Source organism: Abramis brama (assembly GCF_963993115.1).
Source record: "Abramis brama genome assembly, chromosome: 15".
Lineage (NCBI taxonomy): Eukaryota > Metazoa > Chordata > Actinopteri > Cypriniformes > Leuciscidae > Abramis > Abramis brama.
The window spans coordinates 34,726,181-34,798,269 of record NC_139977.1 but is presented as its reverse complement, the minus strand read 5'-3'; the positions used below and the strand labels follow the sequence as shown (position 1 = coordinate 34,798,269).

Sequence of the window (72,089 nt, the reverse complement as noted above, 5' to 3'; positions counted from 1 at the left end):
TCTACTTCGGAAAATGTTAATCAGGATGTAACGTTAGGGAACAAAACTGATCTGGCTGTATCGGATTCTTTGTCTAAAGAAGAAGAAAATCCGAAAGAGCATGCAGTTAACAGTTGTGCTGCGGACGCAGAAAAGTGTTTAGTGAACACTAGTGAGTGTGATAATGTCAGCAGTGGGGCTGAGATCGCCGCTGCGGGAACCAGTGACCCAGAGCGTCCGCGGGAGTCAGGTGAGCTCGCGGATGCCGGAGAGTCGCGGGACTCGCGAGCATCTGTTGGTCTGTCACTGAGTGACGAGGAACAGCTCACCGGGAGAGGTGAGACGCAGTCTGTAAATATTGATTCTGACAGCGAGGAATCTGATATTGTAGATTATCTCACTGATGTTAGTTCACAAGGAAGTTATGCAGAAAAACAATGCAGCCTTCAAATGAAGCCACCTTATTATACAGTGCAACAAATTAATGATTTCCTTGATAGCACTTTTAATCAGCGAAAACCAAGATTAGAGAAGTATTTCTCTGATTTGCAACTTTTTGTTGATTCTTGTGCCATGGCTACGAGAAAAGCTTCATTGGAGGAGCTTGATCAGCCAAAAAGATATCGACTCAAGAAACATGTAAGCACTGTTAAAAAAAGACTGAAAATCAGTTCTAAGAAATACTAATAGAGTTATGTTTATTAATAGGGTGATATCTTGGGCTTTTTTTCTTTTTTTCTTTCCTTTCCTCATGACAACCTTAAACATTGGAACCTTTAATATTAATGGTTGTCGGGGTATAGAAAAGAGAGCGGCTTTAGTTGATTATTTGCGCTTAAAGAAAGCGGATGTGATTTTATTACAGGAAACGCATTCAGATCAGCAGAATCAGACACAGTGGATTGGTGATTGGAGAGGCAATGTTTTGTTAAGCCATGGAACAAACCTTAGTGCAGGTGTTGCCATTCTTTTTTCTCCATCTGTTAGTAGTCAGCCAGATATGGTTGAGGTTGTGCCTGGTCGGATTTTGAGAGCTGATATTGCTTTGGGTGATGCACATCTTTCTTTTTTTAATGTGTATGCTCCAAATATTGGTCAAGAACGTATTATGTTTTTTAAAATACTTTCTCATGCTTTATCACAGTGTCCTCAGGGAAATATTCTTGTTCTTGGTGGTGATTTTAATTGTACTGTTAATCCAGATCTGGATAGGAATCATGATGAACCTCATCCACCTTCTGCTGAGAGCTTAAAGAAATTACTTAATGATCATGATTTAGTTGATTTATGGAGGGAGGCCTTTCCTGGGGTTAGACAGTACACATGGTTAAAAGCTAATTTAAATAATATGTCAGGAGCTAGACTCGACCGTTTCTATGTTGCAAAAGGCAATAGGGGAAGGTTCTTTAATAGCTCAATTTCGCCATCTTTTTTATCAGATCATCACTATGTATCTATTAAAGTTTCTGTCTCTATTCCTAGATTCTCTAAGTCACATTGGCACTTTAATAATAGATTATTGCAGGATTGCACCTTCATTCACTCTTTTAATCTTTTCTGGAAAACTTGGAGAGAGGAGAGATGCAGTTTTCAGTCATTGAGTCAATGGTGGGACATCGGTAAAGCACAAATTAAGACTTTTTGCCAACAGTACTCTGCACATAGTACTAGAGCCCTTAAAGAAAAAATGAAGTCCCTTGAAAAAGATATTCTTGGGCAAAGCAGTGACTCTACCCACAATAATTTATCCTTTATTGACTCTGTTGCAAGAGATAAGATCCTTTTAAAGAACTTATTGGAGGAACGAGGAAAAACAGCCCTTCTAAGGACCCGGTTTGCTCAGCTGAATGACATGGATGCTCCAACAGTTTTCTTTTTTGGACTTGAAAAAAAGTCAAGAGAACAGAAGATCTTTCATCAGTTGAAGATGTCATGTGGTGGAGTTACAACTGATCAGCGGGAAATTCAAGCATATGCTCTTTCCTTTTATGAGGATTTATACTGTGCCGAGGAATGTGATGGAGCTGTAGCTGATGAATTTTTATATGATTTATCTAAGCTATCTGAAGAGGAACATGATGACTTGGACAGTCCTTTATCATTTGGAGAACTTTCTCAAGCTGTTCAGGAGATGTCTTCTGGGAAATCACCTGGGTTGGATGGTCTTTCAGTAGAGTTTTTTAAGTCTTTCTGGAATTTAATCGGACAAGACCTATATGGTGTTTTTCTTGAATGTATTGAGCAAGGAACTCTTCCTTTGAGTTGTCGAAGGGCAATTTTAACCCTAATCCCAAAAAAGGGTGATCTTGGGTGTCTAAAGAACTGGCGTCCAGTATCATTGATCTGTGCTGATTTTAAGATATTGTCAAAAGCATTGACTAATAGACTTAAAAAATGTATGGCATCAGTCATTCACAACGATCAAACATTTTGTGTTCCTAAAAGGTCGATTTTTGATAATCTCTTTTTGTTGAGAGATATTATTACTGTTGCTAAAATGCATAATTTGGACATTGGTTTTCTTTCGCTAGACCAAGAAAAGGCGTTCGACAGGGTGGATCATCAATATTTATTTAAGACCCTGGAAGCCTTTGGTTTTGGTCCTTATTTTGTTTCTCTCATTAAGATGTTGTATAATGAAATTTACAGCATGTTAAGATTTAATGGTTCCCTTACTAGGCCTTTTTCTGTAACCAGGGGAATAAGGCAAGGGTGCCCTCTGTCAGGTCTCCTGTATGCAATATCTATTGAGCCTCTCCTAGTTTCACTTAGGAGGCAACTACATGGTGTAAATATTCCCATTTTCCCCAGTCTAGATCCAGTTAAACTTACAGCTTACGCAGATGACATAACAGTAGTTATAAAAGATTCGGAAGATGTTTCAAGATTGATCTCTTCTTTAGATAGCTTTCGAAAAGCTTCATCTGCATGTATCAACTGGGGGAAATGTGCATCCTTGCTGTTGGGAGAATGGTCGGGTGGAGGACCTCCCCAGCTGCCAAAGCAATGTAGATGGGCCCGAGATGGCTTTAGAGTCCTTGGTCTTTACTTTGGGACTAATAGTTATACAGAAAAGAACTGGGAAGGGCTATTTGACCGGGTGATTCTTAGAATCCAGAAGTGGCGATGGATTCTTCCACAACTCTCTTACAGAGGGAGATGTTTGGTTATTAACAACTTGGCAGCTTCAATGCTATGGCATAAATGTACTGTGTTGGATCCTCCCAAAGAACTACTTATTGGTGTTCAAAAAGCATTTGTTAATTTTTTTTGGGATGGTTGCCATTGGCTTCCTCCAGGTGTCCTGTATCTCCCGGTGGCAGAGGGAGGGCAGGGATTAATACATCTGGAATCTAAGATTATGGCAATGAGATTGCATACATTGCAAAAACTCCTGTACTGTTCAGATCAAGTGCCTTGGGTTGTTATTGGTCTGCATATACTCAAGAGTCTTGGAGGAATTGGTCTTGACAAGCAGTTGTTCCTAATGCAGAAATCTTTTGTGGAGAAGACATTTTTTTTGCCTTTCAGTTTCTATGGATCAGTGATTAAATCATGGGATTGTTTTAAACTGCTAAGAAAAGAGGATGAGCATTATGGTATTGCAGAACCTCTTTTTTTTAATCCTCTCTTTGAAATGCCATCTAATGTGTCCTCATCTTTAATCACCAAATTTTTGAATGCTGGTATTACAAAAGTTATGGACTTGATTGATTTAACAAAAGGCCAATGGCGAACTGAATATGAACTTGCTAATCAAGTTGGGCTAACTTCTGTTAGAATTGTGGAGGGATTAGTTAGGAATCTTAAGGCCTCTTTTCCTCCGATGTTGACTTCTTTTATAAATAATGTTTTTTTGAATGGTTTTATTCCTCAGACATTTCCTGAATTTAAGGTGGTTCTTAAAGATTGGGAATCAGTTGACGATACAAGTCTAACAAAATTACTGAAAGGTTATGGGGATTTGGTATTTTTTTGTATTGAGAAAAAAAAGTTATATCATATTTGTGTGAAGTCTGTACATCTTGGACAATTGAAACAAAGACTGGACACTAAATGGAGGACTTGGCTTTCTATTTCTGATGAGGTATATCCATCTTGGAGATTACTGTACAAACCCCCTATCTCTAAGAGATGCGGGGACCTTCAGTGGAGGTTATTGCATTGTATTATTGCCTCAAACTCTTTTATTTCAAAGCTTAATGAGACTGTTTTACCGATATGTCCTTTTTGTAATACAATTGACACTGTTTTTCATATGTTTTGTGAGTGTCTTAGACTCTGTCCATTGTTTGAATTGTTGGGAGAAATCATTGTAAAATTGGGTTTCTCGTATACCGATAGTCTATTTATACTGGGTTGCCGATATAAGAAGTCTTGGCAGCAACAGTGTACACTTGCCAATTTTTTGATAGGGCAAGCTAAACTAGCAATTTATAAGACACATCAGTGTAAAAATGCTGGAGAGGATGTAAGCATGGTGCCTCTTTTTAAGTCTTTGGTGAAGTCAAGAGTGATCATTGAATATACCTATTATCGGCACACTAATAATGTCGCTTATTTTGAATGGAGATGGGGTTTTGGAGCGGTATTGGTGACTATAAGTGAATCAGGGAATCTGGTATTTAATTGGTAATTAGAATTGTAATTGTTAATGTTTTTTATGTTTTTTTTTGGTTGATTTTTATTTTTATTTTTTTTGTCAATTTTTTTGTAAATTAAAGTGATTTTAAAAGTCAAAGTCTCTCTCTCTCTCTCTCTCTCTCTCTCTCTCTCTCTCTCTCTCTCTCTCTCTCTCTCCTCTCTCTGATTTTTATTACAAAACCCCAAAATCGTCATCTCTTGAATATGTTATTAATTTCCTAATTTGATATGCAAAAATTTTCACCCACAAGCAAAAGTCGCTTAAATCTCCATTGTTTTCCACTTTTTCTTGTTGAATTTAACCCTCGTTTTATCCCTCAGGCTTATAAATAGCACAAAAAAAAAAAAATCTTTATGTATTATGAATTATTCAAAGAAATTTAACCTTGTCATTGTGTTTTTTCCCCTGTGTATATAATCTTATATTATGGTGTACACAAACCCATGATATTTATGTTTTCTGTTTTTTTGTCATTATGATTGTTCATTGTTAAATATACAACTAGCCTATGTTATCTTTCCCTGATCTTTATGTAACTAAGTTCTGCAATACCAAAATGATATGAGCGACAGGAGCACTAACATCAGTAACTCGACAGCCCTAAAGAACAGTTTTCCTCAGGGTTTGTAATGCCTGCACAAAGGAGACGGGCAGCTGCGCGAAGATCTCGCCTTTGGAGAAAACTGTTGATTTATTCTGGGAAAATGTAAGCATCACTCCTTAAAAATTAAGATTACCCCAAAATGAACTGCATTGCTAGCCCACTTATGCACAATAATAATGATAAATGCTCACCAATACTTAATTATATTACTTTTTTTGTTTTTTTTTACTGAAAATGATATTTTTAGTAAAAACAAGGAATAATTTGTTTTGTCATATGACAGCTAGGCACACTAGGTAAATGCAGTGAACATCTCAATTTTCAGTCAAGCAATGAATTCATGCATTAATTAATGAAATTAAGTATATTTTATTTACTGACAACAATAATAAACATGAATGAATGACTAAAAGATTGAAAAAAGTAACCATCACAATAAATAAATATATATATTAGAAATGTAAACCAGTGAGAACGCTGGACAGTGATGATGACGCATAACAACAGAGCGTAGACCAGTGAGAATCATAAGTTGGAAGCAGAGAAAAGAATAAGTGAAAAGATCTGAGTGTCTAATGGTTGACCTGAAAACTGCATCCGAGCGGCAAGCATCGCCAGAGAGCAGGTCCTGTGTGGGTGTTAGGGGTTGAACATACAGGATGTAGTGGTTAGAATGTAAACCTACCAAAACTAGTGAATTACGTGTCAACTCTACGTGATATGATAATTCAGTGGTGAATCTACGAGACCAGTGAAAGAAAGAAGCAGTGGTGATCTGAGTCATAGATGCACAAGACCCACACATGCAGATGGGGACAAATCTCCTGTCTGAAAATGAGCCGTTAATGCTAATGCGTTTTTTATTTTTTATTTATTTTGATGATTATGTTTTGTTCTCATTGAATTTCGTAAATCATCGGAAAGTTTTTTTTGAGAGCGTTTTTATTTTTTTGCGAGTGAACTTTTTCCAGTTCGGTAGTGAGGTTATCCTATGGTTTAAACTCTTCAGTCCATTATATGTTTGCCCAGTTTCACAATCTTAAGCCTCAGACTATTTACTATGCATGTGTGAGTTGTTTTAACTGAAAGCATATCTTAAAATATTTATTTATTTTTTCTAAGGCACATTTACAGTTTTTTTCAACTGCTCACACACAGAATCCTCACTCGTCACACAGTTTCTGAAACCTGACACTCAAACACCAGAAACACACACCAAATCTGCAAAACCATACAATAATTCTAGGCCGTCGACTCAGTTTTCAATTTCATAAAACACTTTTTGCAAACCACAACACACACTTCTCTATGAAACACAAATTTAACAGGAAGAATCTTGATTTCCTTTTTTAAACAACCTATCAAAACAACACCACAGTAATTCAACAGTGTCTCACATACACTCCTCACACACACACACACACACACACACACACACACACACACACATCAGAATGTCCCTCCAGCCCTGTGACAGTGGAGTGTCGCCCTCTGCAGGAGATTACCAGGATTACAGTTAAACGAGTTTTAAAGGAATTGTAATTTTATTTTAAGGGAAGCGTTACTGAAGTCAAACTCAAGGATGTCGAGTGTAAAAGTCAAACAGCTCATTATATCAGATCAGTCCTGCTGTTTCTGTGTTATATTGAAGCTTTCAGTCATTTAATCACAATCCAGATCTGTTGTTCCAGTGAATCCTGTGTTTAGAGCTTCATTTAAAGCCTCTGGTCAGAGTTCAAGATCTGAATTAACTGAGTTTGTGTTTCTGACAGAATCATGTTTATTCTCAGGTTGATTTTCTGTTATTTCAGTAAAACACACAGAAGATCTGTAGCATCTAAGCCGCTGGTATTGGTAATAGCGTGAGCAAGTTTTAGACGGCGTACTAACAGATGTAAGATGCAAACAGTGTCTTTCTTTATTGTGCTTCAGTTAATAAACATCGCTTACAATTCACTTCCTATGGTGTCATTCTTTCAAGTTCACAGAATATAAATCTCAGTCCATACCTTGTAGATCCAGCATGTCCAGCTCAGTCCAACACTATAATCCCATAACACACACACACACACACACACACACACACACACACACACACACACACACACACACACACCCCTGTGTCTCATTAACCAAGTGCCTAATACACCACGTGAGAGCGCCACCCAATGGACAAATATAGAATCGCATAAAATGACCCCTAAAGCATTAGTTCACTCCAGAATTAATATTTTCTGATAATTTTCTCTCCTCCTCGTCATCCAAGATGTTCATGTCTTTATTCTTCAGTGGAAAAGAAATGAAGGTTTTTGAGGAAAACGTTCCAGGATCTTCAATGGGGTCCAACGGGTTGAAGGTCCAGATGTGAGTTTCAGTGCAGCTTTTTGTGCATCAACAGCCATGATTCATTGTTCATGTTTTCATATGTCCATGAGTTCATGTTTTAATTTGTTCATGTTCATGAGTTCATATTTCTAAATCAAGTCAAAGTCGGCTCTTTATTTTGTGTCTGTTCACTTTTGGATTCAATAAATCTGCACTTGGGTTCAGTTCAACTCGCCATCAGGACATTCTTTACAAATATTCACTTAAATTGCTTCTTTGTTTATTTTCACATTGTTCTTCATCTTTCAAATGATATAAATCAGCAAAAGAGAGAAATGTGTCTGGACTGAAGGCCGAGATCTGTTATGATTGTCATGGTGAGAGTTAAAGATCAGACATGAGCTTTCCCAACACGAATCTGCTGGAAACATGTTGTACAGTGAGCTTTATACTCATGGATTACACCACAGAAGAATCTTAAGACATTAGAAGTGCGAAAAGCTGGATACAACACCGTTCTTATAAAAGACAATATAGTCTGTTTTGAAAACTTAATAACATTTTCTTAAGGAATCATTTAAAATCAATCAAACAATTTTACACATCATTTGTTGAACTGTGAAGCTTTGCGTGGACAAACTCTCAAAAATCTGCCATCACAGTCTAGATGTTCCTTTAAAGCAGCACTCAGTAGCTTCGGGATTTCTTCGCTGTATTCTCGTGTTTTGCTCGCAGGTTTCTCTCTAGAGCTCCCCCCACAGCTTCGGAATAGATATTTGACAACACTGTTGTAAAAACTCGTTGGTGATTCTCAGACACCAGAGGCTATAGATCAACGACATCAAAGCAGATTGGACATTCTTTAAAACGTCTTCTTCATTCGGGTTCGAACAGCGTGAGGGAGTGCAATAATGACAGCATTTTAGCAGATTTCTTTTGGCCGTAAAGCAATTGTTTACATCGCGAGACCTGATATCACGCGAGACTTCCTGACGCGGCGGCCGGCGGCCCGCCGGCTCAAAGTTGCAAGTGCGTATTTTCCGCTCACGGGCACCAGGGGGGTGCGAAACGACCACCATTCAACCCGAAATGAGTAATATAACCATTCCAATGACTCCGAAGCTGTTCAGTTAAGGTAAAAAAATTTACTTAGTTCACCTTTAAGACTAAATGTGTATCATGAATGTAAAGACACACGGTTCAGTTTATCAGGATCAGTGTCTCTCTCTGCTGGAGATCATCAGTATTACAGCAGATCAACAGAAGATCACATGATCATCTACATCAGATCACACTTCACAAGAGGTTCAGGTTTATTGATCTCAAGCGCTCAGGACCAGGTTTGCTTGAACATTTGATATTTCACACTTTTTTCTTTTACTGGTATTGGGTTATTCCGGTATTTTGGAAATTTAACTTCCCTGGCTCATTTTTTCATGTTTTTCTAAAGAAAGACAAACATACTGATAAAAAGCCAAAATATTAAATGCCATGGATGAATATTTAATTAATCCACTATTTTGTAGAGGTTAGATTTGGAGATTTGGAGCCAATTCCAGGGAAGAGAAAATGACTTTAGAAAATGATTTTATTTTTACACAGAGATTGGTAGCAACATTAAGAGGCAATATATAATATTATAATACACCCAAATTAATCATAATCTGCCTCCTGCCGAAACGTGGATGATTTATGATATATTTTCCTCCAGACTGTAAGAGTTGTTCACAGATTGAGTTTAAAACAGCATGAAAAGAGTCTGAGTGATTTCAGTTCATCTTTTCAGTGAGTTGTTAATGCATCACATCTGATCAAGAGTGTGATATGGAGGATTTAATGGTGTGATGTGGCCAGTCTCACACTCACTCACACAGATTTGGACAATGCTTCTTCATATGAACCAGTAGATTGGGCGAGTGAGTGAAACTCTTCCCGCATGAAGAGCGCTGGCGCGGCTTCTCTCCAGTGTGACCTCTCTCGTGACCTTTCAGGGGTTTGGAGCGAGAGAAACTCTTTCCACAGTGTGAGCACTTGTACGCTTTCTCTCCAGAATGAGTTTTCTGCTGCTCTGTAAAGTTGCTGTGTGCAAGAAATGTCTTTCCACAGTCAAAGCACACATAAGGCCTCACACCGGTGTGAATACACTCGTGCTCTTTTAGATTCTGCACTCGTGAAAAACCCTTTCCACAGAACAAGCAGAAGTGAGGCTTCAGATCAGCGTGAGCTTTCAGGCGTCGTCTTAAGCTCGACTCCACAGCGAATGTTTTATCACACATGAAGGATCTCAGTCCCGAGGGAGAGGTCAGGTGATCTGTGAGAGAGCTTCTGGATGTGTAAGTCTTTCCACACTGAGAGCATGAGAATAAATATGTGATGTGAACTACTGTAACTTCATGATTGTATTATCTGTATATTTCTGACATATAGACATTACTTTGAGTCACGTCTGATAACAGATCGGTCTTAATTTTAATTCAGAAATGAATTTTCCATGAAACTGCTTTGAAACAATATGTATTGTGAAAAACCCTATACAAATAAACATAAAAGTGAAAATAAAAATAAAACTCTGAAATAAACCCTGACCTTTGACCCTGTCTTGCAGTCTCGTGTCTCCCTCTACAGGAGATCATCAGAATCACAGCAGAGTTAAAGAAGCTACAGATGAAAATGTGTTTTACAGCAACAAATGAAAAGTCACCTTTATTTATATAGCGCTTTTTACAATACAGATTGTATCAAAGCAGCTTCACATTGATAACATGAAAATAATACAACAAAGTTTGTTTCTAGAAGAAAATTGCATCATCACCCACCCTTAATAAGGCAGATCAATAATATTGTTGAATAGTAAATGTCCTCAACTAAGCAAGCCAAGAGCCAAGGCAACAGTGGCAGAACCAAAACTCCATCAGTGACAGAATGGAGGAAAAACCCTTGTGAGAACCCAGACTCAGTCAGTTCTCCTCTGGCCAACGAGCGAACAGTGTGTGATTATGATCCAGGCGTTACAGGTCAGAGGTCAGATTGGTCGTGTCGGTGAGGCCTTCACAGGGCTGATGAGGCTGGCACTTCAGGGATGCGTCATGGATGGGTCCAGGTGCAGGTCCACCATCTGATCTAGTGTGTGTGTGTGTGTGTGTGTGTGTGTGTGTGTGTGTGTGTGTGTGTCGGATTGTCGGCTTGTTGGACTTCATGCAGCTCTGAGTCTGCGCAGACCGGTTAGACAACACTGACACCATGTGAGGGTGTGTGTGTGTGTGTGTGAGGATGGGTGTGTGTGTGTGTGTGTGTGTGTGTGTGTGTGTGTGTGTGTGTGTGTGTGTGTGTGTGTGTGTGTGTGTGTGCGTGTGTGTGTGTGCTAGATCAGAAGAACTCAAGGTAGACATAACTGTAGAACGAGAGCAGAAACACCGGTTTAACCAGAGTTTCTCAGAAGGGTGTTCGAGATTTCTAAGGGAGCCACGGGTGAGGGAATCCCTTTTGTTAAGAGGGAAGTCCCTGCGCTTTGACTCATGAGTGTGAGTGACACAAAAGAGTAAAGAGGTTTTCGTTTCAATCTCTGGTATGAAATTGAACTTCTTGTTGAATAACTACAACACTCCAACATAACAGGGCGGTCCTATAGATCCTTACACAACAATGGTGACACTCAATAACTAATAAAAATACTTACAACATAAACATTACAACATAAACCAACAACACAAACTGCTAAAAGCGAAGCATAAATAAGTTCAGAAGCACAGATAAAACCATCAAGAATCAAGAAACTCCACAGTATAATCTGTTCATGCCGCACTGCATGCTGGGAACATTCATACACATATGCACTGTAGAAATACTGTATGATGTGTAAGTATTCGCTCAGAGTGAATCTGGAACTAAACACTACAGAAGCTCATTCAGGATCTTCACAGACAAAAGCAGTCTCTGGTTTGTTGTCATCTTCATCAGATGATGCTGATCTGCACTATAAAGAGAAGCAGTTATTAAAATAATAATAATACACTTGTGATGTAATGTGTTCAGAAGGGCTTTGGGACTCAAAAATGTTACGGGTTACAAAATGAATATGATCAGATCTGTTGAGTGTGAACACTGTGAAGGGTTGGTGATTTAAACCAGACACTACAAGTAAAGTAAATAAAGTAGAACAAATAATAAAATACCAGAGGTGTAAAGTCCAGGTTCAGAAAGTAAAAGTCCTCCTCAGTATTTTGTTCCGATTCCTGGATTTGCTAATTAGCCCAGTTTTCCAGCCAGGAGATTATAATAGATGAGACGTAATTAGTGAAATCCGCTGGCTGAGTTCATGAGTGGAATAAACATGGCAGGACTTTTACTGTCTGACCCCTGGACTATACACCTCAGTAAAATACTGCACAGACTCTATAAAGATCACGGTGATTATGATGATTTGAGTACTGAATACTATTACTATTATATAATAGCAAACATTACTATTTGAACTATCCTCCTACGTACGGTCGCATTGTAAACAGTGGAGCGGCGCCGACGTGACCTTTCAACGTGATGATTTAGTTCCCTGTCCGTTTGTTGATCAGCTCAATCCCAACTATTGAAGGTAAAAAGTCTATAAATTATTTATTTTTAAATGACCTATCGTTTCGTTAGATAACAACCTCTTCTTCAGCTGTGATCGCGTACAGCCCGTTCAAACACTTCAAAGACGTTTGAAACTGCATTGATTTGGACTTAAAAACTATGGTAACCAATGAAGTCCATTGTTAGACGAAAAATCCACGAATGTTTTCCTCAAAAAACATAATTTCTCTCCCACTGAGGAAAGAAAGACATGGATATTTTGGATGGCATTGGGGTGAGTAAATTATTAGGAAATTTTCATTCTGGGGTGAACTCTGGATCTCTAGATAACAGTTTCTGTGTCGGCCACTGAAACACAGGCCTATTGGTCAACATATAGAAATAATACCTCCTATAATACAGAACATACAATAACACACACAGTCAGTAACACACTTTTACTCTGTAAACTATAGAGATGCTGTTTGTGGAAATCCCAGTAGATCAAGAGTTTCTGAACTCAACAATAATGACTCAAGCAAAGCAATAAAAGCAAAGCAAAGGTTTAAATAAACCACATTTCTTCCCCATTCTGACGTCTGTACAAATCTGTGTGTGTTTTGAATAACAGAATATATTAAACATATGAAACAGGTTTGGCAGGACTGATGTGTCTGAATCTGGCTCAGATCCAGTGTTATTCTCTACATGATCAACTTCATGAGGATAGAAATGAGTAAAATGATTTTAGAGCAGAGGAAGAGCTGATGACACAAATCTGACTGAATAATAAAAGATCATGAAAACTGAATTATACAGTAACAACTTACAACTTTACTATGATGTGTAAATATTTCCTGCTGATAAAGATTGAGCAGAAAGAAGAGCTTGTGTTTGAGTGTAAAGTGTTATTGTGTGTCAAATGTGGGTCTGTAAAATTATTAGAAAACATGAGATTAGTTTCCACTGTTATGCTTATTAATAATCAACTATATATTTCTTACAGACAAAATGACATTTGTATATTATCCAAGTTGCCAGAGTGTGTTAAAGATATGGATGACCAGTAATGTTCTTATAATAAATGATAATCATAAATAAGATGATATTATTGATTGGCCAAAATCCTGTCCACAGAATCTCTTGTAAACAATCTGCATCAGTGTGTGTTTCTTCATCATGTCCAGTTAAAGATCTGGCTGATCCTTCAGCGTTATTCACCTCAGAAACACCAAAATACAGAACTTTAGGTGTGTCTGAACTCTGAGCCAGAGGCGGAATGACATTATAGGGTCTGTGGGAGCTAAACCTGTAAGACAGGTCAGAGAGATATGTGGGATTCCTCAGTCTGACACTTTACACCTGCAACATGTCAGATATAAATGCGGTAAAAAGATATCTCAGGAGGAGTGGCGTGTGTAAGTGTATAAAGTCAGTTCTGCTCCTCAGACTCTCAGTAACACTGGAGCTTCTCTCTGTCCAGATCATCACAAGGTAATTAAACACTTTCATCTTTAAACATTTTGTGAGAGTATTTTTGTAAAAAAATTATGAACTGAGTGTTCAAAGTAGTGAAACTGAAAGATAAATATGTATTAAAAAATCACTAACAAATGTTTTGATTTGAACTATATAATAAATCTCTGTATTTTTTCAAACAGATTTGTGCAGAATCTGAATACAAGATAAATTAATGCATGACAGGAATATATCTTTTATGAAACTCTGTCTGTGTGATTGAACAGATTAAAATGAAGAGGAGAAAGAAAATCAGCAGAAATCACAGATCAGCAGAAAACAAGAAGACTGAGAGAAAAATGGAGGACAGAAATGAGACACAAACCAGTGAATCACCAGAGGAAAGAGGACAGAGACTTGATAGATGTGAGAGTATAGAAATAAAGCCAAACTGTGAGTGTTTGATCATTATTACTCTTACAGTGTTGCTAGATTTACTATTATTTTCTTCACACTCATGATGTTAAAGTTCCACATTCAGAGATTCATCACTTTCTACAGACACAGATCAATGAAGAAGGTGTTATAGATTGAGGACATAAAACACAAATCATAAACAATATGGATAATCTGATATATATTTGTGATTTCTAGTCTCCTGTGATCCAGATGAGCCTGTAAAGTTTGATTCTGATCAAACCCTTCATCATGTTCTCAAGAACACACAACACTGGTCTCTGAAATAATAACTCAACTGAGTGTGCTTTCCATATTTCCTCCGGACACAACGCGTTACAAAACAAACAAACTTCACATGTGTGTTCAGTTCACTGGAGAACAGCTCGTCTGAGAGTGACAGAAGCCCCACCGAAAAATTCATCCACTAGAAAACATAGAGTTCTCTACACACACACACACACACACACACTAGACTTGTAGTCAAGACCGCCTAAACTGAGACCAAGACACTACCAATACCAGAGGGTATCGAGACCAAGACAAGACCAAGACCAAGACAGACCAAGTCGAGACCAAGACCAAGTCGAGACTGGAGGGAAAAAAAAAGACTAGTGTTGAAGCTAAGCTATAACTTGTATGAATTCAAGAACAGCAGCATACTAGGGTTCAGCCGCAGTTTACATTCAATACATATTAGACGGTTTACTTCAACTACACAGGAAGAACAATACAGAGACAGACCATGTGTGTGACTGTGAGCTCACTGTAAATGTTTTTGCAGACTGGGTGAGATCAACTATGTGTAGCAATCGCATGACGGCTGTTACTGCACTATTAGAGGATTGAGACTCCCTTAACTATTGTGTACTGTTGAGGACTGACATGACTGGTACTGACTGGTTCATCTGACAAAACATCAAACACCTCCAACACCATCTTGCTCCTCCAACAACTGTCTAAAGAATGAGAAATATGTAACCAATTGAAATTATACTTAATGTGTAGATGAAATCGTAACATCAAATTAAAGATACACAATTATAAACTTGGATTAGGCCTAATGTTTAGTCAACACAACAGAGATATGCAGATGATATTTAAAAGACCATTTATTTAGTCTAACACCATCATAATTACAATACTGTAATCAAACAACACACACACACACACACACACACACACACACACACATACAGATATCAAAGACACAAATTCATCTAAGCAAATGCCTCCAAATGAATCCATTCTGTAACTTTTAAATACATAATTAAATTTTTTAAAAACGAAATTATAGGCTGAAGTGCAGGATCTGAAAGTTGGTCGTTTTGTCGCTATGGTTACACACACACACACACACACACACCGTTGGCGGTGCGCTCAAAGTCATTTGTCAGTTGTGCAGTTACCCAAAATCTCCTGAATGAAGTTAAAACCCATCATGTCACTGATATGTGTTTTTTTGCGATCAGTCAAGACCGAGAGGTCCAAGACCAAGACAAGACCAAGACCAAAGACCGTCAAGGCCGTGACAAGACCTAGACCACGTAAAAGTGGTCTCGAGGCCGGTCTCGAGACCAAGACCGGTCTCGAGACATACATTACTAAAACACACACACACACAAACACACACACACACACACACATACCTGTTTTGAGATGTTCCCCCCAATAGAAGAAGGTCTAGGGGGAGATGTTTCTAATGGTGGCAAGGACACAAGGAGTGACAAAGAAGAAGAGATAGATATGAGGGTGCACTTTGGGCATCTAGCGATAAGAAAAAGGTATAAGACATGAGGACTGGCCATGATATCCTCAGATGACCAGCTGTTTTTTTTGTTGTCTGTACAATAAAGTTAATTCTTTTGACCTGGAACTTCGACTCTGAGAGTTTTTTTGAGACCTGAACCAAAAACGACTTTGAATTTTCCACCACATAATAAGCGAGCCAGCCAAAAGTGGACGAGGGGCCGAGGAGTGGACGAGGGGCTGAGGGGTGGACGAGGGGCCGAGGGGTGGACGAGGAGTAGATGAGGAGCCGAGGAGCGGATGAGGGGCCGAGGGGTGGACGAGGAGTGGACGAGGGGCCGAGGGGTGGACGAGGGGCCGAGGAGTGGCCGAGGAGTGGACGAGGGGCCGAGGAGTGGCCGAGGAGTGGACGAGGGGCCGAGGAGTGGACGAGGGGCTGAGGGGCCGAGGGGTGGACGAGGGGCCGAGGGGTGGACGAGGAGTAGATGAGGAGCCGAGGAGCGGATGAGGGGCCGAGGGGTGGACGAGGGGCCGAGGGGTGGACGAGGGGCCGAGGGGTGGACGGGTGGACGAGGGGCCGAGGAGCAGATGAGGAGCCGAGGAGCGGATGAGGGGCGGAGGGGTGGACGAGGAGGGGCCAAGGGGACGAGGAGGGGCCAAGGGGCCAAGGGGACGAGGAGGGGCCAAGGGGCCGAGGGGTGGACGAGGGGCCGAGGGGGGGCCGAGGAGTGGACGAGGGGCCGAGGAGTGGACGAGGGGGCGAGGAGTGGCCAAAGAGTGGACGAGGGGGCGAGGAGTGGCTGAGGGGCCGAGGAGTGGCCGAGGAGTGGCCACAGTGGGCCTGCTGGCAGAGGCCTCACAAAACAAAGGCTCGCCATAAAATAAGGTATGCAAATTCTTGCTTATATTTGTCTTGTGTTGCCCCTGGTAAGCTAACACCCGGTTAGTGACTGCCTAAAATAAAAGACACATAACACATATTTAGAAAGCCAACCCTTGAGAGTTTATAGTTCAAGACTCAAAATTAACCAGACTGTTATTAATATTGAGATATATAAGCTCAAACATAAAAACAAAAGCAACAAATATTAAGAATATATTTATTAAATGTATAAAAATATTATTTGAATTTAGGATAGCACCTTATAACTACAACTAAAGTGTAGCCACAACTGTAGTCATGCTTCATTTCAAATCTGAGTAACCTATCTCTAAAATTATGCCTTTTATGAAGCCTATTGTGAGACCATGTCAGGGGAGGATTTCAGAGATTTTTTTAGAAGGCTACAAGTTTCTCATCAAATAGTTTATTGCCCTCTAAACACCCATTTACTGTCTCTAACTAATGTCTGACGAGGAGAACTGGCCCATTCATGTTCTTTTCATTTAAATAGACCAACCTCACACCTTTGCCGGCATGAAACTTAATTTTCATTATTCCTTTATCCTTATTCTTTTGTTTGAATTCAGCCATTACAGCCTTTCTTCTGGCATAATGCTTGGCCATCGACAGCTATGTAAATCGTGAATACATGATTAATCCTTAAGTCTTGTTAGAAAACAAACAATAAAAAAACTATTATTGGAACTTTTAAATGAGAATTATTTTTAAAAAATGATTGTATGGAATAGAAAGCTCCTGCAGCAGGTGCATTAGCACAGGTGCATTAGCACAACAGTTAGCCTCAAGCTACATGACACAATTTAATTTCTTAATATTACACTTTTATTTAAAGCTCATTTTAAAACACCATCGAGTATTTGTATCATATTCCGGTCGCGGTTTAATACATGTCCATTATGTCTTGATAAACTTTCCTGTAGTTTCCATGTTCACCCAAGCGGGAAGGAAGTCAACCGGAAGTTGAAGCCGGCCGCGTGCCACCATCTTGTAGCAGAACTTCACCTGCTGTTAGCATCCCATTGACTCCCATTCATTTTGGCATCACTTTGACAGCGAAAAACTTTACATCTGAGGCGTTTGAAGACTCCATTTGTCCATTATTTATTTCTAAAGAAACACGACAATGTATAAAATGCTCCATTACCTTGTAGCTTATGTTATGGCCCCGTAGAAGCAGTTTTTGTAAAAGTAGGCTAACGATTGCGTCATAACCACGCGACTCTCTGTCGCACAGTAGAGAGATTACCGTATGGACGGGAGGAGAAGATCGCGGGCAATCGGGGGGACGGGGAGGCAAAATGACAAAATAATTAACCAGAATACCTAGCAAAAGTTTCTCCTGCTCCTAGCTCATGGACACCTCCTACTCACACTCTCCGTCTCTGCAAGATTCGGAAGGGAATGATTCACATTTCTCTTGGCACAGCTACTAGAAGACAGACGGGTTGCTCACGTCACATCTACGTCGTCAAGCTCGGTTTGAGTCTGCGCGTCAGGAAAGGAAGTGCTAAGAAATCGCTAAAAGTGGGCTTCACTTGTCTCAATTGAGATCCAATGAGATGGCTCTGTCCACTTCTTATACTGTCTATGTGTTCACCACACGATGGCGCATCACACACATACGGTGGCCCAGTAGTGCACAACACAACGAAATTTAAAAAGCAAACATAAGTTCACAACACAACGAAATGAATCCACAACACAACGGAAACAAGCCACAGCACAACGGAAAATCTACAACACAACGAAATAAAGCCACAACACAACGAAATAAAGCCACAGCACAACGGAAAATCTACAACACAATGAAATAAAGCCACAACACAACGGAAAATCTACAACACAACGAAATAAAGCCACAACACATTGGAAATGCTCCCGACCACTAGAGGGCTCTCGGAGCGCGATAAAGTTAGTTTTCCTAGCCACTGTTCTATAGAGTCAGCAGTCTTAATATATCAATACCATGATAAGTTTTAACAGTGTATATCGACATAAAATATTACTTCAAAATAACCTACACAAATTAAATATATTTATACTCGAGAATGCGTGGACGCGCTACCACACCGCATGATCCATAAGGGAACGTCTGGCTATTCCATCAAGTGGTTAAAACGTATAATTTATAATAATATAATTTGATAAATAAAAATAAAAACCATTTGGTGAAATAGGAAGGTATTGGCACAGTTCCACCTGTAATAAGTCAGTCTGGTCACTAGGAACCACAAGCTTTTAAACATGAAAAAAAAACAACTTGATTTAGGCCTAATGTTTGTATAAAAAACAAATCTTGTACTGTGCATACAGGGAGCTATTGGCACAATTTCACCTGTTGTAAGTCAGTCTGGTTAATAGGAACTACAACCTTTTAAACATGATAAAATAAAAAAAAATTACAGAAATTTCCTAAAAAAAAAATAAATAAAAAGATTGTTTATTGTAAATACATGAAGGGTGTTGGAAAAAAGTTACCTGTATTAAGTCAGTCTACTATCAAATACAATCAAGCTTTGGATTTTGAACATGTCTGTTTCTGAATGTTAAAAGTAATTTTATTTAATACAAATTATACGCTTGAACAACTTGGAGGAATTGGCAGACGTTCCCTCAGGGATCATGCGCTGTGGTAGCGCATCAAAGCATTCTAGAGTATAAATATGCAGCTATAATGCACGCTGGTGATTTTGAATTAATAAATGTCGATATACAATGGTTAGCTACATACTGTTAAAACTAATCGTGGTGTTGATATATTTTTATAGACTGCAGTGCTGACTAGGGCTGTCACTTTTGAGAAAAATCAAATTCGAACGGATATCGAATATCAAGAAATGTATTCGAATATATTCGAATATCTACGAGTAAAATGAAATTAACGAACAACCTTGATCCAGCAGGAAACGCCACATGGTCGCTGAATTTCAATGCGCTTCATGAAGAGTTTTTCTTTTGCGTGAAAAGGCCGTTCGCCGGAGATGTGTTAAAAGATAGCGGAGTGCATTCATGATTAGGCTGCCGGTAAAATAATCCTCCTGGCGCCGGGTCTGATTTAGTAATTTACTCTCTTACCTTTGTTCTTTAACATTAATGACACTTTAAGACCAGCCGCTGCGACAGAGACGCGATCTGACATGCGTCACATTTTCTCACAAATCTCTACGTTCATTTAAGACTTTATTTAAATAATTTAAGACTGCTCTTATGAGGACACTCGACAAAACGGACATTTGTCATAATTTGAGTGTTGTGGTTTGTTCAAGCCCGAAAGAGAACTCAATACTGACACGCGTCTTTTCTGTGTGTGTGTGTGTGTGTGTGTGTGTGTAATAGGCAGGAATTACAGTGCGGTCTCTTTAGTCTTGTCGTTATCTTCCATTTTCAAAACAAGCAGGCTGTTGGCTATTATTCGCTTCGCTTGATTTGGTCATGGGCCTACGCTACAATACGTTTAGAGCGGCCGCTACTGGATGAGATGGCAAACAATCAAATAAAAAACAAACGGTCTAATCATAGACTGTAAAAGATGCGCAAAACATGGCACTTTAAAAACCGGATAGTTTATTTATAGTTCGATTTCGGATATTTCTCGTCATGTTCGAATGCATATTCGAATATCGAATAAAAAGTGACAGCCCTAGTGCTGACCATAGCTGCTGACTCTCTAATGAACAATGTCAAGGAAAACTAACTTTATCGCGCTCCGAGATCCCTCTAGTGGCCGGGAGCATTTCCGTTGTGTTGTGGCTTTATTTCGTTGTGTTGTAGATTTTCCGTTGTGTTATGGCTTGTTTCCGTTGTGTTGTGGATTAATTTCATTGTGTTGTGGCTTAATTTCTTTGTGTTGTGAACTTATGTTTGCTTTTTAAATTTCGTTGTGTCGTGCACTACTGGGCCACCGTACACACAGGTTCAGTGTAACGAAAAATGTGAAAATATATTTATAAACGATTTATTTATACGAGTTCACTTTCTTCATATTTTTTTGAACATAGCTCAATGACGTAATGGATATTAAAAAAAATAAAGTTAATATAAATAGCGGAGCACAACCAAACGCTTTTTTGACTTTCTCAGTTTGTGTAAATTACTTAGGGTTCAGAGTATTTATTTTTCCCACATTAATTTCCCACATGTATAGTACAATTATGTGGTTTAGACAAATCTCTTATGTGGGACACGCATGTTAATTGTGTGTGTGAAAGACTTCACCAGAGACTGTATATTTTTACAAATAGCCTATTATGGAGTAAAAACACAACCTAACACAGGGCTCGCTGTAACACACGTTTTAAATACACACATGCTAGCATGACGAATCCTAGTGTACTTACTAGATGCCATTTCAACACTATTTAGAAAAACAAATTCAGAAATATTGTGTCAGCCATCGTCTGTTGAAAGAACCATACGTTTCTCTCTTGAATGAGGTAAATGGTGTTGTTACTGGAACCCTGCAAGATGCCTTCCGTGTCACTACCAACTGTCAGAATGTGCAGGCTACCAGTGACGACGAAACTGAGAACGAGCTGCAGGATGATGTGAATGACTCATGTCCTGGATCTATTGATGCTGCTGAAGTTTCTGCTTTTCTGGGTGCTCACTGCGATGGTGGAGTTAGTCCATTGCCCGTGACAAGTCCAACGTCACTCCAGCTCCCTGATGAAGATCCATCTGTTGCAATCCTGTTTTCCAGAATTGCAAATCTCCAAGAGCAGGACAACATAGTTGGTAGAGTCATCAACTATGTTCTGAGACATAAACGTCCTTCAAAGAGTGAGAAAGCAAAGGAGCCTAGCTCTGTGACAAACCTTTTGAAGCACTGGAAAAAGCTAAAGATTCGTAATCGTGTGCTGTACAGAGTGAAGAAAGATCGACTGATGAACAAGAAACTCTTTCAATACGTTGTACCAGATTCCCTAAAGCATGATGTTCTCCGTGGTGTTCATGACTCAGCTGGACATCAAGGTGGTGCAAGAACTCTCTCCCTTGCAGCTGAAAGGTTCTTTTGGCCAGGAATGAGTAAAGACATCAAGCTTTATGTGAAAAACTGCCAGAGGTGTGTTGTCGGAAAAACACCAGAGCCAAATGCTCGTGCACCCCTTGAGCACATCTGTACCTCTGAGCCCATGGAACTAGTATGCATAGACTTTTGGAGTGCTGAACAGACTTCAGGGAAGGTCGTCGATGTCCTAGTAGTGACGGATCACTTTTCTAAGATGGCACACGCCTTTCCCTGTCACAACCAGTCGGCTAAGCAAGTTGCCCATCGCCTTTGGAATGACCTCTTCTGCATTAATGGATTTACAAAGAGAATACATTCGGACCAGGGTGCAAATTTTGAAAGCAAAATAATTAAGTACTTGCTTGAGATGGCTGGTGTTCAAAAATCACACACCACACCATACCACCCTATGGGTAATGGTCTGGCAGAACGTTTCAATAGGACCTTGGGTAATATGATATGAGCTCTCCCAGTGAAATCCAAGGCGAGGTGGCCACAGCTTCTAAGAACGTTAACTTTCAGTTACAATTGTACTGTGCATGAAACAACCGGGTTCGATTAACTGATAAGCGGCTATTTTCCTGAGAATGTAAATTTCTCACGGTATCAATAGTGTCTTTAACATAAAAAGCAAAATATTGCTTATATACTGAATAAAAATGCATGTTATATTGCTTAACTGATGTTTTATTGTAACAGTTGGGATACGGTACAGATAATGGCATTTATGTAGTTTAACAAAATTAATTATGCACAGAAAATTAAAATGCATAAAAAAATAATTGTCAAAAAAATTGTCAAAAAAAATTGCATCACAAGAAGTGTATTGTGATTGTCACTAACATTTTAGTAACTAAACTGAATTTTATTAGGTTTAGTGACATGTTACAATGTTTACATGGTACAATTTCTGGTAAGCTACGATTTTTTATTATTTCAATTCAATTATTGTGATTTTATTTAATATTGACTCATTTGGATACATATTAGGTAGGCTACACACAAGATAGGCCTTAATTTTTCTCAAGAAAAAAAAAACAACCTACCTAATGCTGTAAACATACAGAAAGCCCTATCAGCTGGTAGTAGGCTATTATTTAAGGTTAAAAATAATTAAATATAATGCGTTTTTTTTATAATAACAACTTTATTTAATGATATAAGTAAAAATATAAAAAAATATTGTAATATAGAACACATATTTAGCTAAATACTCTCTATAGCTATTTCTTTTCTTGCCAACTACGTGCTGTAGCCTATATTATGTTCATTAAATGAGGCTTTCCTGTAGCTCAAACAGTAGAGCGCTGGCGCTTGCAACGCTAAGGTCATGGGTTCGATTCCCAGGGAAAGCAAGAACTTAGTAAAATGTGTACCTTGAAATGCAATGTAAGTCGCTTTGGATAAAAGCGTCTGGCAAATGTGTAAATGTAAATGGCTTTCCTGAGGTAAATGTGACATAATTGTTCTCCAGCTATGTTATTGACCTCTTCACGCTGATGAAAAACACTGATTGATCGATATTATGTATGAGGAATATACATTTCGGTAAGTTGTACTGTATCTTTCAACAGTGTTCGTGTTTTTTTACTATTAGCGGATGATCGGTTCATGTGCGCTATAGGGATCTGTCACGTAACATTTACAAGCGCCAAAACGGTAATTATTGTTTGAATTTCGTAATAAAATTGACAGAATCTGAGAGCTGAGGTTTTTTTATATCGTCAAGTAACCTGCTCTGTCTAGTCTGTCGGTCTCCGTCACCGCGTCCTCTTTGCTTCGCGATTTTTCTGTGCGTGTGAAAATGGATGTGTGGCGGGGTGTGAGAGCGTGTGAAAAGTGTAAATTGCGTGTGTCTCACGGTGAATGCGTGAGGGCTGGCAGCTGTGTTTCTGAAATCCTCCCACACTCCACTCCGTTTTGACCGCCTCATGTTTGTGTCGGGTCTCTCAAAGTGATTCGCACAGTGATGCACAAGTTATTTTTCAAGGAACTAACTTTGTAGTGGAGTTGTTAAGGAACATTTTTGTTTAGAATGACTGAGTCTAAATGATGATTCATATCTAAGAGTCGACTGTGATGTTAAGAGTATGACTTTGAAGTGAGTTTTTCTTCTCTGAGAAAGAATTGAGAAGTTTGTTGTTTGCATCAAAAGATATTTGAAGAGCAGAGATACATGTGTAACCACTAGGAGCGTGTAGACTGCACCTCCTATAGTCTGTGTTAAGTGTGGAACTTGGTACCATTCCATTCTTTCATACTTCCTGGGGAATAGATAAATTCTGACATACTATATTGTAAAGCTCTTTCTATTTTCATTTTTTTTTTTTCTTCTGCAATCTTTACTGTATATTTAGTCCGGTTCTAGCCCAATTTAGCAGAATTTAAGGGGGGTGTATGTAACAGAGTTTAAATAATGCTGTTAAATTCTTGCATTAATTGGGAAAACTCGACATTGGCTGTTGCGTCCCTTGCATTTGTGTGCGTGATATTAAGGGCGGAGCTACGTCACCACCAGCTGAGTTTCACATCTCTCGCTGCTGGTAAGTCGCATCAATAAGCGCTGTGTCATAAAAACTGAGTTTAGAGTGAGTCAAGTGTAAGGTTGGTCTTTTAAACTACACACAAGTTACTTCATGTGCCTGTCAGTCCCTAGTTCTGTCAGTCAGTGGCGGTTCTACACTGAATTACACCCTGGGCGAGACCCCCCCCCCCCCCCCATTTAAAAAAAAATATTTCCCCAGAAAACAAGACTTAATATCTTATGTCATTTTACCACTTTGTTAAAATAACGTTATGCATCTTTATTTAAGTAAATGTTTGATATTTGGACTGAAAACAAGACAAAAATACTAAGTAAGAAAAGCATTTTTTGCAGTGTAATAAGTGAACTTGAAACAGTTTTGTTGCAAAGAACAATATTATGGTGAAATTAGATTTCGTGTTTGAGTTAAAACAAATTATTAAGCATAGCAAGAATCATAGCAAAAAGGCTAACAAATAAGAGTTATACCCACCAATTAATATTGCCCCTTCATTCATGACTGGATACCGTAATCAAACAGAGAAAACATAGTTGCATACCTTTATCTTTCGCTCGTTTATAAATTGGGCACCTGATGGCTTTGACCTTTTTTGTCCATCTCTTATTTGGCACTCGACATCGACAATCAACAGATTTCCCCTGATCCCCCCATACCAGTCAGATCTATGAGCAACATTGATGCGTGATGCACTGTCCTTTAACCAGCTTTTTGGTTCCTGTTTTTCCCAGTCTGTCTGTTGCAGGCTCAGTAAAGATCTTGAGTAACCATCCACCTGCTCTCCGTGTGATTCCATCCACACACAAACACACACATTCACATATATATAAGATCATATAGCTAGCATTTCACTTCCAGTCTTTCGGGATATATCAAGAAAAAAGCCTTTCACCTCTTTTCTCCTTTCGGGTCGCGGGTTTCTGCCTGATCTTCATCTCAGCCATCACCTCCATCTGTCACGATCGTCTGCATCTTCCTTCTCCACACCACACCACGTCAGTCTTGATGGTGTCTTTCCCCTCTTTCTCTTTCCTCCGACTGGCATCTCCTTATGTCCGCCTCTTCATCTCTCCGGCACACGTGTCCAAACCTTCTTTTCCTCATCAGATCTTCTATTGGCATTACTTGTGCTTGCTTCCTTATCTCTTCATTAGTTTGGTGTTCCTCTAGACTTCAGGACAGTACCTCAGCATCCGCATCCCACAGGATCCTATCTTGTCTGCCAGGTTTCCTGCTATGGGCCATGTCTCACTTCCGTACAGTAGGGTCGGTCTTATAGCTGTCTTTTAGATGAGTGTTTTTAACTTTGTGTGTATTTTTTCTTATCGCACATAACTCCTTGTCAGCTCCTCCATCTACTCCATGCTTTGCTTATTCTCAACTCTTCCTATTTCCCGCAGCCTCAATCTTGGTGGATGGCGGTTCCCATGATATCTGAAGGCCGTTTGTTAGGGAGATTTGCGTGCTCTGTCATACTCTCTCCATCTTATACTCTCTTCTCTTCAGAAGTCAGGTGTTCAAACCATTAGGCCACGACTGAATGATATGTAGTAAACAAATGTTATCAAATGAGACTTTATTGTAAAGTGTAGAAGATGTAAAACTTTCAATCCAACGCAGACAGTCTACCGGAAGTTCCCTGAAATTACTTTTCACAGGTTGGGATGTCGTGAGACAAAAGACTCAGAGTAAATACTACACTAAATGATGCCTGTGTGACACATTCTTGGCTTATCACCACATTTTTTTCATTGTGACTGAATGTGGAAGTGAAAGATTAGTCCAACAAGTCTAATCCACATCTACAGCTCACAGTGGTTTAAGATCTTAACTCATCATTCAGAGAGCTAGCACTACAACTACAGCACTAGAGTTAAAGATAGCATGCAAAACATACATAGGTCATATTTCTACATATCCTTCTAGACTCATTCTTGTTAAAAATAAAAATATGACAGCCAAACAAAACACATGTTTAGAAAACAACTACTTAAATCAAAAGTAAAAAATATACAGCGGGGGAAATAAGTATTGAACACGTCATCATTTTTCTCAGTAAATATATTTCCAAAGGTGCTATTGACATGAAATGTTCACCAAATGTTGATAACAACCCAAGTAAGCCATACATACAAAGAAACAAACAAAAATAAGTTCAGAAATTAAGTTATGTGTAATAATGTGAAATGACACAGGGAAAAAGTATTGAAAGTGAGGCGCAAAAAGGCACTGAAAGCCAAGACAATTGCTGAAAACTATTAGTAATTAAAAAGCAATCCAGCCCCCTGTCCGTGGAAATTAATAACAGCTGGTTCAGTCCCAACGGATGGCCTACAAAAAGGTCTCATTGCTAAGGTGTCACACAAGACACATCTCATGATGGGTAAAAGCAAAGAGCTGACTCAAGACCTTCACAACCTAATTGTTGCAAATCATAATGATGGCATTAGTTATAGGCGCCATTCTAATGGTGTGTTCACACCAAATGCGAATAGAGCGTCAAATTCGCGTCTATCGCGTCTAGTTATACGCTTGACCACTTTGTGTCCATTCGCGTGTCCGCGTCACTCGCGAATAAAACATCCCACGAAAAGGAGTGTCATCATTGTTTCTTTCTGACATATGTTTCTGTCATGTCTGAAATAAAAGATATTGTTGCTCTTTACTTGTTGTGGAAGTCCCAAATACGGCAATAATAGTTCACAGCACCATCCAGAGGCGCACTCAACTCGGTGAATTTCACCTTCTTCACGTGAATTTTCCGCTCGAGTTGAAATTTTTCAACTTGCGCGGAAGACGCGATTGAGGCGATTAACGAGCTTTCGCGGCAAACGCGTCGCCCAATTCGCGGCATTCGCGCCGCCCGGTGCGAATTCGCGTCTATTCGCGTCTTTGCATTGACTTTGTATGTAATCTACTCACACAAATAATTAAATTCGCGTTTGGTGTGAACGCACCATAAGCTTCTTAATGGTCCAGTGAGCACTGTTGGGGCCATAATACAGAATTGAATAGGTGCTTTTCTTTTAACCATTAGCTTCAAAAAGACCTGCAGATAGCAGGTAGTGTGTTCTCAAAGAAAACAGCAAGTAATGCACTCCACCGCCATGGCCTGTATGCACGCTCACCATGCAAGACTCCATTACTGAAGAAAAAAAGCATGTTGAAGCTCATTTAAAGTTTGCTGCACGACATTTGGAAAAGCCAGTGAAATACTGGGAGTATATAGTGTGGTCACATGAGAGCAAAATTTAACTGTTTGGATGCCATAATACACACCATATTTGGAGGAGAAATGGCAGTGCACATTACTCTAAAAACACATTAAATCACCATTTAGAGAATTAAAAAGACAAAGTGTGCTACTTGGGTGGCTTTATTCATAGCCTGCAGGCCTCCCTTAAAAGAAGATTCGAGGGGATCTTTGTAAATGTAAGGATGGAAGATGGTGAGCATGATGCGGCAACCCTTCCCTTCTCAGACCCTCTCTACCTAAAAGCTGCATTACTTGACCCCTCCTTTGGCACCATGCGGTTAATGCATGATGTCTTGGCTCCTGATCAGACCAAGGAGGTAGTGTCTACAATGAATAAAGATAGGTTTGTAATTAAATACTGTTCAATTTGAAATATAACACAAATTGGTCTATAAATTATTTTAGTGTCATGTCTGTAACTCAGTAACTATAACTTATAATCCATACATATCTTCAACATTTTGCAATGAATGTTCTGTATTTTTCAGACCTGATTATCGAAGAGGCACACAAGACCACGCCATCTCCAGCTTCCACCAGTAACCCTGAAGTCCAAGTTGGAGAGCCAGAGGCAGGGCATCAATCTGGACTTTTCACAGGTTACCGCAAAAAAACAGAAAACCAATTTGTGCTCTAGTCCGCTTATCCAGCTTAACCACTACCTTGACCTTTGTGATGGACATAATGCTCTTCAGTTTTGGTCTATAAAAAAGTACCCGCTTTTTAGGTCAAGTGTACTGAATATTGTGGCACCATGCAAGGATTCCAGAATATCTTGGATCTGTGGCATAGGGTATCCATCGAGGTGAGTTTTAGCATTCAAACCCCGATAGTCTACACACAATCTTGAACTACCATCCTTCTTAGGCACTACTACGACAGGTGCTGCCCATGGAGACGCTGATGGCCTGACAATCTTCTTGGTTTGCAGATTGTTGATTTCAGATTCAATGAACTGCTGCTTGTCCAGAGACACTTTATATGGGCGTTTTCTGACTGGTACTTCATCAGTTGTGAGGATTTGGTGTTTTACCATGTTGGAATGTCCTATTTCATGAGTGCATACTGCGGGCCATTGCAACATTAACTTTTCCAATTGTATTCTGAACTAACCATTAGTATTAGCTTGCTGAACCAGTTTTTGGATGATCAACTGGGTTTCGTTAGATGTAGGAGGGATGGGTACAGCTATGTAAAAATGTACTGTCGCTTGGGATCCATGTGGCAAGAAAGGGAAAGTTTCTTCAGCTCTTCCTTCTCTGGCGGGTATGGTGTATTGTGATCTCTGAAAGTCTAAAGTCAATCCAGAATCCATCAGAAAGTCCATCTCTAGGATGATTGGCACAGTCAAATCCACATCACTCATTATGTATAATGTTAGCTCCATCTTACATCCTTGGATCTCACACTTCTAAGTCACTCTTCCAATTGCAGTCTGCTGCTGTCCATTGGCGAGAACAAATGCTTGTCCACCACAGGGCTGATATGACTCATTCTTGCTCATCTGGTCCCAGGTTGACTTTTTAATGAGAGAGAGTGTGCTACCAGTATCTACCATTGCTGTACAGTATCGATCTTGTAAAATAATAGGGATGGTGACAGTCTTGACTCCAGACAGTTTATGACATACAACTTTGCATACAATATACAAAATTTATTAACAATATGTTCAATGTCATCAGAATACAAATGAGGTAAGAAGAGTTAACAATGAGCTGAAAAATATGATAGAGAAAAAGAACGAGGACAAGATATTAATCTATACATCAGTTACACTGGACAATTTTTGTCGTTGTGTTTAAAAAAGTTTCATAAGAAATGTTAATGCAGGGTCCAAAGATGAGAAGGCAAGTTTTAAAGTTGAGCCACTCACACACGGATAATGCATATTTTATAAAAAATTTAAAAGGAATGGAACTGAAAATATTAGTGCTCGCTCCTCTATAATCGCAACGTGTTTAATGGATTTTTTTGTTTGATTTTTGTTGCAAAAAGGTAATGAAGTTTCAACTGTAATAGTTCACATATTCAAAACGATGAATAGTTTAATGGCGTTGGGTGACTACAGTAATCTACAGCAGTGTTGACAACAGTGGCTGAAATTAACCTCTACAAACACATCTGTGTCCTAATAGAGTGTATATCAGCTATATAAGCTATAGCCAGTGCCTCCACAGTCCCGTCAGTAATGCTCAAGTTCCCATTATCAACACCAAAATACTCGTGTTCCTGTTTCCTGAATACAGGACAGTCTCTGACTCGATAAAGACACAACAATATTACAAATAACTCCTTTTCTGATTTCCATGCAAGCTCTGGTTAATATTTGTATATAAACTTAGTACTCTTCTAATCTACTTTGTGCACTTTAAAACAAGTCTTTTTAGGGATAGTTCACCCGAAACTGTCTACTGACTTCTAATGTATGGACAAAAAATATTGTCTTTTATGTTCTACAGAAGAAAGGAAGTTATCCAGCTTTTGATCGACATGAGGGCATATGTACATTGTCAATTTTCATTTCTGAGTGAACCATCTTTTTAATACATTTACATTTAATCATTTAGCAGACTTACAAATGAGGAGAACAACAGAAGTTAAACTGACAATATTCAAGTGCTGTGAATAATAGGGTGAATAGTAGTTATTTGGTAAAAGAGTATAATGTACATGCATTAGGAACACAAGCAATACTATGACATTAAACTACTTGATGTTGTTGATCTGTCAGTCTATCGGGGGAATTAATGAGAATAAACCGTGCTTTATACAACCCTCCTCTCCATCGTATGATACAGATCGTCAGCAGAAGCATCAACGGCACATCAATACATCTTTAATAAAACTCTGTTTACCGTATGTGTTCAATGGACCGCAAACAGAGCAATTGAGTTTTGAGTTTTATGAGTCAAGAGTTATCTCTAATAAGCCTAAATATCACAGAAAGGAAGGGTGTGTGCAGTGAGAAGAATGACATTAGGTGCGTTTCCATCACAGATTTGAGCAAAACTTTTGCGATTTTTTAAAATGTCGACAAAAAACTATTGCTAAATAACGGCGTTTCCATTAACCGATGCTATGCGACTAAAACTTCATTTTTCCACTCACGATAAGTAAAATCACTCCAAAAACCATGGCAATGGACATTGGTAGGATTATGTACTATATCCCGGCCATTATTAATCGCAGGAGATGTGTGTGTGTTTTCAAAGCATTAATGGTTAGGAACGGCCCTTATTATACTGTGAGCGGCTCATATGAGTTTCTGGGTGTTTCTCCCTCAGATCTGCTTCGAGGTCTTGATCGTGGCATTTATTTGAGGTTTAGAATCCATTATTCCTGTAATTATTTTGCCTTATATGAATTTCATAAAGAGCTCAGTCTCGTCTTCAGTCCAAACACACCGCATCATCTACGTCAGCTGACCTGTAAATGCGCAAAAACTGTTTCCATTGAAGTTTTGCGAAATATTTCTTTTTCGAATTGCCTGAAAAACCTCCTCATGCGAGCGGAGAAACTTTTTTGCGATAAATGGGAGTGTTTTGTTGACATTTTTCCATTGGGCGTATTTTCAATTCGCAATTGCAATTTGAAGGGTAATGGAAACGCGGCTATTGACTTCATTTATTGAGTGCAGATGTTTAGACTGAACTGCAGGCGGTCTGTGAATGAGACGCGGGCTTTTGCATTGAAACACAGCAGGCAAACGCTGCACTACTGTCTCGAGAGTGTTCGTCCCAGCTGTGTGTCGAACTCTGACAATTCTCTGTGTCAGTTCTACAACAGCAATTCATTAACCCTCCAACATCAGGCCTCAAGAACACGTACAATACACAGTCAGCCAGTGGGTTCAGAAACAGGAGACAAAAAAAAACACCTACACTGTTGTGAACTCCTAAAATATCATCTATAACGATCATGATTAGAAAGGGGAGAATGAGAAAAGTGTAAGTCAGAAGCACCACGAACAAACTACCCAGAATTTGTTTGCGCTTTAGAGGAGTAAGTGATATTGCGCGTGAAAGACTGCGACAAGTGCCAACAAAACACAGAATGATTATCGGGTAGGGGATTAAACAGATGATCGGTATGGTCAGTTCGCTAAAGTCTATGACTGTTATGATCAGAGGAACAACCCAGATGATCACAGAAACGAGACAGCAGACCTTTAGTGAATGATCAGATCTGTACCAGATAGGAGGAGAAACCTGAAGATATCGTTCAAAAGCAACACATGCCATAAAATACAGACCCACAATCAAACTATACAAATATGCATAAAACACATCATCCCTTATCAAAATCATTATTAATATACAAATGATCTGAATGAGATCTGAAAGAATCAAATTAATAACAAACACTGGAGTGGAGTGATCAGATTTGATAAGACCACACAACGCTAACAGAGTTAAGATCATGACTAGAATCTCAGTGCCTGAAAAGATCATGAGAAATATTACTGTTGAAAGCTCATGGTTCATGTCAAACTCTTCAATCTGACGGGTCCATTCATCTTCATAATTTACTCCACTTGATCCGTCGATGCTGGCCATTGTTTCATGAAATCTTGACAGGCAACACTAAATAACAAACCAGTCATTAGTTTTAAAAAATGCATTTACTATTTACTAATTTATTAAAAACATGCCATAACTTTCCTGTGTGACTGTTGAAATCAAGTTCCCTCAGTTTGCTTTAGAGGAGATGTGTGTAATGTTAGAAAGCTTGAAATACGTGAAAGATTAAAGTTTGTAAATCCTCCATTTGAACAATATCACAGAAGCAAGAATATTCTGAATGCTGTTGTTCTGAATATTCAGTCCAGCACAGCTGCAAGTGTACAATGGTTTATTAAACTAGGAGTAAATCTTGAAGAACTTACGTTACTGACAGGAGTGTGTGTTTCGTCTGCAGGTCAAAGCAGAAGTTTGTGGAGCAACACACAGACTGACAGATGTTTCACAAGTTTCCACTGCTCTTCATTCACTGCACACACTGTAAAAACACACATCTTAAAGCTTGTGGATCTAATGTAGGAAATGCCTGAGATTACAGACAAACTATTTGATCCAACGTGTGAAACTGTAATTACCTTAAAGACACAATTAACTAACAACTTTCACAAATGTTTCGGCTCAACTACGACGACTGAAGTAATCTGAAAACGCTTTATACCTGATTCTTACATTTTTAAAGTTCACTCAGTGTTTATTCATATCCTCAGCAGAATCAGAAACCCATGAATGATAGCGAGAGAAAGTGGTTCCGACAGGACCTTAAAGAAAACTTCCAAACCTGCTTTAAACAATTCCATCTTAATTTCTTTAGTTTCTTCTACACATAATCAAGCACACTAGAGAGTCTACAAGCTGAACAACATGTGCTAACGTCTGAATAAAGGCTGAAACACAACGACACAATAATTCCCACATGAGACGACATGATCTTACCGGGAATCAGACGGAAGACTGAAGACGCTGCTCATCAGGAGATGCTGGTGTTTATGAGCTGCTCACGTTCTTTTATAGCCTGAATTAACTCCAGAAACACCAAACACAGATGCATTAAACATCATTTACAGTTAATGCACATGCAACCGCATCAGCAATCAGCCAAACTCCACAATATAAACCCATTTAAAGCCACAAGTGTTATAGAAAGGACAATGTGAATAGCCAGAAATACATAATACTCAGATTTTGTCATACTGTAAGTTTATCAAATTATGATTAAGCAGTAAGGGCTAAATAAAAATGTCATGAGGTTGAAGGACAGGGTAAGGTGACAAGACAACGCAAGCACACAGCCCAAACAAATGGCCATGTGCTTAGTACACATAAAACATGAGTCTGTCATGATCCTGCCTCAAGACAAGAGAAGATCTGGAGAGATCTTCAGAATCATGGCAGAGGCAGAATCATGACAAAAATCATCAGTAAAGACAAAATATTTTAACAACTTTTACTACTGAAAACAAAATCACTACATGTTTATTTGCAGTTTCATTCCAGACACTGATGTTTGTGAATCACTGCATCAGTCCGTCAGTAAACGTTGAGTTAGTTTGATTCTGCACTACGCTTTAATAATGTTCCACTAATGAGTGTGATGTAGTGATACATGTAAAGTATACTAACTGTATCCAAACAAGAAATGGGCATTTCTGTTAAATATTTACAAAACGTGCGTTCCAAATGTTAAATTAAATATTTGTGAAAAGCTAATTCATGTTCAAATATTGTGAACACTAGACTTTTCCACAATACGGTACACATGAGGAACAATCAATCAGCATCTCAGCTTATGGTGAATAATGACAGTAATGAACACTTTCATCAACATGTTGATAGTGAACACAAAAGTGATGTTATGTATATATTTCACATATGATGAAATATGATTATATAATAGCTAAAATCATCAACAATACAGTTTTTATGCATTCTGTAAAGTTTCTGTCATGAAAGATGTAACTTGAAGCACTTCTACTGAGTTTCATAATTAATTTTCTTCCATTAGAAAACGGTTCCCTATTGAGTGGATGTGAGTGATTTTTTTCCTCAATTTTCAAAAGCTTGTCATTAAGAGATTCAGTATGATTGCACATTTCCTCATTTCCCATCAGCATTAATTCATTATGAATGAATAGCACTAATGTTAACTGTTTCCTACTGAAAGTATCTGCACAATATACTGGACTATTTGTGAGTTGTATATGCTTATGTGGACTTAAATCCAGACTAGCGTGAATTTAGTTGTTGTTTGATTTTGAGGTGACGGCAGCACTCGGGCCGCAGAAGTCTCTTCTCCAACTGAAAATCACACGCCTGTCCTCAGTTATCATGCCAATTAAGGACATGAATGTGTAACAAATTAGCTCAGGGGGAAATATTAATAATAGCCTATGCCGTGCATTTTCAGAAGTGCTGGGTACAGAGACGCATTCATTTTTTCTCTTTCGCACAGGTCATGTTTTGAAAGATGATAGATAAAGATAAAAATGTATACAGAAATGTGATGTCCGACTCGTTTTATGAAGAAGAAAGCCTCAAGTTTTCAAAAAGCATTAGACATATGACCCACTATTCTGCTTCATAAGTACCATGTTGACAATATGACATGACGTGTTTTAATGTATCTAAATGTAGCAGAGCGGGCGCGGGTTGACTCAAATTGATATAATTTCCGACTACGCCACCTGGGGAATTTCACCCCAAGAATTTAACACAACCTCTTAACACTGGCACACACAGGTTCTAATCACTGTTGGAATCAGAGACATAGGTAATGAAAAAGATTTTATTAATTATTAAAAGACATAATGGTTATAAAAAGCATTGACCAGCAATCACTCTCATCTATTTGTTTACTTCTATCGTTGGCAGCAGAGGAACCTGGGCTTACCCACAGGGGCAGTCTCAAGATATCACCCTTATGAAAATTACTCTATTCACAGTGCACACACTCAACGACTCATGTCAGAGAAGACCACGACACACAGTGAGGACGTCACCACCTAAATGGTCACTCGTCTGCCCCCGGGTGCCCAGGCCCTGCCAACAAACAAAAGAAAAAAATACATTATCAAGCAGTGATAGGCAAAAAGAACAAAATTATATAACCATAAGTCACTAATACAATAATCAAACCAAAATAAACATACAAATTCAAAAAGATAAATCAATTAAAGAAATAAACAGGAGACAACCAAAAAAAACCCAAAGCACATCACTGAGAACTGAATTTACTAGAAACAGTAAGGAGACAGTTCACTCGCGACGGTTCACTCGCGACGATTCACTCGAGTCGGTTCACTCGAGACGATTCACTCGAGTCGGTTCACTCGAGACGGTTCACTCGCGACGGTTCACTCAAGACGATTCACTCGAGACAGTTCACTCAAGACGGTTCACTCGAGACAGAACACTCGGGTCGGTTCACTCGAGTCGGTTCACTTGAAGGGTGATTCTTAGACTATGGGCACTTTTATGTACTTTGGTCATATTTTTAAAAATACATATAATTTTGGAAAATATACATATAATATACAAAAAAATATACAAAAAAAATACATATAATAAGAAGTCCTCTTTCTTTTTCAAACTAACAATAAAACCTCTTTAAAAACTTTTTACTACCTTTCTATTATGATTTTTTCATACTTTTCAACCTCCTTATAGGTTTCAAAATCACTGTTTTATCCCTGTCGCACACCCAGACTTTTTAACTTCAACAATGAAAATACAGTTTAAAAGTATGACTTATCTGGTAACTATTAATATACCTAAATTAAGCACTAGTAAAATAATTAAAATACATTATAGTATTTAATGTGAGATCACCATCAATATTACTTTTTATACAAAATATAGCTGTCGCACAGTATTGGTGTCATTTCCACCACAACACTGTAATGTCCCTATAAAAAGTTTGTGTGAAAGATTGTTTAGGTGGTTTCTATGGAAATGTTCAGAGACATCAGAGCACATGTTGGACATGGAGGCCATTTTAAATTTTCATCAAGAACAAAATAAGAAAAATCAAGGTAAATATTGCTTGATCAGTTAATATATTTTTTCTACATCATTTCCAAACATGCTGTACCTTCAAGGGTGTTTTTAAAAAGTTAAAAATTTTAAGTTAAATAAGAGTATTTTGCATACATGAAATGCTAAGTATTAATTCAAAGCTAATCAGTGAAGCTATCTTCCATTTTTTCACAAGAAACTACAGAAATGTCATTTCCACCACACTGCCCTCTGTGGTGGAAATGACATTTGTGATTACAAAGTACAATTGATATGGATTGCAAGAGTAGATTGACTTTGTGAATTGAGTTTACTGAGTGTGATGAGTTTAAGAGTTTTTCAAATAAATATTTCTCTAAATATTACTGTTTCTCAACATTCACGTTAATTCATTGTCATTTCCACCACCACACACATTTTTTAAAAACATTTAAAAAGTTCTCATCACACATTAAAAATGTATCCACAATTTAAGAGATCATGCTCTACTTAATATAAAAATTCAAGGTAGGTAGGCCTATTTATTTTTCTAATAAGCTCTTGCCCAAACCAATATTAAATTTCAGAGTGTGAAGTTCATCATTTGGTCCTTAGGGCAGTTAATTTATCTCATTGACAAATGTATAATTATTGTACACTGTGGAAAAACTGACAAAACTAGTTACAAAAATGATCTTAGACAATTCTTGAGTGACATAAGTTTTTCCGTTTTTAAATAACAGCTGTAGAGATGTGGTGGAAATGACATTTGTTCATTCCAGGACGGAAATTTTTTTAAATATTAACTATTTCTCTTGTAATCTATCATACAGACCTTAAAACTAGACAAATTATTTAAACTTATGAGACTGTGTTACGTGACTTTTGAACAAGTTTTTTTTATTCACTAAAAGTGCCCCTAGTTGAAGAAACGCCCTGAAACAGAACAGCAGCCTTAATGCACTTAATGATGAAGCAACGGGCAGATCATTCTCATGCAGGACGCCGCTATTGTCCTTATCGCGTGCCTAAAAACAAAACAAAAAGGTGTTACACAGCGATTCCCTCTCCCTTGGCTTCACGCTCGAGCAGTATACTCACAACAAAACATGCTGTCCCGGGATTACTATCCCCAAACTATGCGGTGGATGGAGCCAGATGTCTCCGACAAAGCTCGTTGGCAGAAAGCGCAGATAGATCTTACACTGCGTTTAGCATACAGATTAGTCAGATTACCCGCTCAGCCAAAGCAATCCATAGAAACGTAATTTACAAAACACCGTCGCATACAAATTTCCCTTACCTGTCTCAAATGTCCACATTCAACTCTCCAGAAAGCACAAAGACCGGCAATCAGCACCGACAGTGGGTATGGTAAGCAGCTTCAGCGATCTTTTACGAGCAACACCTTCTTATTCTTCTTCTTCTTGTTGAATTTTTATTGGCAGTTGACAAACAACAAAATGGTGTATTTCCGCCACCAACTGGTATGGAGTGTGGACCAAGGACCCCCCCCCATAACACTCATTTCTCGAGTTATTTTGCAGAATATACTTTGGTATAAATTGCATTTTTATTATTTTTATTTTTTTTCAATTATGAATTAACAACCTTCTTTCATTCTCATATTTCTGACAATGCATTAAAACATGTTCTACTGTTTCCTCTTGCCCACAATAATCACATCTTCCCGTATCATTTTATAAAGTGTACTATTTAATCTTGTGTGTCCAAATCTCACCCTTGATACTATTTCTTCTCTCCTGTTTTTCCCTGTAATTCTCATCTCTCCCACTTTCCTTAGAATTCTATAGAACCTCCGACCTTTTTTCTCCTTATCCCACTGTTTTTGCCACCTTTCTTTTAGTCTCTTCTTGATAATACTCTTAATTTCATTCTTACTTAAATTAACAATTAAATTAATGTCATTGTTTTTAACTGCTTCTTTATCTGCAATTTCATTTCCTTGGACACCAACATGTGCAGGCACCCACAAAAATACTACTGTAGGCTAATCCCCATCATTTGAATTCTGTATATTGTTTGCATTATCTCCATTAAATTATCTGGTCTACTTTCTGAATGACTGTATTGTGAACTAGCCAATGATGAACATGAATCTGAACAAATAACTGATTTCACAGGTCTTATTTCTTCTATACACTGTATTGCTAATAATAATCAGGGCTTGACATTAACTTTTTTGCTCACTAGCCAATGTGGCTAGTGGTTTTCCAAAGTTACTAGCCACACAGCATTTTTACTAGCCACATTTTTGTTGTTGTGAAATTACCTTATAAAAGTTGACTATGGCGTGCTAAAATTTACTTGAACTAGATTTACAACCCTTTTAAATGTAAAACCACTGTACACACCCAAATCAAGACTACATAAATATATAACAATACAGGTGTGACCACTACGGGTTTTCTTTATATATTCTCAATACTACTTAAATCAAAAACCCATAATTATAAAATAGTCAGTTCAAAGAACTACCCGGTGGCACGCAAGCCACCCTAATTAAAGGACGTAGATGGAAGCTGGTGTGTCAAAAAAATATACATTTATTTATTTCACAATAGTTCAATTATATAAACAATTCTAAAAGACAACAGTAATACTTTATGAAACTTCTCTCAATCAAAACACCAAATGGTTAAGGGTGTGTACAGAGTTTCCCTCCTGAGACATGTCTGAATATAAAGCACACCACACGTCACTCTTAATAAATAATTTAAGAAGAATACATAGGTGAAACAACCCAGTTACATATTGCACGTGATTCACAGCAATTTCCCCCCTTCACTTCACACACACACACCACTGCAGGCGTTTGTCCCTTTAGGAAACTACACATTACCCAAGTATTTCAATTAAAAGAACCTCACCATGTATACATGAGTTATCAGAGAGAGTCAAGACAAAACAAAACAAACAAACATACAATGTAAAAGCTCAAACCTCCGCTCTCTCTCTCCCTCCTCACATGCCCCAAGGGCAGTCAACAAACAGTCGTATAAATTATGGTAGGCAGTTGGTATAACTAAAACTAAAACAGGAAAAACAGTGACTGGACACACGTCCTGTAACAATAATAAAATGTCATGAAATAGGTTTCTTTTGTAACAACATACAATCAATAGTTATAGGCATGTTCATACCTGAATAGCAAACAAATGTTTGCACAATGCGTCTTCACCACAATCGCACTGCGTTACCGTGACAGAATAGGATGCATCCTCACCACAATCTCAAACTGTGTTACTATGACAGAAGATACAAAATCAATATACCAAGCTTTTACGATCATTCACAACATTTCATAATCTAACTTGGTACCTGCAACAGTTTTTCCCAGAACAACCGTTTTGTCCACTGGCCAATCTCCAGCCTCAAGCAATGACAACAGCACTGGTTTGAACCATCGATTTTGGTGCTTTCATTCCCCACGCTGTACCGACACACTATGCTGGAATGCTAGCTTGGCTTGTCGCTCTGTGACTACGTCACACTAAATAGCCGGCTGAGCAATGACGCGCTCTGAGGTGGTGTCTACTGGGTCCTAATGTCCTACCCCTTACATTCACCCCCCTCGTAAAATGTCACCGTCCCGGTGACAGAAACAAAATAAAGTCAACACCAGGGTCTAAACACAGCATATAATGCATTGACTGTAGGGTGCGTTGTAGCCTCCTCCCCACCCTCCTCATTTCTTACGGCTGCACGAGGGAGATGAAAACGATTTGAGTGCTGGCCTGCTGTTAGCCGGGTGGTTCGTCGAGTTGTTTGAATTGATGCTTGTTCTTCTTCCTCCGATCTACCACACTCAAGGTCTTGACTCAATTCCATGGAATCGGAACTTGGACTAGTAGGTTGTTCATTTAGCTGCCCGGATAACAACGGGGCTGCAACACATCTCGGTCTTTCTGAATCATATGGATTCAACGGTGCACACACCCCCAAGTCAAATTCCTCGTCTGTGCTAGGGTCAGGACTAAGTACTACATCCCCCTTGGGCACATCTCCAAATAACTCCACCTCAATCGCACATGGGTGCGGGGAGCCTAAATGGATTGGCAATGGGCGCAATTCTTGTCGATGGATATTCCGCTCTGGGCCTGACTGACCCTTGGGCTTGATTTTGTATAATGACCCAACCTCATCCAGACATCGCACTACTTCATATACAACAGGCTCCCACTGATCTTGGATTTTATGGCGACCAGGGGGATGACTTCGCCTGTACACAAATGAGCCAATAGGCAGAATTGGCAATGGGACCGAACGATGTTGTGCTCGAGAAGCAGCTGCGTCTTCCAATTGAGTTCGCGCTTTAAGATAAATTGATGTTAAATGCTTCTGATGTTCTTGAACCCAATCTTCTACTGTCCCACCCGATGTCACCTCAGTCAGTCCCAGAAGCGAATCTATAGGAAGAAGAGGCTTTCTCCCAAACATCAACTCGTAGGGAGAGAATCCTGTAGAACTATGCACTGAGGTGTTATAGGCAAACAACAACTGAGGCAAATGTTGAGGCCATCTCTTTTTCTGTTCTGGAGGTAAAGTGCGCATCAGATCGTGCAATGTCCGGTTGAAGCGTTCACATTGCCCGTTTCCTTCTGGATGGTAAGGGCTAGTTCGTGACTTCTCAATTCCATACACTTGACAAAGGCGTTTCAGTAGCTCTCCCTCAAAGTTTCGTCCTTGATCTGAGTGGATCCGTTTTGGGACACCATAGGCATAAAACCATCGTTCCGTAAGAATTCGAACGACCGTCACAGCTCTCTGGTCAGATGCGGGATATGCTTGTGCAAACTTAGAAAACACATCGGTCACAACAAGGAGGTTCTCTCTACCATCACTAGCTCGTTCAAGCGTGGTAAAATCAATGGCCACAATCTCTAGGGGTCTAGAAGCAAGCAGGCTGCCCATAAAAGTTCTCACCTTTGGCTGTACAGCTTTGGCTGTCAGGCACCTAGTACACTCTTGACACCAACGTTCAATATCTTGACGCATGAAGGGCCAATAACAGCGTTGACGTACAAGGGTGGTAGTACGTTCCACCCCTTGATGACCGTGATGGTCATGGAGATTAGTAAGTACTTCACTTCTCAGCCTCTGTGGTAACAACAGCTGTAACACCTCCTCTCTACCCCCAGGGACATGACTTCGCCGATACAAGACTCCCTGCTGTTCTTGGATTCTACTCCACTGGCGAACCATTTCCAGGACTGCTGGAGATTCCTTGGTCCGCTCCACAGCTGAGGGAACGCCACCACGTTTCCAATACACCAAGAAAGCCTGTATCACCGCATCTTCTGCCTGTAACACTTGAAGGTCAGCTTTACCTCTTGCTGGAGTTGCCTCAATAATAGATGTAAACGCAGAACACCGCTGAGGGTTTTTAATGCAAGCTTGTTCAACCTCTTCAGGAACTGAAATACCAGGGGCGACTTCTCCCATAGAACTTGGCAGCGGGGCAGGAGGCAAGCGAGAGAGTGCATCTGCATTTTTATTAGATGTTCCAGGTCTGTACATTAGAGTGAAATCAAAGAGTGCCAGCTGTGATGCCCAACGTTGTTCTACGGCACCTAGTTTAGCAGTACGGAGATAACAAAGGGGGTTGTTGTCTGTGAAGACTGTAAATTTAGAGCCGAGAAGGTAATCTCTAAATTTTTCCGTTACCGCCCATTTGAGTGCAAGCAACTCTAATTTCATAGCTGAATAATTTGTCATATTCCTCTCGGTAGGTCTGAGCCCACGGCTTGCGTATGCGAGTGGCCGACGTTGCCCTCCTTCCTGTTCCTGGGACAAGACTGCCCCCAGCCCCAGATTACTAGCATCCACTTCCAGGACAAATGGTCTGGTAAAATCTGCATACCCCAACACTGGGGCCCCAATCAGCTTTTCCTTAAGCAAATGGAATGCCTGTTCGCAACTCCAATCCCAGTGGTCACTCCAGGAGCTATTTGATCTGGGCCTAGCTCTTTTACTAGAAGGCTGCAATTTTGCTACTAATTTGTGGAGAGGGGCGGCATACTTTGCAAAATCTTCCACAAACCTCCTATAATAAGAGGCAAAACCCAAGAAGGAACGCAGTTCCACAACAGTAGATGGAGTTTTCCACTCCTTAACAGCACTGATCTTTTCGGGGTCAGTGGCAACACCAGATGCGGAAATTACATGCCCAAGGTACTTTACCTCTGGCTGGAAGAAGTGACATTTTCTGAGCTTAAGTTTCAGGCCATTCTGTTGCAACCGGTGTAACACTAGCTCCAACCGCTCCAGATGATTCTGAAATGATGATGAAAAAACAACCACATCGTCCAAATATAGGAGGAGGGAGTGAAATCGTTCATCTCCAAAGATGCGCTCCATCAATCTCTGGAATGTCCCTGGTGCATTACAAAGGCCGAATGGCATTCGCTGAAATTCAAACAGACCAAAAGGTGTACAGAAAGCAGTCTTAGCTTGATCCTTCTCAGCTACGGGGACCTGGTTGTAACCACTCGCCAAATCCAATGTCGAAAACATGCAAGCACCAGTCAGGGCATCCAAAGATTCCTCTATGCGTGGAAGGGGGAATGCATCCTTCCTGGTTTTCGCATTTAATTGGCGATAATCAACACACAGGCGAATTGACCCGTCCTTCTTCTTGACCACCACAATGGGAGAGGAGAAAGGGCTACAACTCACCCGCACTACCCCCTGCTCTACCAAATCTTGAATATGAGCCTTCACAAGATCATACTGAGAGGGAGGGAGTCGTCTATAACGTTGGCGAATAGGTGCATTATCTAGCAAGGGAATCTCATGCTCTATCAAGTTTGTGCATCCTAAATCCCCATCATTCTGACTGAAAACCACACTATACTTCGCCAACAAAGCCTTAGCATCTTCCTGTTCTACCTCTTCTAGATTAGGCCATGATATATTGGCCAAACCAGGGACAGTTCGATTCACTACTTCAGCTGACTGAATGAACACGGTAGGGCTTTCACAACTCTCTTCGCTGCCGAAAATTACGGGTTGACTATGGGGACATACACTCACCATTTGAAGTCTACCCAAAAAAGTACGGGGTCTTAACCACCTGTCCTGAGTACCTATATTAACCACGGGTACAGAGACAGTTCCCTCCCCAATAGTTACCAAGGAAGATGGAATAAGGAGGTCTGCAGGTAGTTGCCAGTCACCTATACCTGGGGGTTCTAAAAATGCGGCAGGAATAAGTGAACCAACTCCCTGTCTACATGAGGCTGTGACTAGCTTAAATGACCCAGAGGGAACACAAATGGAGGGACCTGGGGGAATTGAGACACTACCAATAAATTCTGAATCAGTTAAACGTTCAAGAACCTGACACTCAGACATAGCGTTTTTCAGCACATCAGGTACAGCTGGTGGGGAATGAAATAACGCAGTGCCATGTTGACCAAACAGCTCTTGATAACAACTTTGCAGAATATTCATTCCCAACAAACCGGGAACATTGCGTTTTCTTGTCTGAGTCTGTACATCAGGGGGATCTCGTACAACCAAAATACCCATTCGAGACAAAGTCCTACCAAGTACTTCTACATCCAACTCTAAATATCCTTTATACGGGATATCTAGTCCATTGGCGGCTTTCAACTGTAGCCAGCCACATGACTGCAAAATACCCTGACCCTGGGGTTGGAAATGTTCTGCAAAAAATTCCTCTGTAATAGTTGACACCATTGAGCCTGTATCAACAAGACATGGCACAACTACACCTGCCATTACAACCTTCATTACTGGACATTGACCAATGAGTATAGAATGTGAAGGTACCGTTGATTTTAAAGAGGAGCCACCCAATCCACCATCTAGAGCCTGACTCTGAGCACTAGATGAAGCTAGTTTCCCGAGGGCCCCATGACATTCCTGCCCCGACCCCCAGCTCTACTCTGAAACTCCCCGGCTGCAGCAGCTTGATGGGCTCCCTCCCAATTACGACAACGCCTAGCTATATGACCTGGGTGTCCACACCGCAAACAGATAGGTTGACCTTCTGAATCAAACCGATATCGCCTAGGCTGGGTGCTAGGGCCACTGGGGGCAGCATGCCAAACTGGGTTAGACAAACGTTGCAAAATTGCATCTAACTGTACTTGTTGCTTGCGCAAAGTTTCTTTTAATTCACTAATTTCTTTAACTGGTTCTACCGCTACCGCACTTGAGTTTACCCCCAATTCACAGGCATCAATATGGGTATCACAAGAATAGGCTCTAGCCCGGGGAAGGCTAGGACGCTCCCCGTCATCTGACCAACGCAGAGCTTCACTGCGAACGTCAATAAAGGACATACTAGGTTGTAATCGTATGAGACGTTTTAACTCTCTGCGAAGCATATTATCACGGACATACTCAGCAAAATGATCACGAATTACAATATCAGAATCAGGAATTCCCCCTGGATTCTTACGCTCAATTATCTCCATTAAAGACATTACTGCATGAGAAAATTCACGTAAAGATTCCCCATCACGCTGGCGTCGTTGAAAGAATTGTTTCTGAGCTTCAATATAAGATTGAGGGCAACCAAATGTTTCAAGCAAAATAGCCAGGATTCGATCAGGGTTATTTCTATCTGCAGTGGGACGAAATCGGATCTCTGACTTAGCTTCCCCATCCAGATGGTCATACAGAAACAATGCCTGCTCAGTAGGGGTCATATGTTTGGAATTAAAACATCTACGGGCTTCTTCTACCCACTCCTCAACCCCCAGACATCCAGTACTATTATTACCTGAAAACCTTGGGCATTTCCGCTCTCTTGGGATAATGACATACCTTGGGTTGACTAAACTTTCTTGCTGACTGCTGGTTGCCCCTCCCTGTCCTGCCACAGCATTTGGTTGTGCTACTGCTTCCTGTTGAAGCCTGGTATTAACAGCCTGCAGCTGCTGGAGCTGCTCGGTCAGAGCCCTAACCTGATCTTCTAAACCTACAGACATGACAACAACAACAACCAAAAAAAAAAGATAATAATGAAAACAACAATGATAAACAAAGTAACAATAATGATAAACACACAAAAAAAAATTTGTCTTGAGGTTAAAGTCCAGCTGGTCTTGGGCGGCTTCTCCGATCCTCCTTGCCAGCCACTGTTTTTCCTTTACCCCAATAAACCCAACTGCCCACCAATTATACAAATAAACACCAAAAAAAAAAATTTTTGTAAAATATATATATATAAATATATATGAGGAAGGGGATGACACTACCAGCAACCACCCTAACGACCCTGCCGTCTACGCCAAATGTGACCACTACGGGTTTTCTTTATATATTCTCAATACTACTTAAATCAAAAACCCATAATTATAAAATAGTCAGTTCAAAGAACTACCCGGTGGCACGCAAGCCACCCTAATTAAAGGACGTAGATGGAAGCTGGTGTGTCAAAAAAATATACATTTATTTATTTCACAATAGTTCAATTATATAAACAATTCTAAAAGACAACAGTAATACTTTATGAAACTTCTCTCAATCAAAACACCAAATGGTTAAGGGTGTGTACAGAGTTTCCCTCCTGAGACATGTCTGAATATAAAGCACACCACACGTCACTCTTAATAAATAATTTAAGAAGAATACATAGGTGAAACAACCCAGTTACATATTGCACGTGATTCACAGCAATTTCCCCCCTTCACTTCACACACACACACCACTGCAGGCGTTTGTCCCTTTAGGAAACTACACATTACCCAAGTATTTCAATTAAAAGAACCTCACCATGTATACATGAGTTATCAGAGAGAGTCAAGACAAAACAAAACAAACAAACATACAATGTAAAAGCTCAAACCTCCGCTCTCTCTCTCCCTCCTCACATGCCCCAAGGGCAGTCAACAAACAGTCGTATAAATTATGGTAGGCAGTTGGTATAACTAAAACTAAAACAGGAAAAACAGTGACTGGACACACGTCCTGTAACAATAATAAAATGTCATGAAATAGGTTTCTTTTGTAACAACATACAATCAATAGTTATAGGCATGTTCATACCTGAATAGCAAACAAATGTTTGCACAATGCGTCTTCACCACAATCGCACTGCGTTACCGTGACAGAATAGGATGCATCCTCACCACAATCTCAAACTGTGTTACTATGACAGAAGATACAAAATCAATATACCAAGCTTTTACGATCATTCACAACATTTCATAATCTAACTTGGTACCTGCAACAGTTTTTCCCAGAACAACCGTTTTGTCCACTGGCCAATCTCCAGCCTCAAGCAATGACAACAGCACTGGTTTGAACCATCGATTTTGGTGCTTTCATTCCCCACGCTGTACCGACACACTATGCTGGAATGCTAGCTTGGCTTGTCGCTCTGTGACTACGTCACACTAAATAGCCGGCTGAGCAATGACGCGCTCTGAGGTGGTGTCTACTGGGTCCTAATGTCCTACCCCTTACACAGGTCATTATCATTAGCTCTGATAAGGTTGTGTGTAAAGCTCCTTTTTTTAAATAAAACCATGTATTATATGTCGCCACATTGCTCCACCGACATACGAAAATAACTCCAGCAGGGCAGCTAGCTGTCTCTTCGATTCTTTGTTGTCGGTCACTAGCGATCAATACTCATTAGGGCTGTCAAAATTGCTCAAAAATGACCTTCGAATATTCCCTCTAAAAAAAAACACATAGCTTATATTCGAACTATTCGAACATCTGGTTGCGCATTACGTCAATAACAGGACAAATTAATACAAAGAGATATAACTACTTGTATAGGTAGTTTATTTAACAAACTTAAGTTTAAACATATTTGACAACGTATTACCTACACGAAAACAAGTAAATCAACTAATGGCCAAAACCGCAGACCTCACTCACTCTCGCTCGCTCACTCGCAGGCACTCTTTCTCTCTCTCGCCCTCACCCTCATGTTGCGTTCACACCAAACGCGAATAGAGCGTCTGGCGCAAGTGTAAAGACGCGTTTACGCGCGTCTGGAGGTCTTGCGGCGCGAATGAGGCGTCACGCGCTCTTTGCATAACAGTTTAAATGAACAACAAGAATAAGCAAATGTTGAGTGCTGATCAAGAGTTTGGTGCAAGCAATTTAATCTTCTTTGAAATGTCATCATCTGCCTCACATGCTAAAATCAGTATTCTTCATCGTGATGTTTATGTAAGGAAGCATATCTGAAATAGATTCTTAAATGTGTTATTCCACACTGTCATCATCTAAACGAATTATGAATGAATTATGCACATCAACATTCAACTGCCTATTTTTAAAAAGCATTATTATTAGTTTAAAACAGCAGCGTAACTTCCAGCCAATGAGAAACATGCATCAAATCAGCCAATCAACATTTCCCCTCAGTGGAGAATCACAGATGATTCTCTTTATACTTTATGTGTGACATGAGGATTCTCATGTTTCTCTATCAGCACAAATCTGCCTTCAGGTTTATGGTCTATTGTGTGTACATTGTTTACATGCCAAAGCACTATTTAATGACATGCATTTCATGACAAGCGCTACAACAGTTTGTAAAGCTCTTTGTGACTTTATGTCTGTGAAAGGTGCTATATAAATACATTTTACTACTTACTATTCAGGCTATTCACAGCAGTAGTATTCAGTAGTATATGTACTATTCAACAGCTATTCCTCCCACTTACACAAACATCCCTTTTGGTCCTTCCAAAGTTCAGTCTACTGTGTTTCCCTGTACAGATGTGTCCAGTTACTGTCATCATCTAAACATCTGTTCTCCTATCAGAAACACTTTTACCTGTATAAGAGGTTAAAGAATAAAAACTTATTTTTGGTTAATTGGCAGGTTAATTATATTAGAGTCAGATACTAAATAACCTGTTTGCCTCAATGAATTATGCACAACATTCAACAGCCTATTTTTAAAAAAAGCATTATTATTAGTTTAAAACAGCAGTGTAACTTCCAGCCAATGAGAAACATGCATCAAATCAGCCAATCAACATTTTCCCCTCAGTGGATAATCACAGATGACTCTCTTTATGCTTTATGTGTGACATGAGAATCCTCATCTTCATCTCAGATCTTGGAGTTTCATCATCATCATCTTCATCATCATCATCATCTTCATCACTTCATCATCTTCACCATCATCATAATCATCATCATCATCTCAGATCTTTGTTTCATCATCATCACCATCATCATCTTCATCATCATCTTCATCATCTTCATCATCATCTTCATCATCATCTCAGATCTCTGTTTCATCATCATCTTCATCTTCATCATCATCATCTTCATCTTCATCACTGTTTCTAATCTGAACTGAAGGCTTTTGAGTTTGCAGTGAAGTTGTGCTTCTCAAGGCATGCGTCGCGTCTGAACGCGTTGTTGTCTTTGGAGCTCCATCGATTGATTTATAATTCTTGATTTCTCTTTAAACTCACTTACAACGAACATTTTTTACTTTTCCTCACCTCATAGTTACAACGCGGACTGTTGAGCAGACGCGTCTCAAGCCTAGTGATCCAACGCTGGATACTCTTATAGGTTACGTCCGTGGATCACGGCTGAACGCGTCTTCTCCGCACTCATTTATAAACAAACATTTTTTCGCCTATCGTGCATCTACTCTACACCCGTACCACTAAAAAGACGGATTATAACCAAGACTTCAACCATAAATTAGTATTAATATTGATAGCATCACTGGTAGCGTCGTTGCTAACTTAACGTACTGTCTATCTGTTAAAATGGCGAATATATCAGATGTAAGTAGTCTACCTTTTGGTGCAGGTGAGGACACATTTGAACTTCACGCACTGCAGTCTGAGCTGGAAGCTGTTGAGAAACAGATCCACGACCTTTTAGTGAGAAAAGCCGAGCTGATAGACCGGCGTTTGGCTCTTGAAACATCACGCGCCGATGCACACAAATCAGTGATTAACGTTACTAACCCGCTGACTCCGACCTCGTCTACTCCGTGCGTTTCTCAACATCGGTCCCGAGCGTCGAGGTCGCGATCAGCCATGGTCTCGTTCACTCCGGCTCCAACACGCCACCACGAAGCCTGGATGGTTCCACAGCGGAAGACGCGAGTCAGGTTTAGACCAAGAAAACTCTCTCCGACCCTCCCAGTTTTCGAGATATCCACACAAAACCGCTTCTCCCCTCTTCGCAAAACAGAACGCGATGCTGTGATCATCGGCGATTCCATCGTTCGACACGTACACGCTACGTTAAATAAAAATAAGGTGCACAGTCACTGCTTTCCTGGTGCTCGTGTTTCTGAAATCGCTGCTCACGTTCCCGAGATTCTGAACGATAACGAGCGCGTCGGAACTGTGGTCTTGCACGCGGGAGTGAACGACATCAGGCTGCGCCAGACGGAAGTTCTGAAGAAAGACTTCAGGAATCTGATCGATACGGTACGCAGCTCCAAAATGTTAAATACCTTTTGACTAGTAACCAAAAGTCCAAATCATAGTCTCTGCTGCACCAATTTAACTGATATAAATAGTGTTGAACATTGCATAGAAACTGTGTCTATTCCTCGTTTAGTGAGATCAAATAATAAATCTACTGCAGGATCTAGAAAAAATCTAATTGTTATTAAACCAGAAAATGTTGCTATTAGTAATCAAAAACAATTTCTAAAGCTAGGTCTTCTAAACATTAGATCACTCACACCTAAGGCAGTTATTGTAAATGAAATAGTCACAGACAATAGCTTCGATGTACTTTGCCTTACTGAAACCTTGCTTAAACCAAATGATTATTTCAGTCTAAATGAGTCTACTCCATCAGGATACTCCTATAAGCACGAGCCCCGTCTGATTGGTCGTGGCGGCGGTGTTGCAACAATCTATAGAGATATTCTCAATGTTACTTAGAAAACGGGCTATAAGTTTATTTCGTTTGAAGTACTTGTACTAAATGTTATGCTCTTAGATGTTCGAAAAACATCCCTATTATCTCTAGCCTTGGCTACCGTATATAGACCGCCTGGGCCTTACGCTGATTTCCTAAAAGAGTTTGCAGATTTTCTCTCAGACCTATTAGTTAATTTCGATAAAGCATTAATTGTTGGAGACTTTAATATCCACGTAGATAATTCAAATGATGCGCTAGGGGCTGCATTTATAGATTTATTAAACTCCTTTGGGGTCAAGCAAAACGGTACCGGACCAACTCATCGTTTTAATCATACACTCAATTAAATTATATCACATGGAACCGATCCAACCGATGTAGATATCATTACACAAAGTGATGATGTCACTGACCATTACTTGGTAACTTGCATATTACGTACTCCTGTAATATATCATGCTGCACCGCGTTATCGATTAGGCAGAACAATCCTTCCATCCACCATAGATAATTTTTCAAATAGCTTATCTGATTTGTCTCAGCTGCTCAGTGAACCCAAACAAACAGATGAACTTGAGGAATTAACTAGCACTATGAGCACCATTCTCTCTGGAACATTCGATATTGTTGCACCCATTAGATTAAAAAAGGTCAGAGAGAAAAGTAAAGCACCATGGTACAACAATACTACGCATGTTCTAAAGAGAGAAACCCGTAATTTAGAGCGTAAATGGAAAAAAACTAACTTAGAGGTCTTTAGAATCGCGTGGAAAGACAGTATGTCACGTTATAAAAAGGCCCTAAAAGCGGCCAGGGCTGAGCACCTCCGCAAACTAATAGAAAACAACCATAACAATCCTAGGTTCTTATTTAACACCGTGGCTAGACTAACAAATAAACAGATGTCTCCTGAACAAAATATTCCGTTACAGTTTAGTAGTAATGATTTCATGAACTTCTTCACTAAGAAAATAGAAAACATCAGAACCACAATTGTAAACGTTCAATCCTCAATCGCGCCTTATAATTCAGCCTCAATTATCACCCCGCAAGAACAATTACAGTGCTTTACAACTATAGAACAAAAAGAGTTAAATAAACTTATCACTTCATCTAAAACAACAACATGTTTATTAGATCATATACCAACTAAACTACTGAAGGAAGTGTTACCTGTAGTGGAAGAGCCTCTCCTCAATATTATTAACTCATCTTTATCTTTAGGTCATGTTCCAAGAACATTTAAACTGGCAGTTATAAAACCTCTCATTAAGAAACCACAATTAGATCCACATAATCTAGCAAATTATAGACCCATTTCAAATCTACCTTTTATGTCTAAAATACTAGAAAAAGTTGTGTCCGCTCAACTGGGCTCTTTCTTGCAAGAAAATGACATCTATGAAAAGTTTCAGTCAGGATTCAGACCGCATCATAGCACTGAAACTGCGCTCGTTAAAATCACAAATGATTTACTATTAGCTTCTGACCAAGGCTGCATCTCAATACTAGTTTTACTTGATCTAAGTGCTGCGTTCGATACTATAGATCATACAATACTCTTAGATCGACTACAAAATTATACTGGTGTTCAAGGACAAGCATTAAGCTGGTTTAGATCATACTTATCTGACCGCTACCATTTTGTCTATTTAAATGGAGAAAAATCGATCATAATTCCTGTAAACTATGGAATGCCGCAGGGATCTGTGTTGGGCCCTCTGTTATTCTCAATATATATGATGCCACTTGGAAATATTATAAGGAAACATGGAATTAGTTTCCATTGTTATGCTGATGACACTCAAATCTATATTTCATCACGGCCGGATGAAAACGCTAAATTATCCAAATTGACAGAGCGTGTTAAAGATATAAAAGATTGGATGACGCCAGGGTGGGAATTATACCGCGGCCACGCGGCCATGGCCGCCGTTGCCCTACACTTTGGCCTTCATGCCCCGTGAAAAAAAAATCATCGTACGGCCACAATGGCCTGTGTGCCCTGGCCCTGTCCAAGTTCCACCCAAGTAGTCTCTGAACTTCAATTAGTTTGTGGATTCGCGCAGGTGCAGTGTCATAATCACATCGATGATCTCACGCATCAAAACAGCAGTGCAAGAAGCATGTAACGTCAGCACCAACAGAAGAACGACACTCTGTTGTCGACACTGGTGCATAGATATACACACTAGATTTCGCCTTGGCTACGGCATTCGTTCATGAACTGTCGTGGCCAAGGCGAAATCTATATGTGTATCTATGCACCAGTCTGCGCACACGTCACACAGCAGGAAGCGCGGGCGCCCTCAGATCACTTGGACGTCGCTGTGTTAGAGGTAAAAACGATATAAATACTGTTCGTTTTCTCACACAAACCGCTCGTTTCGTGTATTAGGCCATCAATGTGTACTTACGATGGGGAATTGTTTTAATTTGGACTCTGTGGATGGCTGCTCTTTGAGACCGTGACCATAGACCTGCATATGACTGACAGCAGGGGCGTTTCTAGGTTTTAAAAACATCAGGGGCTGAGCCCAAAACATCAGGGGCTGGGTAACAAGATAACATGATTCGATACAGAGAAAAATGTATATTTTAGGCCTATATGCAGGGGGCAGACTGGTTAAAAAATTCAGTCCTGTCACTGTAGCCACACCAGCACACATTACCACACAGACACACACATTAAAATGTGATGTAGTTAGGGGGGTTCGGGGGCATGCTCCCCCGAGAAAATTTTGATTTCTCAGACCTACATATGTGCATTTTAATGTGTTTGAAGGCCAACATTTTTTGATAACAATAGCTTTAAAAGCATGTCAGTGGGCAGTAGCATAAATTATTTGTCAAGCAGATAACAGATTCTTAAACATGAGAATGAGGATAAATGTTGAAATGAATGATCCACACTATAAAATGGAAATGCAAAATGTTTCTGCTTATTGTTGACAATACACAACCACATATTCCAAACAGGAATGGCCTTAAATGAGAAATCTTTCAAGGATTATTTTGCATAGATGTAAACTTTTTAGCATTAAAGATTGGTTTCAGCAACTTGTTTCTTTCTTGAGTCAATCAATGTTTTTGGCACTATTAAATCAGTTCAATTAAATTTCAATTGTTCACTCATAAAGACAGTCACTTGTCACCATTACTGGCCTAATGATGGAAGTTGCGCAAACACAGACAAGCGGAGTGATAGAAACTGTGAAAAGGCTGATGCTGGTGAAATATTCGAACACATTCGAGGACCTTATATATAGGCTACATATCAGAGTTAAATAGGAATACATTGTAATAATGTTAATCAAGCAGACTAAATCACACGAATGCGCAGCGATATTTAAGCACATTATACAAAGGAAATAGGCTAATACAGATCTAGACAAATTGGGTTGCTTATACTGTAGTTAAAAGAATGTCATGAACGATCATGTAGGCCTATTTTTCACATTTTTGGTCACAAAATATTTAGTCAGTTTTGATGACTTTGCAATATTTATAAAATTTTAGAATATTAGCATAATAATGAAAATTGAGTAGGGCTACGCCAAAATGTGTAACATTTATGTAGCCTACAAAGGAATACAAAAGCCCCGACATAGAGTTTTGACGCAGCTTTAATCTCCCTTTTGGTTATTTCAATACTTAATTGACGACAGAACACGACGTTATATGCTAGTTTATTTTGCGTGATACAGGGCGCGCCGCATTTGCGTGATTGAAGAGTGCGCGCTGCGAGCAAACGGCTGGCACAACGTAAGTAAGTTAGTTTTTCTGAGTTTTACTGACATATAGCCTGACAACATCTGGTGTGACTGAAGACTGTGCGGCGGTGCTGACTGCGTTATTTTTTTTTAAACCGGTGCGGCGCGCGCGCCCCCGAAGTTCATCCGTGAGAAACTTGAAACCGGTGCTTGAACTTGAATTCAGGTGATTCATTAACACTCGCGCTACTGGCCACGCCCTGCTCTCACGGCTCGTGGACTCGTGCTGCTTGCCACTTTGCCTAATAATAATTATCAATAAATTAAATTTTTTGAGATCCGGGGCTATAAAAAAAACATCCGGGGCTGAAGCCCCGGATGCCCATGTCTAACGACGCGCCTGACTGACAGACAAGAACGGTTTGACCTAAAAATATCAAAATCTATTTGCTAGTAACTTAGATAAGTGTCCTTTTCAGAAAAGGGCCCTATGCAAGGTTCCAGAGGTAACGGCGTCGGCGCACTGACGCGTTTTTTTTTTTTTTTTTAATAGTTCAAAGTTACTATAAGATTTAATGTTATTACCTTGACAAACTATAACTTACATCATTAAAAAGATATAAGACTCACGTTTCAGTATTTGACCACTATTGTATTCTGAGAAATTTATATTGACAGTTATGTCTTAATTTATGTCATGAAATGCAAAAATGAGTCGATACCTTTAATATTAATTATGAGCGTCAGACGCTCCCATTCATAAAAAACTCCTGTGCTGTCGTCATGAAAGCGATTCACAAAACAACGTCCCTCACGGCTTTTAGCTCAAAAGTGTGCAGATTTGGAGAAATATTGATATATTCTCAGTTTACATCAGATTTCTATTGACAGGAATAATATTTTATTGAATTTATAGCCAAATGCGTCGATGTAATCATTATGAGCGCTGTATACTGATGTGCTGTTTCAATTCATACCAGCAGCCTGAGGGCGCTCTACTGAACATTATAGTCCATATTTGAAACGAAGAAGAGCGTTCGACAATGCAGGAAATTATTAATTTATTGGCATTTGTGTTGTTTCTGAATGCTTTTATTGGCATTTGTGTTGTTTCTGAAAGCTTTTATTGGCATTTGTGGTGTTTCTGAATGCTTTTATTGGCATTTATGTTGTTTCTATTGTTGTGTGAGCGTGATACCTTCTGGATGTAATGGCGCTCTCTCTCTCATTAAAAAATGTTTTTTTTTATTAAAAAAGTCATAATCCATGTCTTATTCCAAATTAGGATGTTATGGTATCAATCTGAATGGGAAAACCATCGAATTGTACGATGGCCTTTGTGCCCTGTCATATGGCCTTGGTGCCCCTAAAAAAAAAAAAAAGGTGGAGGCCAAATGGCCTTGCCCCTAAAATTACATAATTCCCACCCTGGATGACGCGTAATTTTCTTTTATTAAATCCAGACAAGACAGAGGTAATACTTATCGGTTCAAAAAACCGCCCACAGAACCTCTCACAATACAACTTTGACATCGTAGGATGTCCTGTTACTTTATCCTCTACAGTAAAAGACCTGGGTGTTATACTCGATTGTAACCTGTCTTTTGAAAATCATATTTCGTATGTTACAAAAACAGCCTTTTTCCACCTTAGAAACATTGCTAAGCTACGTAATATGCTATCAGTTTCTGATGCAGAAAAGTTAGTTCATGCGTTCATGACCTTGAGACTAGATTACTGTAATGCTTTATTAGCTGGTTGTCCTGCATCCTCAATAAACAAGCTACAGTTAGTCCAAAATGCAGCTGCTAGAGTTCTTACTAGATCAAGAAAATATGATCATATAACACCGATTTTATCATCACTACATTGGCTACCTATAAAGTTCCGTATTAATTATAAGGTATTGCTACTGACTTATAAAGCCCTAAACGGCTTAGCTCCAGTCTATTTAACGGATCTTCTATCACCCTATAATCCATCGCGCTCTTTAAGATCAATAAATTCAAGACTTTTGGTCATACCTAGGATATCCAGATCAACCAAAGGAGGGAGAGCATTTTCACATTTGGCTCCAAAACTCTGGAATAGCCTTCCTGATACTGTTCGTTGCTCTGACTCACTCTCCCAGTTTAAAACTAGATTAAAGACGCATCTTTTCAGCCAGGCATTTATATAATATTGTTAATCTCACAGTTTCAAACTACAATCCGGCCTCTAGTTCATAAATGCCAGAGGAGAACTGGCCCCCGACTGAGCATGGGTTCTCCCAAGGTTTTTTTTTTTTCTCCATTAGGTCACTTGATGGAGTTTTTTCGGTTCCTTGCCACTGTTGCCTTTGGCTTGCTCAGTTGGGGATATTTAATTTTATTCTATCAATCAATAAATTCCACTAGAAACAAACTTTGTTGTATTATTTTATTTTAATACTGTGAAGCTGCTTTGATACAATCTGTATTGTGAAAAGCGCTATACAAATATACTTGATTTGATTTGATTTGATTTGATTTATACAGGTCTTTTTCTTTACCATCACGTGTGCCCTTCACAATTTTTTTTTTTTTTGACTGATAAACTATGTGACCTTTTTTTACTTTCTTTTTGCACTTATAAAATAGATGTATACTGTTAATAAATTATATACATCATGTGACTTTTTGGTCTTCATTTACAGATATCGTGAATATCGTGGATGATTTTCTTGCAATATATTGTCTGTCACAGAATCGCTAATGTTGTGATATATCGTTATCATGGTCAAAATATCGTGATAGTATCATATCTTGTGTTAACCTCTGATTCCCACCCATATTACACACCTTTTGTTTAGGTTTCCTTTTGATAATACATTTTTTGCTTTAAATGTTCGGCTTTCTTGTGAGTCCCAATTTTGTTTGCGTCCATTTTGAGCCACGTAACAAAACTGAATCAATAGTAAACGCATTCAACAACTAATATGTGTGTGAGTGGAGATCTGATGATAAGCGTGTGTGAGGCTTTCACATCTGTAGTTCGGTTCATTTGGTCCGGACCAAGGGCGAAAAATTATACTTTGTAGCATTTTTAAGGCGTTTTGGTTCCTTTTCACACCACTCTGGTCCGAATCAGTTTATGAGTTGATAAAACGAACCAATGCAGTCACGTGACAACATCCACATCACTCGGAAAGCATTTCCATAACTGCACTTCGTTTGGTCAGAATTAACGTGCGGGAAAATACCAACAGAACTCCTGGAAGTAAACAAAGAGGAGGAAAATCAGGCAGACAACACGCCGCTGTTTACTATGGAGTAATACTATACAAACCGCTCCAGAGTTCGTTTCAAACCGCATCGAGATCACCTCTTCCAGGAGGTCTCGGTACACTTGTTTGGTCCGCTTCTGGTGCGCACCCGAGAGCGATTGCCGCATTCACACCTGCCCAAACGAACCGCACCAACGGGGAAAACAAACTCTAGTGCGATTCAACCGAACTAAACGAGGCAATTGTGAAAGCACTGAGTCTCTCCTGTATTCCAGTGAGAGTCTGTGGTGGAAACTGGAACTCTCTAACTGAGAGATTTAAAACCGCCCGCTTATTTTCACACTCATTTTCACATTTCATATTAGTCTGCATCAGGTCAGACACTAGTCTGTTCTTCCTTAATGTGGAGCAGTGTATCAAATTAATAAAAGTCCTTCAGTTTAAAGAGCTCGTGTGAATAGCCTTTATACAGTAGTTCTGCTTATGTTTGTTCTGGGAATAGACTTGACTTTCTTTTCCTCACCCGAATTCATCCACAACTTATAATATTCTGAATCAAAATTCTAAGTAGCATTAGTGTGTGTGTCATGTGTACTTAAGCCTGTCAATCATCACTATAGCGCCGCCTTCAGGCTGAATAACTGAATAACCCTGACAGAAGTGTGTGTGTGTGTTCAGTCTCGGTAACTAGAGATCACACAGTTTGAGTTATGAAGACTTCAGATGATCATAACAGCTGTGAATAGAAGATACTGACCCTGCAGGGCCACATTAAGACTATAAGGGCCCTTGAGGAGCCCGTCATCCATCAGAACTACTACATTCACTCAATCTTCTGAATCACAAAGTGCAAGTTATCAGCCTTTTATTTTGCAGGAATAAATACCATTAACAAAACCTCCAAACTATAGTATGTCATTTAAATAAATACAGGCCTATACAAATATCACTGCATGAACTAGGCCTACATATTGGCACACAGTCCGACAGTGGCGGAGCCGGGATCTGTTCATACTGTGGAATGAAGGAGTGAGACAGCTCTCAGATTTCATCAAAAATATCTTAAATTGTGTTGCGAAGATGAACGACAGTCTTACGGGGAAACAACATGGAGAGAAATTACTGACAGAATTTACATTTTTGGGTGAATGAACCCTTTAAAGAAAGAGCACTAAACTACGCCATCTAGAGGAACATATGAGCCACTGCAGAACTGAACAGATGATCCTCTGTCTGCATATTATCATAATCATCAGTAATACTGTTATGAATGTTGATATCAGTGAACACAGAGCTCAGATCAGTTCAGATGTTTGGATCAGAGAACTGAACTATAGACTCAGTGTTGAATCTGAATCTTTGTGCATGAAATCATATTAGTGTAAATCACTTCTTTTTGTAAAGTGAACAGTAAAATATTCAGGGTAAGTTACCTTGTTCAAGCTCTCAGTGGAGGGACTTTCATGGTCAAATTAAACACTTTGAACACCAACAGAGCCTTAATATCTGTGTTTATTTAATTTAAAAATAAAGATGAATATTCAGTGTAAATGTCATGGAACTTACTAGTCCATTTCCTCTGTATAACAGTTTTCTGTATACCTATAGATGATTATATACAGTCCTGATAGTAAATATTAAGATGGATGGTTTGGAGTTGGTCAGATATGCTTGTCTAATAATTATTCATGTGCTATATGATAATGCAGAAGTGCATTTGAATGCATAATTTGGAGGACAATAATGTTTACAGCCAAGTATATTTACATTTGCTCAGATAGGCCTATATATATTTGCATGATATCTGATGTGTCTGAGAAACACATGACTAAACCCCCAAAACAAACAAAGTCTATTTGTTTAAAGTCCCCCTGAACTCAATCCTTTTATCCCTTAAAACTCATCTTGGATCTCCGGAAATACATATTTAAATGTTTTTGTTCTTGAACAATAATTCTTCATGTCTTAAAATATCTTGAATGTAACTCAACACCCTCGCCTCATTTAGTATGCGTGTGTAACAAGGCGGACCTCTGCCGTCTATAATTAGTGGGGAATTAAACTCGCTCAAGTTGTTCAATTAAATGAAAGTATAGGCAATAGTGAGGTACACGGTCTTTATTTCTCTACAATGACTCTTAAAACATTTACTGGGAGCAAATACTAAACATCATAATCATACACCCAATACAAACAAATGAAATGGCCATAATAAGGAGGACGACCAGATTGAATCAGGTATACAATCTTGGGCTGGAAGCAACGATCTCCACTTATTTAAGTGCAACCCGGGAAAATTGTAACACACGTGTTGATTGAAATATACAACCACAGCAATCCAAAAATAGTGTTATCACTGCATCACACCACCTCCTAAGATGGAAAATATAGCTGCTTCCAGTAGCCTACTCAGCCCCCTTAAAATGGCCAAACAAAGTTAAATAAATAAAATAAAAAAAAAAGAAATAATAATCACAATACACAATACAACAATCAACCAAAGAAAACGAAGTTTACAATACTTCTAAGCAAAGTTAAATAAAGAAACAAAAAAAAGAAATAATAATCACAATATACAATACAACAATCAAGCAAAGAAAACGAAGTTTCAGTACTTCTGATCCAAAACAAATACAAAAAAAAACTCAATTAAAAACAAACTTTAAGTACTGGGAAAAAGCAGTGGTCTAGTGCCATCGGCTGCCGGATAATCTGTCAACACATAATACATGTTTAACACACCTACATTTGTATAACATTGGAATATACAAATAACATCTAGACTATACCTTTCATTTATAAATCTCTATACAAAATATAAAACCACATAAAACATTTCACTACCTGCACCATGTGTCACAAATCACGAACACGATGCTGCTTAATATGAGACGTACAGCTCCACGTGCATGACCGTGGTTTCAGGTTTGTTACTATAACACATACAACACATGCTCAACACAATACTCTATTTTCTCTTGTACGTAGTAAAAATCGAACAACCTACCCCTCCCTCGTCACCAGCAACATGGACAGAAAGCTGATTAATATGAGGCGTACAACTCCACGTGAATGACCGGGATTTCAGGTTTGTTACTATAACACATATAACACATGCTTAAAACAATGCTCATTTTCCCTTATACGTAATAAAATCAAACAACCTACCCCTCCCTCGTCACCAGCAACATGGACAGGAAAGCTGATTAGTATGAGGCGTGCACTCCATGTGAATGACCGTGATTTCAGGTTTGTTACTATAACACATGCAACACGGATACTCAGGAACAAACAATACTCCGCTTTTATCATACATAATAAATCGCATGACCTACCCGGGGATTATTGGCAACATACACTAGCAGGCGATAACTTCGGCATGCAGATTCAAAAGCTCTTCCCGCGTACAGCAATGCCACGCCAAACAACCATGTGCGTCTGCCACAATAATGTGCCACGCCTCTTTTAACTTCCTTAAGCGGAAATTACGCTAAACGCATTCTGCCATGACGTCAATCAAACTAAAAGAAAAAACACATATACATCCCCACTACCAACCCACTACACACACCCCCACTTTATAACAATTCGCCGTCCCGGTGAATTCCTCATAATACTCCTATAACCATGGTCTAAATGCTGTTAAATGTGAACTCACTACTGCATCACTAGGACCCAATTCTTGAGATACAGGCTGAGGTAATCGAAATGGATTTGGGTGACATCCAGCAGTGGGACGTGTAGTTCGCCTCACTGAGGGAGGAACTATATCCTCTCTGCCTAATCCATTACCACTTAGAGCAGACGGACCACCACACCCTGCATTTTCAGGTGAAGCCAAACTTTCACTTGGTGTAACGCTCTGGTCCCCCGTCCCCCTAAAACAATCTACCTGACCTCCAGAACAAGAATATGAACGCAACTGTATTCCTGTTTCAATTTGCCCCTCACTTACTTGACCTAAAGTACTTGGGTGGGAGACAGTAACTTCCACCACCAATCCATCACCTTCCTCCAATTCAATCTCCTCCTCCACTCCTTCACCACTCTCTACTCCTCCCTCTACCACCGGGACCATGCTGATATGTGAAGTCGGGACCGGTTTTAACTCAGATCTATGAAGGCACTTAGAAGGACCTGTGCCATCTCGACGTCGCACTTCGTAAACATTTCCAAGGCCATCCTTACATTCTACTACTTCAAACATGTTAGGAGACCATGCATCTTGGATCTTATTGCGCCCCAAAGGGTGACTCCTACAATAAACCAACGTGCCTGGAGCAAGTACAGATGCATCATTTGGTAGCACTACTCCCTGGTATGGGGCCTTCTCCTCCAGATACCTCCGTGCACGATCATAAACTAAAGACAAATGCTCTTTATGTTGGAGAATCCAGTCGCTCACATGGCCTGCTACAAACTCTTCCTCCGCTGCACCCAAGAGGAAATCAATCGGCAACTGTGGCTTCTGACCAAACATAAGTTCGTAAGGGGAGTGCTGTGTGGACTGATGAACAGTGGTGTTATACGCAAACAACAGTTGCGGAAGGAAGTGTGGCCACTTCCCTTTCTTATCTGGAGGCAAAGTCCTCAACAAATCATGCAACGTTCGATTAAAACGTTCGCACTGCCCGTTCCCCTGAGGGTGATATGGGGTAGTACGACTCTTTTGAATCCCATAAAGGTCACAAAGATGTTTAAACAACTCACTCTCAAAGCTACGGCCTTGATCCGAATGTATACGCTTAGGTACGCCATACACACAAAACCACTTTTCCACCAGTATTTTAGCCACGGTCCTTGCTCTCTGATCTGAGGTTGCAAAGGCTTGAGTAAACTTGGAAAACACGTCGGTCACTACCAGAACATTCTCTTGACCGTTGCTAGCTCGTTCCATGAGAGTGAAATCAATTGCAAGGATTTCTAAAGGTCGGGATGCAGTTGGACTTCCCATAAAGGTGCGGAATTTAGGCTGTGTGGCCTTAGCCAGTACACACCGCTCACATGCACTGCACCACTGTTTAACATCCTTCCACATTCCTGGCCAATAGCATCTTTCCCTTAGCAAGGTCATGGTTCGCTCGACACCCTGATGGCCATGGTTATTGTGCACATTGTTAAGAACCTCAGTCCGTAAAGCAATAGGGAGTAATAACTGCAAGACGGTCTCTCCTGCCGGTGGAAGCTGTACTTGACGGTATAACACTCCTTTATCCTCCCTAATCCGAGGCCACTGCCTAACCAACTCCCTAAGGCCTACCTGGCTCTGATCTACTTCTCCCTTTGAGGGCAGTGTTCCCCTCCTCCAGTGTCTCAGGAAACTTCCAATCACCGGATCGGAGGCCTGTAATGCAAAGAGATCACATTTCTCTCGCACTGGTACAGCATTTATAGCTGAGGCATTAGCGACATGGGGGTTTGACTTAACAGCCGGCTGATGTAAAATAACCTCAACTGGAACTACAGTCCCGGCACTGCTCATCATCTGACTACTCATAGTGGGGGAGGGAAGACGTGATAATGCGTCCGCGTTACGATTAGCCGCCCCTGGTCGATACCGAAGGTCAAAATCAAAAAGGGCCAGCTGAGAAGCCCAACGCTGTTCTACGGCTGCCAATTTTGCAGTTTGCAAATAACTCAAGGGGTTATTATCGGTATACACAATGAACTTGTTGCCCATTAGGTATTCCCTGAACTTCTCCGTTATTGACCATTTTAAAGCCAAAAGCTCCAATTTCATCGAGCTATAATTTGACATATTCATTTCAGGGGGCCGCAAACCTCTACTGGCAAATGCGATAGGCCTAGTCTGTCCCCCCTGGTCTTGAGACAAAACTGCTCCGAGTCCACGGTGACTCGCATCAATTTCCAAAATAAAAGGTTTATAAAAGTCTGCATACCCCAACACCGGAGTATGCACCAACTTCTCTTTAAGGATCACAAAAGCTCTCTCACAATTATCACTCCAATGTTGTTCAAAGGAGCCTGTAGTTCTACGAACCACCCTCTTACCACCTTGCAGTGCTCCCACCAACTTATGCAAGGGTGCAGCAACCGAAGCAAACCCTTCAACAAATCGGCGATAATATGAAGCAAAGCCCAAAAAGGAACGCAATTCTGTCACACTACTAGGCCTTCGCCATTGGGCAACAACACTAACCTTTTCGGGGTCAGTAGCTACTCCCTCTGCCGAAATAATGTGCCCTAAATATTTCACCTCAGTCTGGAACAGATGGCACTTTTGTAGCTTCAATTTCAAGTGATATTGCTGGAGACGTCTCAGCACCATTTCTAACCTCTCCAAATGCTGCTGGAAAGAAGTTGAAAAGACCACTATATCGTCAAGATATAAAAGCAAAGCATGAAATCGTTGGTCACCAAATATCCTTTCCATGAGGCGCTGGAAGGTACTCGGCGCATTGCACAACCCAAAGGGCATCCTAGTGAACTCGAAGAGCCCAAAGGGAGTGCAAAACGCAGTCTTCTCTTGATCTTGACTGGCTACAGGAACCTGGTTGTATCCGCTAGCTAGATCTAGGGTACTAAACAACCTAGCCCCAGCCAAAGCATCCAAGGACTCCTCAATCCGTGGGAGAGGGAAGGCGTCCTTACGAGTTCTTAAATTCAGTTGTCTATAGTCTACACACAGCCTAATTGAACCATCCTTCTTTTGTACAACAACAATTGGAGATGCATATGGACTGCAACTCTGCTTTACCACTCCTTGATCTATCAGCTCTTGGATATGCCTCTTTACCTGATCGTACTGAGAAGGAGGTAACCTACGATAACGCTGTCGCACTGGAGTCTCGTCTATCAAAGGTATTGTATGCTCAACCAAGGTAGCACAGCCCAAATCACCTTCCCCACGACTAAAGATGTCACTATACCTCTCCAGAAGAGTACGGGCCTCCAATACTTCCCGAGAAGACAGATTAGGACAAACTAACTGTGAAAAATCCACGGAAGGGAGTTCTTCCACTGCCACAGCTTGGACTACAGCTACCTGCTCTCCAGTGGAACTCTGGGAATTGAACTCTACTTGTGTTGTAGACTGCACTGAAACTAGATGAAAGTCTCCAAGAACTACCTTAGGTTGAATCCACCGATCCTGAGTCCCTAAATTTACGACAGGTACCTCCAGCCTCCCCTGAGCTACTGGAAGAAATGCAGAAGATATGATCAAATCACAAGGTAAGTGACAATTCTCCAAAGGCAAAGGCTCCAACAAACCTGAAGAAAATGTAGATCCTAATCCAGTGTGACAAATAGCAGAAACAAACTTTAAAGTACCAGCTGGAACCAGAACAGCAGGTCCGGGACGAACCCGAACGCGACCAACTAACCCTGTGTCCAGGACACGATCAAGCTGTCTGCATTCCGCCATTGCCTTCTTCCATTCTTTTCCTGAAGCTTGTACCCCTAGGTGCTGAAACAAAGAATCTCCATGCTGGATAAATAACTCTTGATAACACTGATTGATTACGTTCATTCCTAACAAGCCGGCGATATGGCCATGCTGCCCTTGACCCCGCACTCCCTCTGGATTCTTCACTACTAGAATTCCCATACCAGGAAGTAATCTGCCCAATACTTGGACATCCACCTCCAAGAAGCCCAAATATGGGATAGCGAGACCATTAGCAGCCTTTAACTTTAGCCAGTTGCAAGACTGCAACTCTGTTCCCAAAGACGGCTGAAGATGTTCAAAAAAAAATTGTTCGGTAATCGTGGTCACCATAGAACCGGTGTCTAACAAACAGGCTACAGGTAACCCCCCAATTATCATTTCTACCGTAGGACAGTTCCCTATAAGCTTAATACCATCCTGTCCTTTAAAACCCGAAAACTCCCCTTCCGATGCCTGGGCACCAGCACCGGAGGGTTCTAGTTTTCCGAGTGATCAACAGTGGCTCTAGATGTAACGTTGGACTGACTTGAACTTCGTGGGCCATCCCCTCCAGCAACATGCTGAGATGACTTCAGATCTACCTTGCAAAACCTAGCAATATGACCTGCTTTATTGCAACGAATACATATGGGTCTACCATCTGGCTGGTAGGGAAAATGAGCACCACGTGGACGCCCATCATACCTCTTAGGAAACACTGGTGGTTCAAGATGTCTCATAATAGAGTCTAATTGTGCTTGTTGCTTACGCAAGCATTCCTTTAATTCTGTTAGCTCATCTACTGGCTGTACTGCAGCTACATTTGTTTGAATCTCCGCAGCCCTGCCCTGAGCACTATATGAATAAGCACGGGGCCTCTGACTAGCCATGCGTTCTCCTTCTACCCATTGGATAGCTTCAGTACGAATATCCAAAAAGGAGACAGAAGGTTCCATACGTACCCTTCTCTTTAACTCTCGTCTCAACATGCTATCCCTAACATGCTCGATAAACTGGTCCCTAAGAACAGAATCAGGATTAGCAAAACATTGTGGGTCTCGTCGCTTAACTGACTCAATAAGAGACATAAGGGCATGAGAATATTCCCTCAGCGATTCTCCCTCCATCTGTTTTCGTTGAAAGAACTGAGTCTGCAGACCTATGTAAGATTTAGAACAACCATAGGTCTCCCGAAGGATGGAAAAAATCTTTTCTGCAGTATTTCTTTCTGCAGGGGTCCTAAACTTCATCTCAGCCTTTGCCTCACCTTCCAGTAAATTGAAAACGAAAAAAACTTGTTCATTTTCTGACATATGACGTAAAGTCAAAGAGCTACGCACCTCCTCTATCCAGTCCTCAACTCCCAAAGTATCCTGGGAAGCCTTTCCTGAGAAATGCGGACACTTTCTTTCCCTTGGGACATAAAAATACCGCTCTGTTACCACTGGAAGAGATGGTCCAGACACAGGAATTGGTAAAGAATTAGTAACAGGAATAGTCACAGAGGAAGGGCCCTCCAACGAATCACTAGCCGGGATAGCTATCACTCTCTGGGTGGTTTCTTCTCTAAGCCTAGCATTTTCTGACTGCAATTGTTGTACCAATTCAGTTAATGCCTGCAATTGTATTGCCATTTCTTCTGCCATACTGTGAAGAAAAAAAAAAAAAAAAAATAATAATCACAATACACAATACAACAATCAACCAAAGAAAACGAAGTTTACAATACTTCTAAGCAAAGTTAAATAAAGAAACAAAAAAAAGAAATAATAATCACAATATACAATACAACAATCAAGCAAAGAAAACGAAGTTTCAGTACTTCTGATCCAAAACAAATACAAAAAAAAACTCAATTAAAAACAAACTTTAAGTACTGGGAAAAAGCAGTGGTCTAGTGCCATCGGCTGCCGGATAATCTGTCAACACATAATACATGTTTAACACACCTACATTTGTATAACATTGGAATATACAAATAACATCTAGACTATACCTTTCATTTATAAATCTCTATACAAAATATAAAACCACATAAAACATTTCACTACCTGCACCATGTGTCACAAATCACGAACACGATGCTGCTTAATATGAGACGTACAGCTCCACGTGCATGACCGTGGTTTCAGGTTTGTTACTATAACACATACAACACATGCTCAACACAATACTCTATTTTCTCTTGTACGTAGTAAAAATCGAACAACCTACCCCTCCCTCGTCACCAGCAACATGGACAGAAAGCTGATTAATATGAGGCGTACAACTCCACGTGAATGACCGGGATTTCAGGTTTGTTACTATAACACATATAACACATGCTTAAAACAATGCTCATTTTCCCTTATACGTAATAAAATCAAACAACCTACCCCTCCCTCATCACCAGCAACATGGACAGGAAAGCTGATTAGTATGAGGCGTGCACTCCACGTGAATGACCGTGATTTCAGGTTTGTTACTATAACACATGCAACACGGATACTCAGGAACAAACAATACTCCGCTTTTATCATACATAATAAATCGCATGACCTACCCGGGGATTATTGGCAACATACACTAGCAGGCGATAACTTCGGCATGCAGATTCAAAAGCTCTTCCCGCGTACAGCAATGCCACGCCAAACAACCATGTGCGTCTGCCACAATAATGTGCCACGCCTCTTTTAACTTCCTTAAGCGGAAATTACGCTAAACGCATTCTGCCATGACGTCAATCAAACTAAAAGAAAAAACACATATACATCCCCACTACCAACCCACTACACGTGGTTCTATGAATATGCAAATGAGCCCCACCTCCACTCACTCACTCAGCTCAGAGATCCACTGGTTGTCGATCACTCGTTGATCTGATTGGTTACAAGGTAGTTTGTGACGTCAGAAACACCAGCGATTTCAAAGCGTGTTTTTGAGACTGTCTTTGGTTCTCTGCAGTTTTAAGGAGGAAATACTCAGCAATGCTGTCGACTTATGAACTTACACATGGTTCGTCTTAAAGCATATTAAAAACACCACCTGTAAAAATCATAAACAAGTCATTAAAATTGTTTAATGGCAGAAGATCTGTGGATCATCACAAACTGCAGGAGAATTAAACATCAGGACAAGAGAGAAAGAGGAAAAAGAGGACGAGACACAGACTCCTGATGGAGGAGAGGAACAGATCCAGAGGCGAGTCAGACACAGCATTAGCCGAACTGAGTCTTTATGATAAAACACTGTTACTCTCGTCTTTCTTCTCCTCTGGTGTCTGGATGTGCCATCAGTCATTTCATCTGCTATAAACACTACAGTATATGAAGATGATCAGATTATAAACACTACAGTATATGAAGATGATCAGATTATAAACACTACAGTGTATGAAGATGATCAGATGTGTGTGTTCTAGTTCCTCATTGTGATGTTTTTGGGTTAATTCAGTCTTACCTGTTGCCACTGGAGGGCGCACGTGAGACACTGATTATACACACAGAGTTTAAACTGTAGAAGTGATGTAGAAATAATACTGACAGTTCTGGTGTAATGTTGTCTTGTAGAAAGCAGCAGTCGGCGTCACTAACACTCATCCACAGAGACAAGATCATAGTTAACACCAGCAGTTTTACTACGAGATGAATGTGCATGAATGTATTAATATATGGGGGAGACTGGGGACATTTTCACCAGATGTTGGTAACAACCCAAGTAAGCCATACATACAAAGAAACAAACAGAAATAAGTTCAGAAATTAAGTTATGTGTAATAATGTGAAATGACACAGGGAAAAAGTATTGAACACATGATGAAAGGGAGGCGCAAAAAGGCATGGAAAGCCAAGACAACTGCTGAAAACTTACAGTAATTAAAAAGCAATCCAGCCCCCTGTCCGTGGAAATTAATAACAGCTGGTTCAGTCCCACATGATGGCCTACAAAAAGGTCTCATTGCCAAGGTGTCACACAAGACACATCTCATGATGGGTAAAAGCAAAGAGCTGTCTCAAGACCTTCGCAACCTAATTGTTGCAAAACATAATGATGGCATTGGTTATAGGCGCCATTCTAAGCTTCTGAATGGTCCAGTGAGCACTGTTGGGGCCATAATACGGAAGTGGAAAGACAATAATTTCACCATAAATTTGCCTCGACCAGTGCTCCTCGCAAGATTTCTGATAGAGGAGTGAAAAGAATAATCAGAAGAGTTGTCCAAGAGCAAAGGATCACTTGTGGAGAGCTTCAAAAAGACCTAGACCAAGAGCCAACACCAAGTTGTATGGTGTTTTTAGGGTAATGTGCAGTGCCATTTCTCCTCCAAATATGGTGTGTATTATGGCATCCAAACAGTTCAATTTTGCTCTCATGTGACCACACTATATTCTCCCAGTATTTCCCTGGCTTTTCCAAATGTCGTGCAGCAAACTTTAAATGAGCTTCAACATGCTTTTTTTTTAGTAATGGAGTCTTGCGTGGTGAGCGTGCATACAGGCCATGGCGGTGGAGTGCATTACTTACTGTTTTCTTTGAGACAACAGTACCTGCTATCTGCAGGTCTTTTTGAAGGTCTTGAGTCAGCTCTTCACTTTTACCCATCATGAGATGTGTCTTGTGTGACACCTTGGCAATGAGACCTTTTTGTAGGCCATCATTTGGGACTGAACCAGCTGTTATTAATTTCCACGGACAGGGCGCTGGATTGCTTTTTAATTACTGTAAGTTTTCAACAGTTGTCTTGGCTTTCAGTGCCTTTTTGCGCCTCCCTTTCTTCATGTGTTCAATACTTTTTCCCTGTGTCATTTCACATTATTACACATAACTTAATTTCTGAACTTATTTTTGTTTGTTTCTTTGTATGTATGGCTTACTTGGGTTGTTACCAACATCTGGTGAAAATTCCATGTCAATAGCACCTTTGGAAATATATTTACTGAGAAAAATGATGACGTGTTCAATACTTATTTTCCCCGCTGTACATCACTGGGCTAGTTTTATTGTGGCTTGGTGATTTTCTGTCTTTTTTGAAGCTCAGTGGCACGGGCACACCCCTATTTAAAATGATACCAAACATTAAAGGGAAACAACAATAGATACAAGATGCATCATATGTGGTATATAGGCATTCTTAGTTTCGGTGTGTCCTATGCTCTTTCTGTGAGATCTTCTCTCCAGATCACATAGTAAGTTTTATTGTTTTGTTGCAGGGGGTTTGATCTCAACTTTTGCCTTAGCAGGAAAACCAAGTTTTACAGGCCTCCCCTGGCCCTTTGGGGCAAATTCTGATGGGCCACTTTTGGACATTTCATGTTTTGTTCTGGACATTTTTTGACATTTCACGAGTCGATGATTGACCAGGAGTCAAGTAGTCACCTGAAACAACAGCATTTAGACAGGGTTAGCCTTAAGATGAAAGCACTGCAAAATGCACCTCTGTGACACCTTTAGGTGTGGTGTACTGCGCTGAGTGGATCGGTAGCATCTGGACAGGATGTCTGCGATCCTGTTGATCGGGTTTGCTTCTACCTGTACTCGGTTGGGGTGGCATTCAGTCTGTAGAATGACTTTTTGCACCAAGTCTGTTGTGTTGGTCTGTGTCCTCCTCAGTAGTCTTAATTGACCCTCTGAGAAGTCCTTGGTCACCTGTAAGCAGAAGCTTTTGTTTGCCGGGCAGGTCAGATCTCCACAGGTTACTAAATCACTTAACTGATGACGTTCACTCCATTGCGTACGAAACACCTGGACAACTTCTGAATGATGATGCAATAATTGCACACTGATGAATTTGTTTTTATTGTAAGATGAGAAGGGAGTTGTTAGATATACACAAGAACATAAAATATCACATGATGAACTCATGTGCGAGCAGTAAATAAGGTCTCCTTTTCAGAGTCATATATTTAGTGAGCTCATTTGATCACCATAGTCTTCACTTCCACTGCCATATGGTAGTGGATTTTAGACTTTGTCTGGATGAATTAAAGGAAAGGTAGCAAAATAACAATAAAATGTTCAATAACTAGTATATTTACCAGCAGTATGCATAATTAAAATATAAAACATAATTAAATATAGAAATAAAATTGTCTATATTAGTTGTTTTAATTGCAAATCATTAATGCAAACCTAAAGTTTCAATGAGGTCAATTAGAGAATAAGATTTACAGAAACAGAGATTTAAAATCCCTAGTTTAGCTTTTGCAATCATCCTCAGTGCATTTGATGTACAGGCTATAGCCCCACTCGATAATGCAGGTCTGACTGGGAACTGTGTGGTTGATTGATAGAAATGACTACATTCCAACTCTAAATTTGTATTGTCATTAGTCATATTTTGTGGGTCCTACTAGTTTACAACAATGCAAATGACAGGACATAATAAACATTTTATAAAAAGAGACCAGTTGCATTGCATTTGAATGTGGAATTTGAATGATTAGAAATTAAATTAATTGATGTGTGACTATAGCCATGCACATGTCCAATGCACATTACAGTGTTTTACATACAGGAAGTTGACAAGACTTTAAAGCTGTAAAATTGTTTGACACAAGTGAGAAAAAATTATGAATGCTTTTGGCCTGGATAGTTCTATGATCTATGCCAAGTAGAGATGTTGTGGTTGTAGGTGTGAGGGTGTGTTCTGTATCTTTGCATATAAGAGATGGGTGGTGTCTATCCTACACATGCACACACACGCACACACACACACACGCACACACACACATGCGCGCACACTAGGATCTGTCATTAAGAAACATGGCTTTTCCTATCAATGATATGCTTATGACACACAACTCTACCTCTCATTTCAACCAGAGGATCCGACGGTAGCTGATCGTATCTCAGCCTGCCTGACAGACATTTCTGGCTGGATGAAGGACCACCTCCTTCAACTAAACCTTGCAAAGACAGAGCTACTGGTGGTCCCGGCAAATCCAACACTTCTGGACAACTACTCCATTCAGCTGGGTTCGTCATCCATAACTCCATCAAGATCCGCCAAAAACCTTGGAGTTGTGATTGATGATTAATTAAACTTCAACAAATACTTGACAAATGCATTCACAACCTTGCAACTAGCTTATTGTACTTCAATACATAAAGCAATTCTTCCTTTCCATTCAACTTTTGGCCCACAACAATAGAATAATAACAAACAAAGAAAGAAAATTTTTTAGCTTTTAACACCTTTTACATGACACTGTTTCTTCTCATGGGCATATATTAAAATAAAATAAATAATCAACTACACTATTTCAGTATAAAATAATTTCAGTCCTCCTTATGTTCTTGTATACTTTCCTTATGTGGGCTTCTAGGTCTCTGGCCCCTTTATTTGACACAAGCCGCATTTCCATTAAAGATTTGCGCAAAACTTTTGCGAATTTTTTCTATATATCAATAAAAAACTATTGCGAAATGACAGCGTTTCCATTAACCGATGTTATGCGACTAAAACGTAATTTTTTCCTCTCGCGATAAGTCCAAAAATCATGGCAACGGATGTTGGTAGGTTTATATATATATCACAGCCACGTACCGCACTAGACATTATTATTATTAATGGAAGGAAACGTAGGCGTGTTATCCAAGCATTAATTACAAGGAAAGACCCATACTGTGTCTTTGAGCAGCACATATGAGGTGTTTCTGGGTTTTTCTCGCTCATTTCTGCTCCGAGGTCTTGATTGTGGCATTTCTTTGAGGTTTAGAATCCAGTATTTCTGTCATTCTTTTGTCTTTTATGAATTCAATAAAGAACTCTGTCTCGTATTCGGTCCAAACACCTTCTAAGTCTTCTAAGTCAGGTGACCTGTAAATGCGCAAAAACTGTTTCCATTGCAGTTTTGCGAAATATTTCTTTTTCGAATTGCCTGAAAAACCTCCTCATGCGAGC

The 72,089-nt window shown here is 39.8% G+C and overlaps 1 long non-coding RNA gene across 3 annotated transcripts; it reads right to left on the bottom strand.

The window, feature by feature from the left end:
- Nucleotides 1–29,114: 29,114 nt before the first annotated feature.
- LOC311097299 lies at nt 29,115–37,417 on the bottom strand. Of its 3 annotated transcripts, XR_014609223.1 has the most exons (4): nt 37,289–37,417; nt 32,929–33,016; nt 32,361–32,473; nt 29,115–32,058 (listed from the first exon to the last, which is right to left on the bottom strand). It is a non-coding gene; the product is annotated as an uncharacterized lncRNA (long non-coding RNA). The 3 variants fall into 3 exon arrangements; XR_014609225.1 differs by lacking the exons at nt 29,115–32,058; nt 32,361–32,473; nt 32,929–33,016 and adding exons at nt 34,764–35,031; nt 37,087–37,190 and having other exon boundaries at nt 37,289–37,398; XR_014609224.1 differs by lacking the exons at nt 29,115–32,058; nt 32,361–32,473; nt 32,929–33,016 and adding an exon at nt 34,764–35,031 and having other exon boundaries at nt 37,289–37,405.
- Nucleotides 37,418–72,089: the final 34,672 nt, after the last annotated feature.